Raw genomic sequence first — 61,997 nt, forward strand, 5'->3', positions numbered from 1 at the left:
ATGCCACAGATCCAGCCAGAAAAAGAAAAAAGAATTCTTTCAGTCTGTCTCCAGGGAAGATGTGAAACTTGAATTCATCTTTTCGATGCATCTGAATGGCCATGTTTCCCTCCTCTTCCCTTATTTCATCCAGATTCTATTCTTTCTGGAAAGTTTAAAAACCGGCAGCATTACCCCTCCCCCATCCCTAAGCCTTGGCTGGTGACCCGCCACATGGCAGCCTCTAAGCTCCCACCACATGTCTCCACCACCAGACGGAGCTCGTCCAGGGCAGAGCCAGAATCCCCCCTCCCCCTCCCCAGCACGGGGCACACAGTAGGTCCTCAGTGAACACTTGTTGAACAGACGAGTGAGTGAGTGAATGAAGACATGCAGGAAGCAAGTTCCAAGTCCAGCACAGCTGAGCTTTCCTGCCCACAGGCACCCGAATGGCTGGGGTGGCCCCTGCTGGGTAGTGACCTGTCTGGTTAAGGTGCTGCTACCCTGAGCCCCCTTTTCTCATCGACGAGATGGGGTGACAGCTGTAGGGGCCCCACGCCACCTCCCTCAGGGGGCTGTTGTAAGGGTCAGAGGAGTTCACGTTTTAGATGAGAGCAGTGTCTGGCACAGAGCCAATGCTCCAAAAAAGGTTAATAACAATAAAACTATTATTTATTATCATGCTGTATATTACCTACTTACCTGTCATAACTCTTCATGATAATAAGCGAGATTGGTTTTCCATATCCTGTAGTGTTGCAAAGTTTTATTTAAAGCTAGAGGTATTTGATTTTTTAAAAGGGAGTTGCAGTAATGGCTGTGCAGTGGTCCCCAGACCCGGGCCGGATTCTGAGGTGGTGTTGAATGATGGGTTAACATGACCCACGGGGCTGGGGACTCAACTGGGAGCAGCGTCCATAACCTGGTCACCAGGAGACGGGCACACGGTGGCCTGGGGCCTGGGCGTCGGTGTAGGCCAGGCCGAGGCTCTTTGGAGAAGCCTGAAAATGCTTTGCCAAGGACCCCAAAGGTGCTGCTACCTGGGCTCCCCCACTTTTTCTGCTCTGAATATGCAGCCTCCACCCCAGACCCGCGCTGGTATTTTTAGCACACAGGCACCCTGCACAGCCTCAAACACTCTGACCAAATTTAGAAATCTCAAGAGGTCTTTGCACTTCCACGCCCTGGGTAGGAGCAATGAATGAAAAGGCCCCCCCCAGCCGCTGGTCCAGCTAAAGCCCACCCTAGCATTTGCTGGGCTCTGTCCACTGACAGGTGAGAAGTGAGAAAAAGCAAGTTGCAAGATCATGTGTGTGACATGGGTCTAGGTCTGCAGAATCAAAGACAATGCCCACATGCAAGGGTGTTCCGGATGGCAGAGCCCAGAGGGTGGTGGAGGTAGGGTGGGCTGGGGGGGGGCTGGGGGGCTTGGAAGCTGGGGAGGTGAGTTAATGTTGCCCTTATGCAAAATTTGATATTTACTGTTTAAAGCAAGTGTGGATCACGTCTGGAATTTGAAAACCTTGAGCACCAGAAAGTTTAAATATATCCCAAGACGAAAAGCCTCAAACCAAAGGCTCCCACGGGATTTCACAGTTTGCCAAGGGCTTCTGAGGCTCTGCATGGGGACCCCCACTCTTTCTATCGCTGGGCATCCACTCCGTATTCCCTAGCACCTCTCAGATGTCCCAGGGGCTCCGAAGCTCAGGCTCGGGTGCCCTGTGTGCTGACTCCACCCCCAGCCCCAGGGAGGGGCGTGGCCAGGGCTGGCCAATCAGAGCACCGCAGGGCCCTGGTTCTTTGGGGCTGGGAGGTTACTACGTTGTTGAAAATGGAAGCCTCCGCTGAAGAGCTGTTGGGAAACCTCTGTCACATGAACCAATTCATTGGTGGAGACTGTCTGAGGCGCATCTGAGTCCTGCTGGGTCTCTGCAAGCAAAGGAGGCAGCACCCCTATGAATGCCCACAACGTGATGGCTGAATTATCAGGAATTTTGCATACCGGTTGTTAAACATGGCTAATACTAAAATTAAATTTTAGAAAGTTATAATTAAATGAGTTAGACTAAAAACAAAGGCAATGCGGAGTTCCCTTGTGGTGCAGTGGGTTAAGGCTCTGACATTGTCACTGCAGCGGTTTGGGTTGATGCTGTGGCATGGGTTCCAAAGCGAAGCCAAAAAGAAATGTAAAAATAAAAAAATAATAAAAACAAAGGCAATCCATACTCAGCACTTATCATCCCCTAACGATTTCACTGCACTTGGCAGTTATCCATGCCCTCGGGGTTGTTTCTCTCTATTGTGTCTACACAGTGGAAACGCTGTAGGGCAGGGTGTGCCTGTGTGCCCCCTGCTCCGCACACAGAGAGTCACAATGACAGCTCGAAACCCACTGTGGTTGGGAGTAGACACACCACGGAAACTGGCAAGTGCCACAGTTAAAAACTTTCTAATGAAGCAAACTCCAGACCAGGTGGCTTCACGGATAAATACGACCATTCAAGGAAGAAACAGTCCTAATTCTACACAAACTCTTCTAGAAAACGGAAGAAGAGGGAAATCTTCTCATTTCTTTTTTCTTTTTGGCACTGTCCTCGGCATGCGTAAGTTCCTGGGCCAGGGATCAAATTCATGCCACAGCAGTGACAATGCCAATTCTTAACCCACTGAGCCACAAAGGAATCCCTCCAATCCATTTCTTGAGGCTAGCTTTATCCTTATACCAAAGATATTACAGGGAAAATACAGGGGTTCTGGCTGTGGCACAGTGGGTTAAGAATCCAACTGCAGCAACTCGGGTCACTGCAGAGGTGAAGGTTCAATTCCTGACCAGGTACAGTGCATTAAAGGATTCGGCATTGCTGCAGCTGCAGCATAGGTCAGCAGCTGCAGCTTGGATTCAATCCCTGGCCTGGGAACTTCCATATGCTGCAGGTGTGGCCATTAAAAGAGAAAGAAAGAAAGAACGAATGAACGAAAGAAAGAAAGAAACCTATGGACCAGTACTGCTAGTGTGTATAAATAAAAGATTCCTCAGCAAAAGATTATTAAGGCAAACCCAACAAAATATAAAAAGGATAACACATCATGACCAAGGCTGTGGAATGCAAGGCTGGTTCAATATTGGAAAATCAGTCCATATAATCCATAATTCTGGTAGATACAGAAAAATCACAAAATCACCTTAATTAATGTAGAAAAACACCCATTAATTCTCAGCAAACTCATAATAGAAAGAAATGTCCCCAATGTAATAAGGGGCATCTCCAAAATACCCACAAGTAACATCTTACTTAAAGGCAAAAGATTCAAAGATCTTTCCCCAAATTGGGAACTAGGCAAAGATGTTCACCCCAACTACTCTTACTCGACACCATACTGGAGGCCCTAGCTAGTGCAATATGGCAAGAAAATAAAAGCATAGATTGCAGAGGTGAAAAATAAAATTGTTTCTATTTGGAGATGGCATGATTATCTACTTAGAAAACACCATGGAATCTACAAAGTACCAGAAATAATAATAAGTGAGTTTAGTAAGGTTGCAGGATACAAGGTCAATATACAAAACTCAACTGTACTTCTCTATATGAGCAATGAATGAAAGGAACTTGAAATCCTAAAAAACAGTACAATTTACAACAGTACCAAAAAAAAAAAAAAAAAAAAACCCTCATGAAACACTTCGGTGCAAATTCCAACACCTGTATAAGGTCTGTTCCTTGAAGCCCACAAAACAATGATGAATGAAATAAAAAAAAAAAACCTAAATAAACCTAAATAAGTGGAGGGATATATATACTGTGTTCATGGATTGGAAGCCTCAATATTATTAAAAAGGACAAATTCTTCCCCCAGAATAGGAAAATTCATCCCCTCCAAAATGCAGTTTTGTTCATGAAAATGTACACATTTGTATAACTTTTGTACAAATCAACTAGTGGGTTTGCAAATTTATATGGCGAGGCAACGTTCTAGAAAAACTAAAATAATGTTGGCGGGCTCACATTGTTTAATTGTGATGCTTACTATAAAGCTACAGTAATCAAGACTGTGCTACCGATGAAAGGCTGGATTGGTGAGGGGACAGAACGGACTCCAAAAATAGACCCTCACATGTGTGGCCAATTTATTTTCAACACAGCTGCAAAGAGAGTTCAATGGACAAAGGAGAGTTTTTTGCAAGAGATGGTGCTGGAACAAGTGGTCATCCAAACGTGACTGAAGACAACTTGATTCACACCTTCTGTCATAAACAAACTTTAACTCAGAATGAATCTCTTACCGGCAAAAAGGAAAATTATGAAACTTCTAGAAGTAAACCTAGGGAAAAGAGTTTGTGACCTTGCATCATGCAAAGACGTCTTAGCCAAGGCACTAAAAGAATGATGCATCAAGAAAAAAAGATAAACTAGATATCATAAAATTTTTTTAAAAATTTGCTCTTTGAAAAACTCTGTTGATGGAATGAAAGGGGAAGACACAGAGTGAGAAAAAGTACGTGCAGAACATACGTCGGATGAAGAATTTGTGTCCAGAATCTATAAATAACCCTCCACCCAATTTAAACATGGTTAAAAGATTTGACCAGGGATTTCATCAGAGAAAATATGCAGATGGCGAGAAAATATGCAGACGGCGAGTACGCCCATGGAAAGATTTTCAAAATCACGTAGTGAAATGCAAGCTAAACCACAATGAGCTATCACGACACACCTACCTGGACAGCTCAAAACCAGACAAACCCTGGCAACGCCAAGTGGTGATGAGGATGTGGGGCAGCTGGTACCCTCATACTGAGCTGGCTGGAATACAGGTGCATCCACTGTAGCATCTAGTTTGGCGGTTTCCTATCAAGGTAAACAAATATCTTCCTTATGAGAGCGCGATCTCACCTCAAGAGCCATGAAAATAGATATTTGCGCAAAACCTGTACACAGATGTTTATAAAAGCTTTCATCATAATCTGCCCAAAGCGGGAACAACGCAAATGTCCTAGACCTGGGGGATGGATAGCGAATGGTGGAACAGCCAACGGAACACAACCCTGCAAGAGCAGAAACTAACAAATGACTCAGGAAGCCGCAGGGCTGAATCTCAGTCATTACAGTGAGTGAAAGAAACCAGACTCACACATTTAGGCTTTTTTTTTTTTTTTTTTTTGGTCTTTTTAGGGCCGCACCTGTGGCATATGGAGGTTCCCAGGCTAGGTGTCAAATCGGAGCTGTAGCTGCCAGCCTGTACCACAGCCACAGCAATGCCAGATCCTTAACCCGCTGCATGAGGCCGGGGATCAAATCTGCGTCCTCATGGATGCGAGTCAGATTCCTGATTGGAGTCCATCTATACGTCATTCTGGAAATAACTATATGGGCATGAAGAAACCGGTGTTGCTAGGGGCTGGGAGCAGGTTAGCCACTGGCTACAAAGGGGCACAGTGGGATTTGGGATGGTGGCTCCATGACCATTCATTTGTCCAAATTCATAGAAGGGCCCTACTTAAAGGGGGGATTTTGCTGTATGTAAGTTACACCTCAGAAATTAAAAATATGTTTAAAAAAAGATGCCTTCTTGGAAAACAGCACCGAGAAGAATCCCAACACCCATTTCACTTAAATAAAAAGCTGCAGTTAGTAAACTAATTTCCATCTGGCCAGCATTTGAAGGCCCCACATTCCCATGACTAATTTCTACTTCTTCATGAACGTTTTTAAAAACACAATTTAAAAAAATGCAAGGATTTATCTGCACCATCCATCCATCCATCCGTCTGATATTACCCAACCTGCACCAATAAATGGTAAGAATAATTTTTAAGACCCGGCTGCTCTTACTCTGAAATGAGTCTGTTATTCAAAGCAGACAGTTACGCTGACCCAGGACAAACCCAGTTTGCCGAGTCAGACAAAAGCATTTTCAAACCCTCGTGCCCTACACGACATATTTACCATCGGCCTGATGGTCACGCCTGTACGGTCGGCAGATCCCGAATCTTCCTGCCGCTCCCTCCCCTTCCCACGGCTTATGCTCTGTTCCAGGTCACCTGAGCGTGGCATCGCGGTGCCAAGCCACGGAGGAGGCCTGGCAAATTCCAGAACACAAGTCACATGTCTTCTTCCATTCCCTCTGGGACAAAAACCAGTTGACAGGCCACCAGAGAGATGCTGAGTTGCTCTTTGGGGTAGAACCACCCAGAATGAAACACTTAAATCCCGGCTACCGATAAAAGCATTTTCAGTTTTTCCAACAATGGTGAAAACAGGGAAGAAGCCCAGCCTGGAGGGCAGGTGACCCCGAGCTGGCTTTGCCAGCGTGTCCAGTCCACGGGCCAGTGATTCTCATAAGCCCTCCAGACAATGCCAATGCCCAGACAGATTTTGGAGACGCCACGGTCAAGGGCCTTGAAGGAGCTGGGGTTCTGCCCCTGCCCCCATGATGGGATCGGATGACGGTCAGGTGTGCTGTGTGGCAGGACAGGGAACACAGAGCCACGCTCCAGGAGGGACACCACGCTGACCGAGGCCAATAGGAGACAAGACGACAGGTGCAGCGAGAAGCACAAACAACCCAAGTGACAGGTGATGCTGCTCTGAGCTGTCCCTGGCCACTCTGCCCAGGGTGTACCTGGAGCAGAAACACCCCCAGAGATCTGGGCGTCGCTTGCAGAGGCACATGGCAGTGCCAGGCAGGGCTGTCCTGTTATCCTTGCTGCCCGCCGGCAGCTCCAGCCATGCCATCCATTCCTAAAGACACCCCGCTCCATCCCGCCTCCTCCAGCAAAGGCACCAGGCTGCGCCCTGCAGCTGGACGACTGCTGCTCTTCTCAGACGCTCCAAACAGCGTCTCCACTTCGTTTGGAGGCTTGCAAGGGAGTTCAGTCGTCAGATATAACACGGTCCACGCCCCTGCTATTGAATAACAGCAACTTCAGGATCGTGCTCTAAAATCCACACGCACAAAGTAGAAAAAGACCAATCAGCAAGCATGGCCCCTTCTAGGAAATCTGTCATAACTGGTGACACTGCGGTCCCCACGGCTCGTCCCTGCAGAAAACATTCCAGGGGTTTCCCTGCTTGGCTGGGCACATCCATCACTCAATGTCCTCCATCTACTCCGAAAGCCTCCTCCTTCCAAATACTAGCCTTGCAATTTAGGGATTTGGCATCAGGACTGCAGGCTTGCCAACGACACTCTGTGGCTGGGGCAGAAAAGCCCTCTCTGTTCCTGGATTCCATTCAAAATTGATTTTTGAACACCCGGGGCAGCTGTATTGAAATGCTTCTACACCAGCAGCAAACCTGGGCATGCCTGTGTAGTGGAACTTTTTTTTTTGCTTCGGACGAATTCTTTAACTGACAAAATGTTTTTACGGCATCGAAAAGTCCTAGAATCCCTTTGGGAATCGTTCGGTCAGTATTCGCTGATGCTTTCAACGCCGCAAGCGCATCACTCGCATTTTCAGGCGGTAAAGCGGTTCTCACGCTTTGACATACTGGCTCTTCTCCACAAACACGTTTGTCTTGAAAGTTTCCAAACAGCCATGAAGTGAAAGGGCTATACCTTAGAAAAGGTTAAATGCAGCTTTTTGGATCAATTTAGGGGCCGATGCTGATTGCCTGAAAGTAATTCATTGTCTGGCGTGCTACTTTCTGTTGTTACTTTTCTGATGCTGATAGTTCAGGTCTTGGGATGTAATTATACTAATTATCAGGAGGAGTCTTTTAATCAGCGACCTTTGGACTCGTCTACAGACTGTCAGACTTCATTAACAGGAAATGACATCACGTGTCATCTCCGCTCATTTGGCTGCTTCTCAGAGGAATATTCCAGCAGGAGAGCTATTTGCAGCCTCCCTGCGTGGTCCCCCGGGGGCTGGCTCCCAGCCACGGGGGCTCAATTAAGAGGTTTTTTTTTTCTTTTCTTTACTGTGCTTTTTGTCTCAACCAGCATGATGAACATCCCTGATAGGACTTATCTGCAACTGCTCAGAAAATCAAGCGTCTGTGTCTTTTGACATCCTCAACTGCACATATACCATAGAAGACACTGATTTACAGAATAAAGGCTGATAATCACAGCCTCGGAGAGGATGCAAAAGCTACTTAAGGAGCCCCATAAACGAGGCTGCCATTTAAAATCTGTGTTTTATCTGATACAGGCCATTAAAAATAAGCTGCAATAAAAGGATGGAGAGAAATGTATAAACAGTCAGACAAGCCAAAGGCTTTTCACCGAAGGTGTTTAAGTATGAAGAGCACCCCCATGAATGACCAATGGTTGTAAAGGATACACTCACAGGGGCTATTCCATAAGGTTATCCATGGTGAGCCCCAAACGTAATGTTTACACCAGAAATAAGACCTGCAAAAGTCCCCGCCATTTTTAAAAGGCTGTTGAACTTGATCCTGTGAGTTGCCTGAGTTCCATCAGGACCAGCCTCTCCCCCCGCCCCTGGGGTAACCAACCCTTTCAGTGCCTGACCTCAAACAACAGAGGTGTCCGTCATGCCTCAGGTTTGTTTAACAAGCATCCTTTATATAGTAAAACTGTTGTCAAACCGTGTTGCAATTTAAACAGCCTTGCCCCCAAACAGAGATTTAAATTGCGCAAGAGGTGAGCATTCCAGAACGGTTTCCTGCTGTATCTCAGGCCTATTTTAAGCTGAAGCGTGTCCTGCCCGACCCTCTCCAGGCTCTCTGACCCCAAGCCCACGAGCGGCTTTTCTTCCAGGCCCTGCAAAGGCCCCTGTCTCACTTAGCAGCCTCAAGTGCCAGAAAGCCTCCTGCTTCTATGAAAGACATACAGCTTTTTATTCATCTTTCTGGGTGGCTTGCGAGTGATCAAACACAACGCCAAGGCTTTGTTGTAACTTGCAGTGGTTTGTAACCGGCCCTGGGGTTAAAAAGGAAAGAAACCACTGCCCTCTAGTGGGAACTATTGTCACTGCTCCTGTCACAGAATCAAAGGCAGGGATTCTCTTTTGATCCAGGGGTTGGTGGGAATCTGGGTGCCTCACTGAATCAAAGTTGAGCATCCAGGCGGCACACGTGCAAAATGCTGCAAATGACCTACAAAAGACTGTTTCCGAGGAGTTTTTGATGGTGACTAGATGCCAAGAGGGCTTACAGTTTCAAACTTGTTGCTTACATATCTGTTCTTTGCAAATTAAAAAAATTTAAGGGGCCGCCTCTGTGGTGCAGTAGGTTAAGGATCTAGAGCTGCTGAAGATGTGACCAGAGGTCGAAGCTGTGGCTCAGATCAATCCCTGGCCCCAGAACTTCCATATGCCACAGGTGCAGCCAATAAAAGAAAAAAGAAAAAAAATTAAAAAAATTTTAAATGTTCGTAAGATACATGATAGGAAATTTAGCACCCTATTTGAATGTAAGTTCAGCAATGTTAGGTATATTCACTTTGCAACCAATCTAAGGAAACCTTTTCATCTTCCCAACTGAAACTTTGTCCCCATTGGACCACAATTCCTCCTTCCCCTGCCCCCAGCCCCCCTCCAGCCAATAACCCTTCTATTTTCTGTCTCTATGAATCTGACTATTCTAGGAACCTCATATAAGCAGAGTCAGCAGTATTTGTCCTTCTGTTCACTTTGTATAATATCCTCAAGGTTCATCCAGGCTGTAGCATGTCCAGAATCTCCTTCCTTTTCAAGGCTGAGTAATATTCCACTGTGTGGATGGACCACATTCTGTTTATCCACTCGTCCATCTATGGACATTTGAGCTACTCCCACCTTTTGGCCACTACGAAGAATGTTTCTATGAACATAGGGGTACAGATATCTCTTCAAGACCCTGCTTTTAATTCTTTGGGGCATATGCCCAAGTTGCTGAATCACATGGTAATTCTACTTTTCATTTTTTGAAGAACCTCTACCCTGTCTGCATAGCAGCTGCACCATTTCACACATGTGACCAACACACAGGGGTTTCAATGTCTCCACATCCTCACCAGGAAAAGAAGATATTTTTTAAAAACTGTCCTTCACATATGACAAAGAGGGTGCTTTTAAGTCATTTCATTTTATTGAGTTTTGCAAAACGTCTTTCAACAACCGTCAAAGAAGAAGAAGAAGCTGTTACAAAAGTTCCAATAGGCCCAATTACAGCATACAACACACCATGGGATGTGCAGTTTCAATTAATTCACTGTCATAAAAAGAATATACTGCCTTTCCTGCTGGGAAATTACTTCCATATGTTCACGCTCTACAAGGTTTCTGAACTTGGGGTATTTTTAAACAGCAGATCAGCATTTTAGGAACCTGAATTTAGTTCCCTAGTTGGGAGAAATTCTTCCACAAGGTACAGGCTTATCAAGTTGCACAGCAAATCATCACAATTTCGATTTTAAATACCTTACCATTTTATTTGTCAATGATATCGCAATAAAGCTGAACAGAGGACTTGGAATTGAGGACCTAAGAATGATTTTGATGCATGGGGGAGGGGAGTTCACAGCCAAAGCAGCTGCGGAGCTAAGAAACGAAGAAAAAGATGACTCGATATAAAGACAGGAACTAGTTAATTTTAAGTCCTAAGGAGGGAGTTCTCGCTCCGGCACCGCGGGTTAAGGGTCTGGCACTGCTGCAGCTGTGACGTAGGTCGCTGCTGCGGCTCAGGTCGGATCCCCGGCCCGAGAACTTGCACATGCCGCAGGGGTGGCCGAAAAGAGAGACAAAGAAAGTACTCAAGAGGCATTTCATAGGCTGCTCGACTGTGGAAAAATCTCCGCAGTTGGGAAAAGAGAAACACTCACTATAGGGTGTCCTAAAAAAGCACCAATTCTTGACAAATACGCATGTCGCTGTCACACTGCTGTGTGTCTTCTCACTCTGCCAATTATTTAAAAAATATCAACAAAGATGTTTTGGCAAAATAAAAGCGCGATGAACTGATCTAATCAAATAAGCAGTAATGGAATGTGATGGGGGGGATTCAGAGCTGCCAAAGGACACAATTAAGAAAGAATATAGGAAATCTAAAAGCGAGACTTACTCTGGATCTCCCGAAGTAAAGAAATAACTCCTCATTTTCTACACACTGTTTTAAACGAGCATTAACATTCTTCTACACTGAATTTAGAACTAATCAAAAGTATGAGGGTATGCTCAATTTTATGGGAAATTCATTTCTGTAAAAAAGGACATAAAATTAGACTTTGATGTTTAAAACTCATACTACCAGAAATATCAGGGTGTGTACAATCCAGCATGTAGTTTCCCAGCTTTGACTGCCTGCCCAAGCACTGCATGGCTAAGTCTCCACTGCAACCTAAATAACTCTTCTCCAAAAATCACTGCTCATTCATCCTGGGCTGCCTTCCCAGTATCAAGCGAATGAATTCATAGGTTTGAGGTTTTATGTGGGCCCTTTATCAAGTACCTGTAATGGCTTTGGAACATCCAGTTGAAAACAGGCAAACAAATCTAGGCACTACCACGAGCTCTGGAAAAACTGTGACCACCCACGGCCGCGCTCTTAAGCGTTTCAGAGATGCTGCTAAACCCTTGTTATGTGCCTTGAGACCCCCGCGCTGGAAGAACGTGCCCGACTCTGCATCATTTATCCATCACGGCCAAGATCATCTCGCACGTCAGGTCTTCATCCAGGTCCTCGCTGCCGGCCGCGGCTTCTCCGAGGTCGATGGGCACCAGGCCGCCCAAGGACGGCGCTCCGCTCATCAGGGCGGTTTCCTCGGCAGCGGCTTCTTGGGGAAAAAGGCACAGGGTTGGCAAATTTTAAATAAAGCCGAGACATTGGGATTGGTAAGCGGTGCCACTGGCTTTGGGAAACAACCGCTGAATTTGTAGCATGGCATCAAGCGTTTTAGAAAACGAGCTTCCTGTTTATAGGGCGGCACAAATATCCTGATCTCAGCTCCCTGTTTAAGGCAGGGTTTCTGACCCTTGGCTCTGCAGGCATTTTCGGCTGGAGGATAATCTGCCGGGGACCGGGGGCAGGGGGGGGCTGTCCCGCACATTGGAGGGTGGCTATCGGCCTCCCTGACCTCAGCCTGCCCAGTTGTGACAACTGGACATCGCCACCTGACCCCCTGGGGGCAGAATCAGCCCCAGGCGGAGAGCCTACTGTAAGGCGACGGCAGACCCCACGGACCCGATGGCTGAGCTGCTCACCCAAGTCCCGTCTCAGTGGCCCGGGAACAACACTCACGAAAAGAGAAATGCCAGCTACTTTCAGGCACCTGTCCCTCCGGCCAAGCGACATGTCCCGCGTCACTTCCGGGTCAAGTGTCCCGCCAGGTACACTGTGTGAGTCATACACAGAGCCCAACCACCCCTGCCCCCTTCTAGCAACTTCTAAGCAGTGCAGCTCTTAGAGTCTAAAAACAAAGGCCCAGTGTAAACCCCGTAGGTGTACGCACATTCGGCCCCTACTGATTTTCCCAATTACTTTCCAAGACCAGGGAACATGGCAAGATAATTTTGCTTGTGGCTCCTTGAAGCATTGGGGGAGTGAAGCGGGCAGGGCTCTAAGACCCAGGTCTTATGTACGAACGTGAATGTGAGCGTCACAGAATCGGTGCCAACCGACAGGGGCGTGTAGAAACCTATCAAGGACCTGGTGCAGGTCGTGGTGCCCCAGGGACGTGGCAAATGGAGACGTGAGGTGACAGTCTGGATGACACAGGTTAAAAAATCCTGAAAATGCACAGTACGTCGTGTTCTGGGCGACGATTAATCGGGTCACTTGTCTCAACTCACACTCTGAACACACAGCTGACCACCTTCCACGTGCAAAATGTTGTCACGTGTCCGGTCTTTTCATTACCGGTACTTAAACCTGCGAGAGCTTCGCCGTGTCTGCCCTTCTGGCATGTGACCCTTCAAGGCTGGCAGTGTCCCCAGGGCCCTTCCCTGAGCTGGTCAACAGGATGTTCCTGCTTCAGACCACGGTGTAAGCCAAAGGCGGAGGAGGCACCCTGGAACCCTCCTTTCATCTTGCAAATTTTTTTCAATTTCTTGCAACACCACCATCTAGGGAGCACACTGAGGAGATGTCAGCTCAGGATGAACAAGGGCGAGGGGCTGCCGGGCGACAGCGGAGGCTGTGGATGTGGTCCAGGTGTGGACGTGGTGCAGGTGTGGACGTGGTGCAGGTGTGGACGTGGGTGCAGGTGTGGATGCAGTGCAGGTGCGGATGTGGGTGCAGGTGAAGCCCTGGTGCTTGAACGCTGCGCCCCAGCAGAATGGACACCAACTGAGGGCCACTCCCTCAAGACCTTCCGCAGCCCACTGCTAGAGGCTAGTCTTACTCAGGTAGATCTGGGCACGAAGTGCTTAGGGGCTTCAGTATCAATTAAGAGAAAACACTGCATGTGGGTATCAAGAGGGGGCCCTTGGGTGTTTAACGAGCCAAGAAGGCTCACGTTCACATGGACGTCTTAGGATCCTGGCCTCGGGGTCTCTTTAGAGCTGAAGGATTTGAGTCCATTTCACCAGTTTGTCTTTGCCAAGAAAGGACTGTGCTCCTTATTCGCTGGTTTATTTAACAAGAGGCAAATGAAGCCACACCAACGCCAGCCTGGTGGGAGGAGTTGGGGACCCAATGGCCAAGCCCACCTTCCAGGGGCACAGGTGCAACAGGCACCTGCCCAAGGGTCAGAACGTGAAATCCAGCCCAGGCCAGGGTTTGTAAAGCAGAGGCACAGTCCTGGGTACCTGCGTGGGTCGGGGGCAAGCTAGTCGGGGGTCAGAGCTGAGATCTCAGTGGTGCAAGCTAATCGGGGGTCAGAGCTGAGATCTCAGGGGTGCACAGGTGCGACCTTGGGGATCTGGGGCACAGTCACCCAGGAATTCCAGGCACAGGAAAGGGGGAGCCTGGCCTGGCTGGGAAGGGGGACCCACATGGCGGGGGCCCCAGTGGGCACGCAGCGCCTGGGCTCCTGGGCTTGGAGCAGTGGGTGGTCAGGGAAGCAGCTGCAGAGGGTGGGTGGTGAGGACGGAGAGTCCCGACATCCCCCCAGGAGAGGCGCTGCTGGAGGATGTCCTGGCCGGGGGGGAGGCAGGGGTGGCCTCAGCCGTGCAGGGTCTGAAGCGTGGGACCGGCGGTCTCCGGGTGTGGGTGAGAGGGAGCTGCCAGTGCAAGCTGTGTGGGTCAGGGATGAGGAGAGAACAAGGCCGGGGGTGGGAGGTGTCCAGACTTCAGCTGTGGATGGAGGGAGCTTGAGACAACTGAGGGGAGATGCGCCCCAGGCCACTGAATATTCGCTCCCAGTCTGCAGAGTCTCTGGGCCTGGCCCCAGACCATCCGGGACCCGCCTGGAGGAACTGAAGCCACACAAGAGGGTGTGGGCCTGGTGTAGACGCAGGTTTAGATGTGGGTACAGGTGTGGACGTGGTCCAGGTGTGGATGTGGTGCAGGTGTGGACGTGAGGCACGTGTGGGCCTGGGTGCAGGTGTGGGGCTCGGGGCGGTGATCCTCTCTGGACACCAGGCTGACTGCGGAGGGGGAGATGGACGGGAGCAGCTGTGTTTAGAAGAGGCGGAGGGAGTGAAGGCAGCCAGAGGGGCCGAAGAAGCGCCAGGAGGAAGCTGTCCGCTGAGCTGGGGTGGGAGGTGAAGATGTCGGGTCAGCTGTGCAAGGGCTGCGGGGAGCAGGGAAAGGCCAGCAGATCGCAGGGACCCCGGGTGGCGTGATGGGGCCACAAGGGGCAGGCAGGGCAGGCCGGGTGAGAGGAGACCCGGCGAGTCTGCGGGAGCGAGAGGGAGCCACGTGCAGCTGGGAGTCCTGCCGGTGTTTTTGTTTTTCTCAAGACACAAGCCTGTTTCAGGCTGGCCGGAAGGATCAGGCTGACCCCGACAAGGTGGCTGCTGGGGAGGGAGACGAGAAACTCGGAGGGGTGAGCGGGAGGGACAGACCCAGGCAGAGATGCCACGGGCTCCTTGGGAGGCGGCCAGACTTCCGTGGGCCATTCCTCCGTAAAAACGATGAGAACAGGTATTTTATGACACTTTCCGCACAAAGACAATCTAGTCCAGGCTGGATTCGTGATTTTATGCTCGTTATTGTGACGACCCCTTTTCTTCTGACGTCACCCCACAAACAGGTGGGCGGATGTGAGGCTGCAGATGGAGAAGCTGGAGCCCCAGCTGGGTAGGGGTGCAGGTGCATAAGGATGGTCCCCCCTGCTTTCCAGCCACAGCCTCGCCCTCCTTGGCCTGGGGGTCGGGGCAGGTCCCCCCTGCCCCTCAGTTCTCTCCCTGCGGGCAGCGTGGGGCTGCACTCAGGAGAGGGACTGTGGGCGCTCTCTGTGGGACTCCTGCAGAGACAGCAAGCTGCTCCAGAAGTGAACTGTGGGTCCTACCTGACAGGAGGCCCCTTGGTCCTGCCGGTCACCTGCCCAGCAGGCCTGGCTCCTGGTTCGAGCGTGGCCAGGCGGGTGAGACATGGGAAAAGAGCCAGGGAGTCTGGCATGAGGACTGTTATTTAATGAGGGGCGGGGAAGGGCCGCAAGATGCCCAATTAAACCTGAGTGTCAGATAAACAGGGAATTACCGCTCGGTATAAGTCTATCCCAGAGAGCGATGGGGTATACTCACACGACAAAGTTATTCATGGTTTATCTGAACTGCAAATTCAACCGGGCGTCCTCTACTTTAGGTGACAAGCCTTGAGGAAGGAGCAGGCTGAGCGCTGCCTGTGGGAACATCCCCACGTCCAGGGTTGGGGCTGGAATTGAAATCTAGGGAATTGTAAAGACGCGGTTGCCATGCAAACATTTTGGCTTCGTCTTTGTTGTGAGGCTGCCTGGTTCTGATCACGCACAAGGCCCAAGATTCTCCTCCGAAAGGAACAGCAACTACAGAGGACAGCAGCCCTGGAGTCGGGGCTGCCCCTTGTGCAGCAGGCTGTCCCGCACAGGGTCCCCAGGACAAGGACAACCTCTGTGTTAACACCTGGGGACGCACGTCTGCTCCCTGAGGCCGGAGTGGAGTCAATGGCAGCCCCCCCAACACCACATCCTAACCGCCTGAACCTGGGGTCGTGACCTTATTTGGAAGACGGGTCTTTGAAGGTATAATTGAGATGAGATCGCCCTGGATTTTCCAGGCAGGCCCTAAATCCAATGACAAGTGTCTATGAAGGACAGAGGAGGCGAGATGCAAAAGGGGCGGGTGGCTGCGTGCAGACGGAGGCGGAGACTGGGTGATGCAGCTTCAGGCCGAGGGGCGTCTGGGCCACCAGAGGCCAGGAAAAGCGAGGATGGACCCCCACCCCCTTCCTGAGTCTCCAGAGGGAGCCGCCTGCTGATGCCTTGATTTAGGGTGTCTGCCCCCAGAACTGGAAGAAGATAAACTTAGGTTGTTCTAAGCCACCCAGTGTGTGGTCACTTGTGGCAGCAGCCCCAGGAAATGGCCCGGGAGCCCAGCAGCTCCACCAGGCACAGGGTCAGGCCACCACCTCGACCGTGTCCCGCCAGGACCTGGGTGACGGGAGGTGTGGACCCGCCGGGGCCCCAGGCCCGCCTGCTCCCCGCCATCGCTCCCACTTTCCCAACAACGAGAAAACGGTCAAATGCACCCCGCCCCGTTTACGACGAGGTACCGTGTTGCGTGGCTGCCTCTTTCGGGACGGCCGGCTTTCTCTTCTTCACTCTTCTTCCTTTTTCCGAGGGGGCCGGCTTTTCCTGCTCCGAGTCACACTTCTCTGAGTGTCTCTTCATGTTATTCTGCCGGAGAAATGACACAGAGCACCGTGAAACTTGGCGTCACTGGGGATGGCACGGAAAACCCACGGCTAAAGGGACGGGAAACCGGGAGGGGCGAGTACTTTGCACGACCTTGTACAAAAAGACGACTAAAAAGGGGTGACCCTTTCCGTCGTGTGTAGTTCTAGCCAAAACCCGGATTTTAAATATTTTTAAAACCATGGACAAGTCAATGAGAAGACAAAATTAATTAACTTATTTTTGCGTTTTAGGGCCGCACCCAAAGCATATGGAAATTCCCAGGCTAGGGTTCGAATTGGAGCTGTTGCTGCCGGCCTACACCACAGCCACGGCAACACCAGATCTGAGCCACCTCTGCAACCTACACCACAGCTCATGGCAACGCTGGATCCTTAACCCACAGAATGAGGCCAGGGATTGAACCTGCATCCTCATAGATACCAGTTGGGTTCTTAACCCACTGAACCACCAGAGGGAACTCCGAAATTAATTTTTCTTGAATGCTTCTATCTCCAAAGTGAGGCCTGATGTCACACCCAAAATTCAATGTATCTGTGTGTACATGTGTAACTGGGCCACCCTGCTGCACAGCAGACATCGTCAAATGTTATAAATCAACGATACTTCCATAAAACTTAAAAAAAATGGAAAAAAAATCAATGTATGACTGATTTTTATGAAAATCACCCACATACCATGGAACTTTTACTGCCCCGTCAGCTTTTCTCCTGACCTACAATGCACAGAGATATGAAAACTGCACCACAGGAGTCCCCCGGTGGTTCAGTGCGTTAAAGACTTGGTGTTGTCACTGCTGTGGCTCGAGTCACTGCTGTGGTGCGGGTTCGATCCCTGGCCTGGGAACTTATGCAAGCTTCGGTGCAGGCAGAAGAAGGAGAAGAAGAAGAAAAAAGAGACCGTACAACATTTGGAATTAAAAAGGCAGCTCAGAGATTTCCTAGTCAATGATATATTTTTATGTGAACACTAGGGATGACTTAAAATAAGTTAGAATACTTACACTATTTGAAAAGTTCATACGCTAAAGTAAGCTACTGGTGGCAGGGGATTAAATAGGTCAGTTACAGAAAACGAGCCCCTCATTTGCATCTTGACTTCAGCGTGGTGCTCAGACCATCCTGGTGCCTGGGCAGGAGGAGGAAGGTTTCACAGGTAAGGGGGGGGGGGGCTTCCATTTACGGTCCCCACAGGGGTTGCCCACTGAGGCAGAGGGGCAGGTCTAGCCGGCCAGCTGTCCCGGGCAAGGAAGTCGTGTGGGCCACATCCGCCAAGCCTGCTTTGGGGCCACACTGGCAGACCTGAGTGGTTGGGGCAGAAACTGGTCTGTGAAGCTGGAAATATGTACTTACTGGCTCTTATTTTTTATTATTATTACTCAATGAATGTATTACATTTATTGCTGGGGTTGCAGGTTGGAAATCCTATAAAATTGGATTGTGATGATCATTGTACAACGATCTGGCTCTTTTCAGAAAAAAAAAAATTGTGCCGCCCCCTGGTTTCTATGGTGATGACGTATAAACCAAGCCCTTTATTTTATTTATTTATTTATTTATTTTTGTCTTTTCTAGGGCCGCTTCTGCGGCATATGGAGGTTCCCAGGCTAGGGGTCTAATCGGAGCCGTAGCCACCGGCCAACGCCAGAGCCACAGCAACGTGGGATCCGAGCCGTGTCTGCAACCTACACCACAGCTCACGGCAACGCCGGATCCTTAACCCACTGAGCAAGGGCAGGGATCGAACCCGCAACCTCATGGTTCCTAGTGGGATTCGTTAACCACTGCGCCACGACGGGAACTCCAAACCAAGCCTTTTAGAGTCAAGGATTCCTTTATGAATAGGACCAAAGCAATGGCTCCTCCCCCAGCAAAGTGCCGTCTGTCTCCACACCCCCCATCTCCCCATGATGTCGCGGAGTTTGTGGCGAAGAACGCCTCAGGTGCGGCGGTTCTGTGAGCGGCATTGATACGGTGGGGCATTTTGGGGGATTTCTTCCCACGGTCAGCACAAAGATCAAGCTCTTACATCACGGTTTACATGCGTGAGCGCATCCAAACAGTTCTCGGAGGCGTGCTAAATCTTTACCTGCAGTGCCAACTGCTAATGGTTTAAAATAACTCTGCAAAACTGGAAGACAGTCTTTATAAAAAGTCTTCCTTACGAAATATCAGGCTAATCTGCACAGATCAGGAGTTTAACAGAGAGAGTGTCTCTTACGTCTCACCATGTTCTCCAAACCTATATAAGCGGCTGATAACAAGGAGTCGTATTAATTAAATGTTGATTTCAAAATAACTTCAAATAAATAATTTCAAATTATAGAGCACTGCCACCGTTCAACATGTATGTTTGCAGCAATAAACCTCTATTATCTATGATTAAAGTAATATAGAGAAAAAAAAAAAAAAAGAACTCCTGGAGTTCCTGTCGTGGCTCAGCGGGTTACAAACCTAAGTATCCATGAGGATGCGGATTCGATCCCTGGCCTCACTCAGGGGGTGAAGGATCTGGCGTTGCCGTGAGCTGTGGTGTAGGTCGCAGAGGTGGCTCGGATCTGGCGTTGCTGTGGCTGTGGCTGTGGCCGGCAGCTGCAGCTCCGATTCAACCCCTAGCCTGGGAACCTCCATATGCTGCACCTGCAGCTCTAAAGACACACACACACACACACACACACACACACACACACACACACACACACACACACACACACACAGAACTCCTGATACTAGTTTCGGATGAACCCACGAAGCACATCCAGCCTTGAAAACGTAAGTGGGGTAAGATTTTAAGTAAACACACTGATATTTAGGGCCCAGAGGGCAAAGCAACATGACAAGCATCTGTGGGGGGGGGGGAAATGTTTCTGAGAGAGGAGGCTCCCCAGGTCCTGAATTCAGAGCAGGATCCTTCTGGGAAGGAAGGGGCAACCTGCGACCTTCTGATGTGGGGGGACCCTGGGACCACTGTGCTAAAGAAGGGAAGTTTGTGACTCATTTTCTTTTTAAAAATCCAACTGGATTCACATATCCCAAAGAGCTTTCATTTATTTAATTTGTAGACACTTAGTTTTTTTTAGCTTTACAAACACGGCTTCTCTCTTTTTATTATGGAAAATTTTATATATGACACACACAAAAGCAGAAATAACCGTACAGTGAATCTTCATGGACCCCGACCCAACCCCCTTTCAGCACTTAACTTTGTAAAGAGCAGTTTAAAGGGTCACAGCAAAACTGAGAGGGAAGCAGAGACAACTGCCTAGCAAATCCTCTGGGCGTTGCCTGTTTCCTCCTCCTCCAACCCCAGCCCCTGGCAACCCCCGACTGGTTTCCTATCTCCGTAGCTTTGCCTTTTCCAGGGTGTCTTATGGTTGGAATCATACAGTATGGAGTCTTTTCAGACTGCTTCTTTCACCTAGTGCACATTTAAAGTTGCTCCATGTCTTGGCACCTTGGAAAACCAAATATAGAACTACCATATGACCCAGCAATCCCACTCCTGGGCATATTTCTGGACAAAACTCTCCAAGAAAAAGTTACATGCCCCTGTGTGTTCATAGCAGCGCTATTCACAATGGCCAAGATATGGAAACCACCTAAATGTCCACTGGCAGATGAATGGATTAAGACAATGTGGGACATATACACAGTGGAATACTACTCAGCCATAAAAAAGAACACAATAATGCTATTTGCAGCAACCTGGATGGAACTAGAGACTCTCACACTAAGTGAAGTCAGTCAGAAAGAGAGGAAAATACCATAGGATATTGATATCACTAATATCTGGACTGTGATACACAGCACAAATAAAACGATCTACAGGAAAGAAACAAACTCATGGACCTGGAGAACAGACTTACGGTTGCTGAGGGGGAGGGGGAGGGAGTGGGATGGACTGGGAGTCTGGGGTTGGGAAATGCAAATGATTGCATCTGGAGTGGATAAGCAATGAAATCCCGCTGTATAGCATGTGGAACTGTATCTAGTCACTTGTGAGGGAACATGATGGAAGATAATGTGACAAAAAGAAATATACATACATACATACATATATACATATGTCCGAATGACTGGGTCACTTTGCTGTGCAACATAAATTGACAGAACACTGTAAATCTAGTAAAAAATTAAAAAATAAAATAAATAAAAAATGAAGTTCCTGCATGTCTTTTCATGGCTTGATAGCTCATTTCTTTTTAATTTATTCAAAAAAAATTTTTTTTGTTATTTTATGGCCACACCCACAGCCGCACAGGGAAGTTTCTGGGCCAGGAATTGAATCTGAGCCACAGCTGCCAACTCCGCTGCAGCTGCGGCAATGCTGGATCCTTTACCTGAGCCACTGCAGTCAGGTTCTTAACCCACTGCACCACAGTGGGAACTCCCCAGCTCATTTCTTTTCAGTGCTGAGTAATATTCCAGTGTCTGGATGCCCCACGGTCTATTTATCCATCCGCCTACCCAGGGACATCTTGGTTGCTTCTAAGTCGAGCAATTATGAGTGAAGCTGCTATACCTGTCTGTGAGCAGCTGTCTGTGTGGACATAAGCTTTCCACACGTTTGGGTAAATACCAAAGAGCCTGACTGCAGGATTGTATGGCACGAGCATATTTAATTTTGTATGAACCTTGCAAACTGGCTTCCAAGGTGGCTGCAGCGTTTTGCACTCCCAGGAGCAAAGAACGAGAGCTTCGGTTGCTCCGCATCCTCTCTGGCGTTCGGTCTGGTCCACGTTCTGGATCCTGGCCTCCCCGGTAGGTGCGTCATGGTGTCTCGTCTTAATCCGCATCTTCCTGATGACGCCCCACGGGGAACCCTTCTTCATACGCTCGCGTGCCTTCTGCAGTTCTTTTCTGGTGAGGCCTCTGTGTGTGCCTTTGGCCGTCTGCACATCGGGTTGTCTTCTTGTTGCGGGGTTTCAAGAGTTCTTTATAAGTTGGATTAAGTCTTCTATCAGATGTGACTTTCGCATTTATGTTCTAGGCTGTTGCTGGTCTTCTCACTCTTCTGACAAAGGCTTTCAGAGAACAGAAGTTTTTAATCTTATTCGAGCTCAATTTACCAGCTGCTCCTTTCATGGATTGTGTCTTTGGTGTTTTATCTAAAAGGTCACCACCAGGAGTTCCCGTCGTGGTGCAGTGGTTAACGAGTCCGACTAGGAACCATGAGGTTGAGGGTTCGATCCCTGGCCTCACTCAGTGGGTTAAGGATCTGGCATTGCCGTGAGCTGTGATGTAGGTTGCAGACGCGGCTCGGATCCTGCATCGCTGTGGCTGTGGTGTAGGCTGGTGGCTCCAGCTTCGATTAGACCCCTATCCTGGGAACCTCCATATGCCGTGAGAGTTGCCCTAGAAAAGGCAAAAAGACACACACACACACACACAAAAGTCACCACCATACCAAGGCCATCTAGATTTTTTTGTCTTATGTTATCTTCTAGGCCTTTTATAGTTTTGTGTTTTGCGTTTAGGTCTGTGACCCATTTTGAGTTAATTTTTGTGAAGGGTGTCCAGATTCGTGTCTAGATTCTTTTTTTTTTTTTTTCGTGTGGACGTCCATGGTTCCTGCACCATTGGTTGAAAAGGAGGTCTTTTCTCTCTTGTGCTGCTCCTTCTCGAAGGGCAGCTGACTATCTCTGGGGGTCTGTTTCTGAGCTCTCTCTTCTGTTCCACTGAGCTGTCTGTTCCTTCACCAATATCACCCTGTCTTGATTACCACCAAAGCGTTAGAATACGTCTTGGAGCCGGAGAGTCAGTCCTTCAACTTCATTCTTCTTCAGTATTAAGTAGGCTCTCCTGGGTCTTTTGCTCTCTCTTCTAAACCTTAGACTCAGCTTCTCAATCCAGAAAATAATGTGCTGAGATTTTGGTAGGAGCTGCACTGAATCTGCTGGTGACATCCTGACGGTACTGAGGTTTCTCATCCATGAACATGGAATGTCTCTCCATTTATTTAGCTCTTCTGGTCGACTTACAAGGTTAATTTCTGCCGTACAACGAAGTGACTCCGTTTCACACACACACACACATGATACATATACACAGATTCTTTTTGTATTCTTTCCCAATACGGTTTATCACAAGATGTTGAACGCGGCTCCTTGTGCTGCGCAGTAGGACCTGCTGTTCACCCGGGGCCGTCTTCACTTCTCTTACAATACTGATCTCCAGCATTTCTTTTTGGTCTGTCTTCGGATTTCCAGCTCTGCTTACACGGCCCGTCTGTGCTTCTGGGCTGCCTCCTCTCCCCCTTAGAGCCCCTTTGCATTAATCACAGTGGTTTTAAACTCCTGGTCTGATCATTCCAACATCTCTGTTGTTTCTGTGTTTTGTTGCCTTTTTTTTTTTTTTTTTTTTTTGTCTTTTTAGGGCCACACCTGCAGCATATGGAGGTTCCTAGGCTAGGGGTCTAATCAGAGCTGGAGCTGCCGGCCTACGCCACAGCCACAGCAACGTGGGTTCCAAGCCATGTCTGCAACCTACATCACAGCTCACGGCAACGCCGGATCCTTAACCCACTGAGCGAGGCCAGGGATCGAAACTGTGCCCTCATGGATGCCTGTGAGATTCATTTCCACTGAGTCACGACGGGAACTCCCCGTTTCTCGTTCTGATGCTTGCTCTGTTTCTTCAGATTGTGGGGTTGTTTTTGTCATTTGGAATGCGGTGGCATTTTTTTCTTGAGAGCTGGGCGTGACGTCCTGCTTAAGAGGCTGCCGTAAACAGGCCTCAGTAACGTGGTGCTGGGAGTGCAGGATGTGCAGCCTTTTAGGTCTCGGCCTTTTCGGGAGCTCAGTTTCTTTTCCTTTCTCTGTTGGGTGTGGACAGAATGTCTAGAACGGGCTGGTTATTTTCCTTCTCCATGTCAGTGAGGCTCTGATAAAACCCCAGCGGGCCAGGCTCTGGTTAACTAGTTTCCTCTTTTTGCTGTTTTTCCAGAGCTGCACCCATGGCCTGTGGAAGTTCCCAGGCTAGGGGTCAAATCAGAGCAGCAGCAACGCCGGATCTTTGACCCACTGAGCAAGACCAGGGATCAAACCCGCATCCTCATGGATCCTAGTCAGGTTCTTAACCCACAGAGCCACAATAGGAACTCCTGGTCAGTTTCCTGTAGGGCAAGCCTTTGGGACTGAGAGCCCTGGGGCAATATGGACCAGCTCTTCCCCACTGCCCCTGCAGGAAGTAGGAGATTTTTTAGATATTCACTGTGGGGACCTTGCTAAATTCCTGCTGGTAAATCTCACAATATCATGGGGGTCCCGCTGGAGCGGATCCCGTGCACATCGGAGCGCTCGGAGTTGCGCACGCTGACCTGCAGCCATGCGTCAATGACAGCCCAGTTCCCCCACGTCAGCAGGCTCTGTTTCCAAGTCTCTGCTCAGGAAGGAGGGACGCCCTGCACACACCTTTTGGGTCTCCAGTCTTGGCAGCAGCGGTTTGCCATGTGTCTTCGCCCCTCCTAAGGATCCTAAAAGAGCTGGCGATTGTCCCCTCTGTCCTGCTTTCTCCTTGTTCCGAAAGAGTGGCAACTTCAGTTCAGGTTCCTTACGCGCAGAACTGGAAAGTCCCTCTATATTTTCTTAAAGAGCCTAGTTGAGATCTAATTCACATACTACACAATTCATCCCTTGAAAGTGTATACTTCAAGGTTTTTGGTTTATTTGCAGGATTCTGCAACCGTCCACCACACTCACCTTTAGAACATTTCAAAAAGGAACCCTCTACTCTTTTTTTTTTTTTTTTTGCCTTTCTCTAAGGCTGCACCCTCGGCATATGGAGGTTCCCGGGCTCGGGGTCTAATGGGAGCTGTAGCGACTGGCCTACACCAGAGCCCCAGCAATGCCAGATCTGAGCCATGTCTGCAACCTACAACACAGCTCACAGTAATGCCGAATCCCTAAATCCTTAACCCGCTGAGCGAGGTAGGGGATCGAACCTGCCACCTCATGGTTCCTAGGCAGATTCCTTAACCACTGCACCATGACGGGAACTCCCAGGAACCCTACTACTCTTAACTCCCAGGAACCTCTACTCTTTTTTTTTTTTTTTTTTTTTTTTGGTCTTTTTTGTCTTTTTGTTGTCGTTGTTGTTGTTGTTGCTATTTCTTGGGCCGCTTCCGCGGCATATGGAGGTTCCCAGGCTAGGGGTTGAATCCGAGCTGTAGCTACCGGCCTACGCCAGAGCCACAGCAATGCGGGATCCGAGCCGCGTCTGCGACCTACACCACAGCTCATGGCAACGCTGGATCGTTAACCCACTGAGCAAGGGCAGGGACCGAACCCGCAACCTCATGGTTCCTAGTCGGATTCGTTAACCACTGCGCCACGACGGGAACTTCGGGAACCTCTACTCTTAACAGTCCCTCTGTGTCCCCTCCCTCTAGCTCCTGGCAGCCACGAATCAACTTTCTGCCTCCACGGATTTGCCTGTTTCTGGACATTTCATTAAAATGGATCATATCATGTGGTCTTCTGTGTCTGACCTCTTTCAGGGTTCACACACACCATAGCCTGTATCCTTTTCATGGCTGAATAATATTCCACCCTGTGGATGGACCATGTTTTATCTCCTTGTTAGTTGAAGGACATTGGGGGAGTTTCCACTTCTTGGTTATTATGAATAATGCTGCTGTGAACATCTGTACACGTTTTTGTGAGGCCGTATGTTTTCACGCCTCGAAGGAGAACTGCCAGGTCACATGATAACTCCATGTTTAACTTTTTGAGGAACTGCCACTGCCTTGCAAGGCGACTTCACCATGTACAAATCCTACCAGCAATGTACAAAGGTCTAATTTTTCCGTATCTTTTATTATCTGCCTTCGGCCATCCTCATGGCTGCTTCTACGGCTATCGCACTGTGATTCTGATGTGCATTTCCTCGGTGACGAATCTTTTCATGAACCTATGGGCCATTTGTACATTTTCTTGGGAGAAATGCTTAGATCTTTGGCCTGTTTCTAATAAGGTAGTTATTTTTGTATTATTGAGTTGTAAAAGTCCTTCATATATTCTAGATGTAAGTCCAAAGGTGCTTGCTTGCTTGCTTGCTTTTGTTTTTTTAGGGCCGCATCCACAGCATATGGAGGTTCCCAGGCTAGGGGTCGAATCAGAGCTATAGCTGCCGGCCTACGCCACAGCCACAGCAATGTCAGATCTGAGATGTGTCTGTGACCTACACCACAGCTCACAACAAACACTGGATCCTTAACCTACTGAGTGAGGCCAGGGATCGAACCTGCGTCCTCATGGATGCTAGTCAGATTCATTTCCGCTGAGCCACGACAGGAACTCCAAAGGTGCTTTCTTGAACGGAAAAGTTTCAGAACTTCCGATTTTATGTTCTCAGGGCTTCTATGAGGCTGACTTACTCTTTTCTCTGCTTTCTTGTTTCTCACACCAAAAAGGCAACTTCTTTACAATTTTAACTCCATACGAATGACTATTTCGGGAGCACTGCCACCCCTTTTATTTGAAACTTTAAACCACCAGCATTAACAGTCCAGAACTGGCCCACCCTACCCCCAAAACACAACTATCCTACGAGCTTTTGTTTTTTTAATTTTTTAATTTTTTTTTTGGCTTTTTAGGGCTGCATTTGTGGCGTATGGAAGTTCCCAGGGTAGGGGTTGAATCAGAGCTGCAGCTGCTGGCCTACACCACAGCCACAGCCATGGCAATATGAGAACCATGCCACGTCTACCACCTACACCCCGGCTCACAGCAGTGCCAGATCCTTAACCCACTGAGCAAGCCCAGGGAACGAACCCGTGTCCTCATGGATACAGTGGGGTTCATTACCACTGAGCCACCACGGGAACTCCCACTATCCTCTTTTCAAAGATAGTTTCCCCCTAAAAATAGTCAACTTCAGGAAATTTAAAATTTCTATAAAGTTAGAGCAAAGCACATATCATCTAGGGATCTAGTTAATCACCTGTGGTGGCTTTATTACTAATTATTAAGTGGACCTTCCAGGCAGTGAAGCCTACAAATGACCACAGCCCCAACCACATCCCAGCTGCAATCTCTTGAGACACCCAGAGCCAGAACCACCCAGCCAAGCCTCTCCCAGACTCCTGACCCACGGAGAAGGAGAGAGAATAGGTGTTTGTTGTTTTAAGCTACGAAGATTAGAGGTAATTTGTTATGCAACCATAGGTAACTAATGCAATACCTGAAAAAAAAGTCAAGTTGATGAGTAAATGTATTTCTTAGCACTGTACCAACAGCACTATTCTAAGAAAGAATACCTACAAAACACACTGAAAATTGCATTCTCTCTGTGAAATAGCCTACATCTAATCCACAGGGACAATTTTTAAGTGTTGCACTAAAAGCAGGGGTTCTTTGTCTGCAGAGTGTTGGGAGTCTAAGAACCCCCTAAAACCATTTGCAAGATTTTGTCTGCAGGTTGGTTGTCCCCCCACCCCCATGGAAGGGAGACCACACGTTTATGAGATTTTCAAGAGTTTCATGGCTCCAAAATAACGAATAACCACTTTCCCAAGGCATGACAGATGCAATCTTAAGTTCTAGCAAGTTTCTATAATCAAGTTTAAGCTGCCCGAGTGTGACTCTGTGCCTGGGAGACGGCAGGATGTCTCTAAGAGGATTTAGTGGGACTCGAGAAAGCTTACCCAGCGGGAGAAGCCTTTGCCACACCTGGGGCATTCGTAAACAGTTGGGATGAAATTTGTATCGTGGTACTTCTTGAGGTGAACATTTAGAAGCTGCTTCTGTCGGAAACATTTGTCGCAGGAGAGGCAGGCAAATGGCTTCTCTCCGGTGTGGGTACGGACATGAACGGTCATGTGACGTTCCTGGGAGGGAAGGGGAGGAAAGCAAGTGGCTTAGGTCTTGACCGGAGTTTCTCAGTATCCAACATTATCTACTGTACACCTTTTTTTTTTCCTTCCTCCCCAAAGATGTGTGTACATTTTTAAGGGAAAACAAAGCGACTGCATCCTCGACACGGCACTCCGGGGGAAGCAGCGCGGTCCGGCCTCTAGGAAACCAGCTTTTACACGGCCCCTCCGTCAGGCCCCCACAGTCCTTCCCAGTGGGTCTGAGGTCCCACGGGGCGTGTGGCAGAATGAATGGGGCAGCAAAGCCATAACGGATTTCCCCTCCAAAAGACAACTCGTGTGTTTGCAGCCCCACTGCTGTAACTGTCCGCCGTGACCCGAGTTTATGAAGAGCAGATGGCACCTGCAGACTTGAAAACCTATGGTTAGAGTTTCCCTTCATCGGACCCGTGGGGTCGGAAGGATGTTATGCATCTAAATGCTTCCCCCTCCTTCCCGATGGTCTTCTAACAAATCTTCATATGGAGGGAAAGGCATAGGGGTGAACATTGCTGTTCTTAATAAAAAAAAAAAACAAAAAAAACAAAAAATTTTTTGTTTGTTTTTTGTCTTTTTGCCATCTCTTGGGCTGCTCCTGCGGCATATGGAGGTTCCCAGGCTAGGGGTCTAATCGGAGGTGTAGCCACCTGCCTACACCAGAGCCACAGCAACACGGGATCCAAGCCTGTCTGCAACCTACACCACAGCTCACGGCAACGACGGATCGTTAACCCACTGAGCAAGGGCAGGGACCGAACCCGCAACCTCATGGTTCCTAGTCAGATTCGTTAACCACTGCGCCACGACGGGAACTCCAGAAACACCAGAAATTTTAACGAAGATTTATATGAGCAAATCATTTGTGGAATCAGGACAAAAAGATACAGAAATAAAAGGCCTGATTTTTCCGATGAACTACTTGGCTGCTTCTGCATCACCACGAATACCCTACTTGACAGTGTTTCTTCCAGGCGCCCTCCTCTCGTGAAAAACACTTGCCTCCTCCGCTCGCACCTTTCATCTCGTCCCTCCCTCCCAGGTAAGCATCCCCTGGTCTCCTGCGGGAGTCAAGGTCAATCCCGGGAAGCCTGCTTTGGGTGCAGGACCAAAGTGGTTCAGTGCCCCCAGCAGTGCTCTGGCCTCCAGGTACTGTCTGCTATCTGCTCCCCCAAACACCTGCGGGGCTTTATCTCCCCGACCCCCCCACCTCCCCCATCCAGTCTCATCCATCTTCCTGGAAGTCCTTCTAGTTTATTTAAGCAAATTTGAGCCTTGGACCTCAGAACAGTCTGATGCTCAAAATCTGCAAGAAAAGCTCTCTTTTATTCACAGCACATACTATTTATGGTCCACACTTTGTAAACACAATAAGCACTGATTTCCACCCCCCCACTCCCCCACCCCGCCACCGTGACCAGTGGCGAAACAGTCACAGCAGCACACAATGCTTCCAAGCAGCAGTTCAGTTCAACTTCTGGTCTTAGGACCTGTCATACTCTTTAAAAAAAAAAAAAATCACTGATGACTCCAAGACAGTCTTGTTTAGGGGAGTGAGCTCTATTAATAATGACTGCTTGAGAAGTCACTTAAGAAATTTAAAAATATTAAAAAATGCTTATCGGTTCCTTTAATAGCAACAAATCAACTACATGTTAACATATTTCTGCAAACATCTATTAGCTATTTTCTAAAACAAAAAAATTAATGTCTGGCCTCATGTATACGATTGCCAGTTAAAACACAGGCTCTTTGGAACATACTTCCATACGAAAGCATATGCAGTTTATCTGAAATTCAAATTTAACTGGTCATCCTCCATTTTTTTTAAATTAAGTTTTTTTTTTAATTAATTAATTAATTAATTTTTGTCTTTTTGCCATTTCTTGGGCTGCTCTCGTGGCATATGGAGGTTCCCAGGCTAGGGGTCCAATCGGAGCTGGAGCCACCAGCCTACGCCAGAGCCACAGCAACACGGGATCCGAGCCGCGTCTGCGACCTACACCGCAGCTCACGGCAATGCTGGATCGTTAACCCACTGAGCAACGGCAGGGACCGAACCTGCAACCTCATGGTTCCTAGTCGGATTCGTTAACCACTGCGCCACGACGGGAACTCCTCCATTTTTTATTTCAAGGTCCGGCAGCCTTATGAAAAGAAAACAGCTTGTGCCTTTGGTCTGCTGGAGTTTGGCGTAGCTAAACCAGATGAAGAAAACGTTCTCTCCCAGATACGTCATTGGAAAGGGGGGCAGCATGTGTACAGGGTTTTCAAACCATTGTGGATATTCTTCTCTGACAGTATACCAAAATTCAACATGTGGCAATTTCTTAAAAGTTGGTTAAAAGGTGGAATCCAAAACCATACCAAAGACGACTCTGGAGCTCCGTTACATTCAAATCTACAGAGTTATCTTGTACTTTGAATGGGTCTTCACACGTGCATGATGCGCTCAGCGGTAGGTGGGTTATTTGGGAAACATCAGTTAACTGAGTTAGGAAGGGCTTCTAAGTGTTGAATACGTATTATAAAAACCTGTTTTCTTAAAACCACTCCAGTCTCATCAGAACAGTCTTTAGGTACTAGAAAGCCGTCAGGCTCGTGCGGGGGGAGGTAGCTTTCCCCCAGTTCTAAGTCTAATCTCCTCTTGAAAGTGCACACTGTTTCCTGGGCAACACATTTTCCTTGAAGTGACCAGATCAGTTTGTGCGCTTTCACGAAAATGTCTATTAAATATTCAGTAATGGAATAAGCAGAGTTTGTCAGTGGTCCTTTCAAGTAAAAACAGTGATTTATGAAAAAGTGGCTAGTTGAGCTGGCAACTCAAAAAAAAAATAATAATCCCATGGGTTCCAGACGCCCATCGGGCTTTGGAGGACAGTGGTCGGGGCTGTAGGTCAAGGTCCTAGCTCACCCCACAGACTATTAAAAAGGTGAGTATTCAAGGTCAAGATGGAATAAAGTTAATTCTTTTTCTTTTGGCTGCACCAGAAGCCTATGGAAGTTCCCGGACCAGGGATTGAATCTGAGCTGCTACTGTGACCTAGGCCATAGTTGCAGCAATGCTGGATCCTTAACCTGCTGCACCACAGTGGCAATTCCTAAAGCCAACAACTTTCACTGCTTTCTCAGGAACATTCTTTTGTGTGTGTGTGTGTGTGTGTGTGTGTGTTTTGTCTTTTTAGGGCTGCACCCATGGCATATGGAGGTTTCCAGGCTAGGGGTCTAATTGGCGCTATAGCTGCTGGCCTACACCACAGCCATAGCAACACCAGATCCTTAACCCACTGAACGAGGCTAGGGATCAAACCTGAAACCTCATGGTTCCTAGTTGGATTCACTTCCACCGTGCCACGAGGGGAACGCCTCAAGGACATTCTTGAGTCAAACTGCCCTTGCTTTTTGCCACCAGTGCATGAAGGACAAGAAGGAAGTGGTCCTGCTTGGTGTGGCTGTTTTGATTCATGTTAAGGCAGCTCCACTGCTTTTGCACCATCACTGCCAACATCACATAGCGCGAAAGGGGCAAATAATGTGCTGCCATTATCACTAATGAATGACAGTGATTTTGATCTTGTGATCCTGGTTGGTTTCAGGGACCTTTAGGGGTCTTTGAACCACACTTCTGAACCACCCTTTCAGAACAGCTGCTTTAAACGCTCAGCTGCTCCCCAAAGTGCCTAAAACAGTACCTGCTTGCAGGCGTAGCTGCAGTGTTCACACTTGAACCTCTTCTCGTTTTTATGAGTTTTCTGGTGCTGAATGAGAGCGTAGCGCTCGTGGAAGGTGGCAGAACAGTAGCGGCACTTCATCTCGGCAGCTTTGTACGTGTGCAGGTTGCGTAAATGGACACCTAAAACAGTTACAGAGTATCTTACAGGAGAAAAGCATCCCCCCTCCCCACATTGGGTTTTTTCAGCCTTGGCAGTGCAGGCAGACCTTGGAGATAACGGCAGGTCCTTTCCAGACCATCACGAAAATTCAAATAAAGTGGGGCACACGGATTTTCTCCAGTGCATACGAAATGTATGTTTATGCTGTATTGTAATCAATTAAGCATGTAATAGCGTTATGTCTGAAAACAAGGTACATACTTTCATTCAAAAATACTTTACGGCTAAACAAAGCTAATCACTCTCTGAGCCTTTAGCAGATTAGAAGCCCGTTGCTGGAGGGTCTGAAAGATTGTGTGAGATTTACCAATGTGTGGCACAGAGGCAACGCGTGAGCAAATGCTGTTGGAAAAATGGTGCCGACAGATTTGCTCCATGCAAGGTTGCTGCAAACCTTCAATTTGTAAAAAACGCAGGATCTGAGAAGCGTAACAAAGCAAAGCGCAACAAAACAAGGTCTGCCTGCATTAACCCTTGACGCTAGTTCCTTCTTGGGTGAGGCGGGCTGTCCTGTGCAGGATGTTTAGCAGCATTTCTGGCCTCCAGCCCTAGTGCCAGCAGCATCCTTTCCTCCCCACGTGTGACCCCCAAAGTGCCTGCAGATACTGCCAAATGTCTCTGGGGGTAACACCATTCTCAGCTAAAATCGCTGCTCTAAATGACGCATACTGGCATCTCATTTTACCTTTTTTTCTGCAGCCGGCAGAAGTTCCTGGCCAGGGATCAAACCCATGCCACAGCAGCGACTCGAGTCTCAACAGTGACAACGCTGAGTCCTTAACTGCCAGGCCACCAGGGAACTCCTTTACATTCCTTCCCATGAACCTTATAGAAAGTAGAGCATCTTGGACCTGACGTGTTTGTCTACCAAAGCATTTGGAGAACCTGACAGCGTGAGCGGGTTTTTAGGATAAGGTGAAGATGGTTTTACGTAACGAAGACAGAACCTCTCCATTTGAATTTAAAACATGGCCAGACATCCTGTTAGTCAATGCTCTGTTTCCTCCCTCTGTGAGAATCGACAGGCACCCTCTGGGATAATTTCTGCTCAACTGCGTCGAAAGCACGGTGGTGTGGGGATCCTTTATGGAAGAGGCCAAACAGAAATCCACACCGGCAGGGCGGAAGTGCACCCCTGACCCACGTGGTCGCATAAAGAGCCTGACAGGAAGGAAGCCTCATTAGCCAGTTTACAAAGCATCTTATGGGGCAGGTGGACAGCATCACCTACTCGGACGGGACAGAGCCTGCATCTCTTGGTCGTGCTGACAAATACATCCCTTTGGGGCATCTGGATTGGACCCTGCAAGGGTCCCCAGGGCTGTCTTCTGCAACTGACAAATGTTTTGGATGAAAAAGAAAAGTGAGGTTTCATTAAACACCTTTATCTGTTCAGAGAGGGTTCCAAAACCAGTGCCTCTCATCTCCAGAATTTCTCTGGGCAAACGGGGGACTCTGTTTTTGCCAATGTATTTTGAGTGTCCACGTTACGTATCGTGGAAAGAGATCAGGGAAAGTGAGAGGCCAGGAGCCCGGAAACCACAGAGGGGCTGGTTCCCTCACGGTCACCGCTGGTTTACAATCCCAGCTCCTTGTCTGCCCTCTGAGTCCCTCACGTGCCTGGAACCGCAGGGAGCATTCACCGGGTCACACTGTGTACTTCATGTCATGTGACGGGGGCTCTTTGAAGCAAGTTCCTCCTGGGAAGAACCAGGTCTTGCTTCTTACTATGCACCCTCAGCTCCCAGAACCTTAAGAAAAGTTTGCTGAGGACATTAAGAAAGAGTCAGTCGGTCACCAGGCCACCTCCCGGGGCCCTGATCACCGGGCTCTGAACATCTCACTCTCTTGTCTCTGATTCCCTTCATCATCTGTAAAAACGGGCCCACTATGGAATAACATAACATCCCTGAAAGCCCCTTCGGAGCGCAAAGGCTGGTGAGAGCGCACCCGTGTGCCTGGACCCATCCCGGGCTGAACCCTGAAACTGCACTTACGCTATCTGGCCACAGGATGGCACTGCAGGACCCCTGGAAAAAAACCGGGTGCTGTTCCTACAGCCTGCTGCCTCCCCCAGAGTCAGGCCCAGGGCGCCGCCTGTTTCCCAGGAAGAGGTGCACACGGGGCAGCCACAGGAGACACTCACGCAGGTCGCTCTTCCTCGCGATGATGGTGTCACAGTGCGGACACTGGTATTTGGGGACGTTCTCACTGTGCTTCTGCAGGACGTGTATTTTCATGGTCCCGCTCTGGGTGAAGCGCGCGTGGCAGATGTGGCATTCGTAGGGCTTCTCACCTGGAATACGGATGATAATGATGACACACACCCCTGCCGCCAAAGGGCTTCACCCCAAGATCCCTGATGCACCCCCAAGGACCGCTGAAGCTGAAAGCTTTTCTTTCCCCCAAGACCCCCTGCCCCCATCAACCCCTTTCTCGTGGTGTAACCCCTGGGTGAGTGCCCGGTTCCTAAATCAAGCCCAACAGCGGGCCATCCAGATGTGTGGACAGCGGTCCAGGTGGGCGACTCTTCTAACATCCAGTGGCGACTCCTGGCTCAACACCAATCCCTAGTTCCCACCCTGGCGGGAGGAACCCAGGAGCGGACACAAGCACAGTCCTTCCACAGCAACCACACACAGAGTCAGCGCGCTTGGAAGCCAGCACGCTTTGTTCTACATTTTGCCTTAAAGTCGAAGGATGAATTTTGGCATCAACTTTTAAAAACCTGGGAAGCCTATGGGAACAAATAGGTGAAGGTTTTTACTTGTTATGGGGAGGTTGCCAAGCAGTATTTATTTAATTTTTAAATTATCCTTCTTCTAATTTTTCATTTTTTCTTTTCTCGGCTGTACGAAAGGCATGTGGAAGTTCCCAGGCCAAGGACTGAATCTGAGCCACAGCTGTGACCTACACTACAGCTGATCCTTAACCTGGTGTGCCACAGGGGGAACTCCCCCACGTGGTATTTCTGTGCCGTGTTTATGTGCTGAATTATGCTTCCTTAACACTAAATAAATGCAAAGATGCAGATCAATTGATGCCTGTGTCAACCTTTTTTTTTTTTTTTTTTTTTTTTTTTTGTCTTTTTGCCTTTCCTAGGGCCGCACCCACAGCATATAGAGGTTCCCAGGCTAGGGGTCAAATCGGAACTGTACTTGCCAGTCTACACCACAGCCACAGCCATGCAGGATCTGAGTGGCGTCTGTGACCTACACCACAACGCACAGCAATGCCGGATCCCTGACCCACCGAGCGAGGCCAGGGATCCAACCCGCAACCTCATAGTTCCTAGACGGATTTGTGAACCACTGCACCTCGAAAGTTCTCTGTGAGCGCTGCAAGGTCCCCTGTGACAAAGGAATGCTACCCTTTACTCACGTGGCCTTATGCATGCGACACTTGTACCTGAGTGTGTCCTCATGTGGCGTTTCAGCTTGTACGTGTCTTTGCTGGCGTAGCTGCACAGTGGGCACTGAAAGGGGCGTTCTCCCGTGTGGGAACGGATGTGGCGCTTCAATTTACTGGCCTAATACACAAATGAAAGGCAGTTAGGGCAACAGAGACTTCCTCCAACTTGGGGAGTCTCCAATGCACCAGCATCATCAAAGACACTTAAAGGAGCCCGCGTTCACACCCCCAGGAACACGCTACACCACTGCTTTTTCTTTCCGGCGGTGGCTGTTTTTCATCTGATGTGTGTTCAAGATCCTCGGGTGATAATGAGCAGTCAGTTCCAGAGACTCTCGTATCCAACGTCACTTGGCAAAGGAAAATGGAAAGCTTGCTGCTCAGTGCCACGCACGATTTTATTTCCATTTCTAAAGCAAAAGCCTCTCAATAGCTGCCAAGTTGAGAACATGCTGCAGAAGCATGGAGGCCAGAACGTTTTTGTTTTGCATAAACACAGACTCTTGAAACAGCAGCTCTTTAATGGACCAGCATCTGTCAGAGACGCCCCACACCTCCAAGTTCTGTGGACCCTAAATGGCACGGGGATGGAGGGGAAGCCTTGCCATTAAGCATAGGTTCTAGGAGTTCCCTGGTGGCTCAGCGGGTTAAGGATCTGGTGCGGTCACTCTTGCGGCTTGGGGCACTGCTGTGGCTTGGGTTCAATCCCTGGCCTGGGAACTTTGGCATGCCACGGGTGTGCCCCCCAAAAAAGAATAGATTCTAGGTGGTAGTAATTTCACTGCAAAAAGTTAACTTTTAAGTAGAAGAAACTATATTGTAACCTGATTAATTACGTGTCCTAGGCAATTAGCTAAAAGGCAGTCGCACCTCCCATTTGATCATTTTTTTGCTTCTTTTATTCCCTTCTAGAACTGTCCTTATTCTGCATTCACCTCTTCCAGGCCCTCATCTACCTTTAGCGGAACAGAGGGCATCCAGCATGCTTGGGCTACAGGTGTCGGAAAGCCCTCGCCTGCCCTGCTAGTCATCTCAGGAAGGTCCCTTCTGCCCAGTTCGCTGTGCCACAAGGACACACAAGCCTAAAGAACCTTCAAGAACAAATGGAAAACAAGATCTAAAGCAACAATTCGGCTCAGATTTTTTGAAGGAAAAGGGCTATTTCTGAGTATATCAGAAAGCAAAAGAAGAAGAGTTTTTAAAATTGTCACACGAAAGGTTCGAGACGGTGAGTGGTGTGAACGTTCAAAGGCTGCCGTGGGGAAACCGACTCAGGACGGCTCTGAAAGTGAGGTTCAGAGGCTGGTGTGATGTGCATTTCAGGGAGCTGAACCCCCCACCCATCCCCTGGGAGAGCAGACCAGCAGGACTGGAAGCTGCAAAGGACAGGGGTGAGGGCAGCAGCAGAGGGTCCAGGTGTCCAGGGCAACCCCCCACAGGCTGGGGGCAGACCGCCCACCCTGGGAGCTCTGTGTTGAGAATAGCCAGGACCCCTGCCAGAAGGTCCCCGCCAGGCGTCGGAGACTCAGATGGCTTCATTCTTTGATGCTCTCGCTGTGTGTTTTCATACTATAATCATGACCTTTAACTCAGATGAGAAAAGGTTTTTAAAAATAGTACGTGCAAAGAAAGATTTCTTGGAATCGAATCTGGACCCTGTCTGTGAAATTTCCTAGTTGATGAAACCTTGTTGCATCACTACCATATTTCAACTTCAGCCACCCCTTTCACTCAGTTTGGGCCTTTCCCAACGGGGCTCAAAATCCGGACCCAGCACGTGTCCCTCTAGATACTGGAGTCCCTCAGAAGTAACTAAGAAAAATGACATTGAAAATTAAAGGTACTGCTCTGCTGTCGTTTCACTGAGGGCACGCTAAGTCGGCAGAATGACATCAATCAAACAGGAAATGACCACGACACGTAACTGCAGGCTGGAAAGGTGGTCTCTGCCACTACGAGTGGACATGGCCGTGTCTAAACCTTCAAGGAAGGTGCTTTGTATCAAACCAAGGGCCAATGCGGAAAGCTCCGAACTTTCAGCAAAAATTCAGATGAAATCTATGTCATATGTTAGAGCAAATACATTTTTTTTTTTTTGGTCTTTTTAGGGCTGCACCTGCAGCATATGGAGGTTCCCGAGCTCGGGGGCCAATCAGAGCTGCAGCCTACACCACAGCCACTGCCAGGTCAGATCTGAGTTGCATCTGCGACCCACACAGCAGTTCATGGCAATGCCGGATCCTTAACCCACTAAGCAAGGCCAGCGATCAAACCCTCATCCTCATGGGTACTAGCTGGATTCTTAACCCGCTGAGCCACAACAGGAACTCCTGAGCAAAAACATCTTGCTTGTGTGGAACGAATGCTACCTAAAATGCTGGGCAGAACTTTTTTTTTTTTTTTTTTTTGTCTTATTGCTATTTCTTGGGCCACTCCCGTGGCATATGGAGGTTCCCAGGCTAGGGGTCCAATCAGAGCTGTAGCCGCCGGCCTACGCCAGAGCCACAGCAACGCGGGATCCAAGCCGCGTCTGCAATCTACACCACAGCTCACGGCAACGCCGGATCCTTAACCCACTGAGCAAGGGCAGGGACCGAACCCACAACCTCATGGTTCCTAGTTGGATTCGTTAACCACTGCGCCACGACGGGAACTCCAAGCGCAGAACTTTTGAACAAACACGAGAAGCACGTCTCAAGGACCACAGAGTATCTGCAATTTGTACACCTTTACCTATTGCTGTCACTAGTTGGTAATCGAACAGAAAAAGAAATCCTGTGTTTAAGTTTTAATGTAAAAAACAGAAGAAGCGTTATTTCCAGCATAGGGGCTGCAGGAAATTCTGCTGCTGGAGGAACTTACACATAACGTGTACAGCCCCTTCTCAAGAAGATGCTACCTGCAAGGGTGAACTTACTTCCACACTGGCGTATTTGCACATGGAACATTTAAAGGGTTTCTCGTGAGTGTGTTTATAACGTCTGTGCCGAACAAGCTCTCCGCTGGTGACAAACGCCATGTCACAGTCACCACACTTGTAGGGCCTGGTGCCTGAAAAACAATCACAGTTTATTCTTTTCAGCGTGATCGAACCACGTTTTCCTAGGGAACTGTACCTTATAAATGACAGTCTCAAAATGCTTTAAAAATGACAAAGAGGCTCTTTAAACCACAAATGCCCCAGAGGGATGTGAGAACAATTTTGCAACATTCAAGGTTTTTAACCAAAACGGAAGAAAAAAAGAGAAAACCAGAGTCTGAAACACGCGTTAGTTTAATAGGGAAAAAGGTGGGTTTGCGTGTGATCAGCCTCAACACTCTTCGTTCAAGGAGAACATCCCTCTGAGCAGTTTTACCTGTATGGGTGTTAATGTGATTTCGAAGCAGAGTAACGGTACGGAACGCTTTCAGGCAAAGGTGACACACGTGGGGCTTTTCACTGGTGTGCGTTTTCATATGACGATTAAAACTGGACATCCGAGAAGAGGTGAACACGCAGATGTCGCATTGGAAGGTTCGCTTTACTTCTGCAGGAAGGAGAGACAACGTTTATGCGGCTGGAAAAATCTTGCGGTAGGTGTTCACCTTCCATTTAATCACGTCAAACTGACCCAGCATGTCCCTTTCGTCCCCTCCTGTGGTACCCTCGCCAAAGACGCTCCATGCAAACGGCAAGCAAGACAGAGCGGGGTGGCTGCACGCACGGGCAAAACAGACTTAGACCAAAATCGTTACAAGGCGAATAAGAACATGATGTCATGATGAAAGAGTCAAACCATCAGGAAGCTGCAACAATTATAAACATACGAACACCTAATAATACATGTGCTTGAAGCAAACCCTGGTTTAAAGAAGTGAGACACAAATATTTTTAAAAAACAGAACAAATCATTTTCGAGGCCCTCATCTAAACAGCCCCTCCCGGAGAAGGCACCTGTCCTGGCTCTGAAGCACCTGCTCTTGTCTCCATCAGACCCCCAAGCCCCTCCCCTAACTTTGGGGTTGCAAACTAGAGAGCAGACGGGGCCTGAACTTCCATGTAAGTGCACAGCCCTCTGAAAGGAGCATCTTTCCTAGCTTTTAAAAGCATCTGGGTGCAAGACGCAACACTCTTGGATTGGATTCACGAAACAGGACACTGGTTCAAAATTTCTCCCATTTCCTGACATTCCGAAAGCAACGAAGTCCACCCCTGAAAACATCCATGGCCAGCTCGTTCCCCTAAAGGAAACCCACAGCCCTGCGGTGGGCAGAGTCTCTGAGCCCACATGCACTGGCCTACCCTTTGTCTTTTTCTGACTGTGTGTCTCGTCGGCTTTTTCAACAGGCGCTTCGCCCGCTGCAGGATGTGTCTCTGGTTCGTCCACGGTGAAGTTTGAAATTGTCAGAACAATCTCGTCTCTTCCTTCCTCTCCCGGCCTCGCTTCCACAAGAAAAAACTGCTCTTCTGCTTTTTCGCTGAGTCCTCCTTCCACCAGGAGCTGTTCCTCCTTCTGACCTGTGTCCAGCTAATAAACAAGAGGAAGTATTCACACAAATACAAGACTCTCAATTACAGCCCAATTCAAAGCTTCACCTTGATGAAGCCGTAAAATCCATGGAGAAAAACAAAAATTAAAGAAGCACAGAGATGCTCCACAGCAGCCAAAGTGCTTATGCCATGTTTATTAAGCACCAAGACCTTGGGTGGCAAAACATGACACTATTTAGACACCAATGCACCTTACAGTGTTCTAAGTGCTGTAACTTTTTAGACTCTTCAAAGGCAACACGAGGTCCCCCAGGATTTTCCTGGGAAACATTTTTATTACGTTTAATTTTATTTTTTTATGTTTATTTTTTTGTCTCTTGTCTTTTGAGGGCCACACCCACGGCATATGGAGGCTCCCAGGCTAGGGGTCCAATTGGAGCTATCGCCTCCAGCCTACACCACAGCCACAGCAACGCCAGATCCGAGCCACGTCTGTGACCTACACCACAGCTCACGGCAATGCCGGGATCCTTAACCTGCTGAGCGAGGCCAGGGATTGAACCTGCAACCTCATGGTCCCTAGTCAGATTCGTTGCCGCTGCACCACGAGGGGAACTCCTACGATGTTTAATTTTAAATTGCAAATTTAAAACTGCCTGGCCATACATAATGCTGCACAAAGGGCAATTCTATTTTTTTTTTTTTTTTCTTTTTAGGGCCTCAACCGCAGCATATGGAAGTTCCCAGGCTAGGGGTTGAATCGGAGCTGTAGCTGCCAGCCTACACCACAGCCACAGCAACGTGGGATCTCAGCCGTGTCTGCGACCTACACCACAGCTCACAGGAATGCCGGATCCTTAACCCACTGAGTGAGACCAGGGATGGAGCCGGAGTCCTCATGAATCCTAGTCGGGTTCGTTAACCTCTGAGCCACGAAGGGAACTCCCAAGGGCAATCCTAAAAAATAGTTTTCTGCCCCCCCCATTCTATGAAAACTAGCTGTACCTTAATGGATTCAGTGCTTCCTGCCAGGCTCACGGCAGACGGACAGTCTTCACCAGGAGGAGTCGCATTCTCCTCCAGAACCTGAAACTGCAGCCTCTCCAGCTCTGGCATCGAGTACACCTCTTCCTGGATGCTAATGGCCACACACTGGTGCAGGCTCTGCTGGGACCCCTCGCCAAGCCACACCAGCGACGGCAGCCCACTCCCGGCCGGCTGCACCCCCACCTGCCCCTCCTCCAGCCAGCCGAGCTCCTGCAGCGCCCCATCTTCCGAGGTGAAGTGCACCGTTTGCAGGGTCACGATGTGCTTCTCGTTGTCCTCGGGGGTGGCCAGCACCAGCTCCAGCTCCTCCTCCTGGATGTTGGTCTGGAGGGCCCCATGGGTGCTCCCAGCCTCCAGCTCTGCAGAGCCTGGGTGACCCTTCACTCTGCACACCCCATCTTCTTTCTGCTCCTCCTCCAGGACTTTTTCTAGCATCAGCTCGGGTTCTTTGATTTGGGTGAACTGCTTGGGCACGACAGAGAGCTCGGCCCCTGCCATTACGACCTGGCCTGTTGAGGAAAGAAGCAAGCCTTCTGGGTGGGCACAGTGGGGACTGGGTCTAGCAGGCTCACGGGGTACGGATCAAGGTCTGACCAAGTTCCAGTCCCAAAAAACTACAGGCCTCAGAGGGGTCTGGACTAAGTTAACTCAGTCTCTGCCAAGTGGCGGGTGAGCCTAGGCAGGATTTAGGCCAAAGCAGGTGTTTGTTCAGAAGATTCTAGAACCAACACCTTTGGGCCTGAGCAGGCTTCTGGAAAATGCACATTGCAGGCCTAAAAGGCTTGGGTCTGGGCAGCCTTTCAGCAAATGTACCTCCTGGGCTTAGCAGGCTTGGCCCTAAGCTGGTTTTTAGCAAATGCACATTCTGGGCCTAGAGGGGGCCACCAGCCCATAATTTCAGATCGAGTACCCTTTGAGCCTCGGAAATGTTTGGCTTAGAGCCTCTACCCATGCAGTCTTGGCCAGACAGGTTCAGGCCAAGCACGCGCCCCTTCCAGGCCTGGGACACCCCTACCCTCCTAGCCCCTCCCTGGCCCAGCCCCTCCCCGCCACCCGCCAGAACCTTTCCCGCCAGCTGCCCACGGGGCCCACGCCGACGGCCACGCGGAGCAGCTCCCGCCCTGCAGGAGGCTAAGGTCTGGTCCCTTGGGGCGGCCCCTCACCCGGGAGGCGTGGCCTGGGCGCCTGGCCCGCCCTGGCCCGGTGGGCTCCGCCTCGTGCCGCGTGCTGCAGGCCACAGCCGCCACCAGCCGCCTGGGCGCGAGGGTCTGGGATAGCAGTGCGCAGGTGCAGGGCGGGAAAAGGGGGGGGCGGCGTGTAAGGGGCGGGGCTCGGGGGAGGGGGCGATAACAGATGCTGGGGGTGGAGGAGAGGAGGTGAGAGCTGCGAGGAGTGCTGAGGGAGCGTGGGGTAGGGGTGGATAAAGAGGGGAGTGGAGGGGACCTGCAGGGGGCGCTGAGGCCTGGGGGGAGTGGAAGGGGACCTGCAGGGGGCACTAAGACCTGAGGGGGGCGTGGATGAGGGGGAGTGGAGGGGACCTGCAGGGGGCGCTGAGATCTGGGGGGTGGGGAAGGTGGGGGAGAACTGAAGGGGCGCTGAGACCTGACGGGAGTGGAGGGGGACCTGCAGGGGGCGCTGAGACCTGGGGGGAAGGTGGGGGAGGGGTGGGGAACTGAAGGGGGAGGTGAGACCTGGGGGGGAGTGGAGGAGGACGGAGGACCTGCAGGGGGCGCTGAGACTTGGGAGGGGATGGACGAGGGGGAGTAGAGGGGACCTGCAGGGGGTGCTGAGACCTGGGGGCAGGTGGGTGAGGGGGAGTAGAGGGGACCTGCAGGAGGCACTCAGACCTGGGGGGAGTGGAAGGGGACCTGCAGGGGGCACTGAGACTTGGGGGGAATGGATGAGGTGGGGGGGACCTGCAGGGGGCGCTGAAACCTGAGTGGGGTGGAATAGGGGGAGTGGAGAGGGACCTGCAGGGGGCGCTGAGATCTGGCGCGGGGGTGGGGGCAATGGATGAGGGGGAGTGGAGGAGGACCTGCAGGGGGCGCTGAGAGACCGTGGGTGCTGGGGATGGGTGCCGAGGGGAGTGGAGCGGGGGAGAGAACCAGCTGAACGAGGTTTTGAGAGATGGAGTGGGAGGAAGGAGGAGGCAGGAAGCCGTAGGAGGCTGCGGAGACTTGAGCGGGAGATGGATGGCGAGGAGACAGAGAGGGCGAGAGGAGACGGAGGGAGGGGGCGGACCATGGGGGGCGTGATGGAGGGTGGGAGGGGGCCCAGGAAGCGGGCAGGGGTGAGAAGTGGCCGTCGGTGGAGTCAAAGAAGTGGCAGGGCAGAAAGGGTGCGCGGTGGAGGAGACGCCAGGGGATGGAAGGGCGAGACGGGGAGGGCTGGAGACGGTGACCTGGGGCTGGGCCACCTGCGCAGCGGCCCCTCTCGCTCAGCTCCTTCGACGGTCTAGAAGTCTCTCCAAATCTTCTCCTGTAAGGCAGGTGCCAGGGCGGGAAAGCAAAGCGAGGAAGAAGCAGAGACGGGAGTGGGAGAGAAGGAGCCGTGACCTGAACCCATTCCCCGTCCCTGAATTGTTCCCCTTGAAGGGTTGCTCTGACTCGTAGGGGTTCACCTCAGGAAGTCCTTTTTAATGGAGGGAGTGATTTTGATGGTTTCGGGCAGGAATTGGGTCTCCAACTAGATACAAAATAAAGACAAGTCTGGAGACAATGGATGATTAAAGTCATCTGCAATTTGCTGATTTTTCTTTTTTTAAGGTATGATTTACAGTAATTCTGGGAAATGTCGGTGGGTTTTCACGTTTCAAATTTTTTCAGCAGTTTCATGAAGCCTTAATGAAATGTTGTTGGCTGATTGTTGGATGCTGGCGAACAAACAGACAAGAGAACCCACAGAAGGAAGCAGTCTTGGGGACCAGATTGGGATGGGCCTCGGGAACCCTCGAGGCGGGATGGCCTGTGGTTGGCCTGCCTGGCATGAGCACATCCACCAACAAACCAGCGATGGCCTCTTCTCCCATCCGTAGCCAGAGAACTCTCTGTCCTTCCAAATGCTTTCTCTGCGTCTGCCCATTCGTTCTCCACAGCCCCTTCTTGTCCCTCTGTGTATTTTTATCTCACATACTTGTGTATAGTACTTGTTCGAAAAAATTGTGGTGGTGGTTTTTTTAGGGCCACACCTGCAGCATGTGGAGGTTCCCAGGCTAGGGGTCAAATCGGAGCTGTAGCCGCCGGCCTACACCACAGTCACAGCAATGCCAGATCTGAGCCGCATCTGTGACCTACACCACAGCTCACGGCAACGCCGGATCCTTAACCCACTGAGCAAAGCCAGGTATCGAACCCAAAACCTCATGGTTCCTAGTTGGGTTTGTTTCTGCTGCACCACGATGAGAACACCCCCCCATTTTTTTTTTCATTTTTGATATTACAGAAGGTAGAACTAAATCCATTTTTTAAAGAAACTCATGTACTAGCAGTCAGGTGCTTGTTGGTTAAATTCTTGGATCACTAGTTTTAGCCTTGTGTCTGAGTTTCTATTATAGTATATGTGCTGTATGGGGAGAAGATAAATATTTGAAGGATTATAATAACTTCTTTTAAATTATTGAAATGAGGGCTCTCCCGTCGTGGCGCAGCAGAAACGAATCCAACTAGGAACCATGAGGTTGCAGTTTTGATCCCTGGCCTCGCTCAGTGGGTTAAGGATCTAGCATTGCCGTGAGCTGTGGTGTAGGTCGCAGATGTGGCTCAGATCTGGCATTGCTGTGGCTGTGGTGTAGGCCGGCAGCTGCAGCTCCGATTCCACCCCTAGCCTGGGAACCTTCATGTGCTGCAGGTTTGGCCCTACAAAAAAAGCAAAAAAAAAAAAAAAAAAAATCATTGAACTAAGTTTTGGGGCTGAACCATCATGACCTGTTTAGTTTCATCTAGGTTAATTTTGCATTATTGCCCTAACACTCATGCAGCTAGAAAGTTTTGCTGTGTTTATGTTATAAATTCATGTTTAGGAATCTCAAACACTAATTAAAAATACATTTAAAATTTTATTTTTTTTATTTATTTTGGCTGTGCCTGTGGCATGCGGAAGCTCCTGGGCCGGGGATCAAACCCTCACCACAGAAGTGACAACACTGCATCCTTAACCCCTAGGCTACCAGGGAACTCCAAAATCACGTTTTTTAAATTTATTTTTAAAAATTATTTCCTCCCCTTAAGACATTTTATTTCTTTATTTTTTTAAACTGTAATTGATTTTCAACACACCAATTTCTGCTGTACAGCAAAATGACTGAGTTATAAATATAAATATGTATATATATATATATATATATGCACACACACACATTCTTTTTTATACTCTTTTCCATCATGATCTGTCCCAGGAGATTGGATGTAATTCTGGTGTTATGACCAACTGTTGTTTACCCATTCTAAATGCAATAGTTTGCATCTACTAACCCCAGATTCCCCACCTACATTTTTTAAAAGAAAAGGAACGTAAAAAGGGGAGACTGAGGTAGACCTGGAGGGCAGAGAGGGGCGTTTCTGTCGTGGCTCCATGATTAACGAACCCAACTAGCATCCATGAGGACTCGGGTTTGATCCCTGGCCTCGCTCAGTGGGTTAAGGATCCGGTGTTGCTGTGAACTGTGGTATAGGTCACAGATGTGGCTTGGATCTGGTGTGGCTGTGGCTGGGGCTGTGGCCGGCAGCTACAGCTCCGATTCGACCCCTGGGAACCTCCATATGCCATGGGTGCAGCCCTCAAAAGCAAAAAAAAAAAAAAAAAAAAAAAAAGAGAGAGAGAGAGGGAGAGGGGGAGACAGGAGGGGAGGGACGAGCCACCTTGAGGGGAGAGGGGGGTGGGTGAGAGCCTCTAAAGAGGCAAAGCGGAGAAGACACGCCTGCAATTTTCCAGACTTCGAGGCTGACCTGGGGAGTTGCACCAAAGTTTGCATTTGTTTCCTTTGCTCTTCGAACCTTCCTGGAACTCACTGAAGAACCTCCCACTGAAGGATGTGTCCCTTTGGAGCCTCTGAGGGGCCTTCTTTCAGAAGGGGGAGGTGGGAGGGACAGCCCAGAAGGTTATTTTCAAGAGTGTCCGGGCACCCGCTGACCAGGGAAGCGGGGTGCCTTATGTGGGGGTCAGGCTGTCCTGTGCCGTGCAGGGCCCCCGAGGTGGCCCCAGCTAGGGCAGCCATCCTGGGCCAGGCTGCTGCCCTGGCCGTGCCTGGGGGTGGATTCAAAATGTGGGCGGCATTTGGAGCCCGCCTGTAGACCAGACTTGATCCTGAGGCCGTGGGCTTGCCTGGTGGCCCCTGGAAAAATCCAAAGTGTTGAGGCCTCATTTCAGCAAAGGATTCAGGGATGCAGGTGGCCAGTTGTCCCTTTCTCGTTGTCCGTGCAGCCTGAAATCACCCTGCCCTACCCCTGCCACAAACTCCCCCGAGTTCTTGGGGAGGATAATATCTGGGGGAGGTGGGGATGCCTCCAGGAAAAGATACTGGATTTCTGCAAAGAGGCCTTTGGAGCACAGGAGACTAGCAAAAGAACAGATGTGACTCAATTTCACCCCAAGAGTATGCGGAGCAGTTTCTACAAGTTTAACTCTTTATCCCTTGGGCATTCCCTTTGTGGCTCAGCAGAAATGAATCTGACTAGTATCCATGAGGATGTGGGTTCGATCCCTGGCCTCGCTCAGTGGATTAAGGATCTGGCATTGTTGTGAGCTGGGGTGTAGGTGGCAGATGCGGCTCGGATCTGGCATTGCTGTGGCTATGGCGTAGGCGGGTAGCTCCGATTGGACCCCAGCCTGGGAACCTCCATATGCCGCGGGTGCAGCCCTAAAAAAGACGGAACAACAACAACAAAAACCCTTCTCTATCTGTGTTTATGAGGGGTCAAGACAGAGCACGAGGCAAGTTGCTTGCATTTAGTCTAGAACGAAAAGCTCAATTAACTCCTGGGCCCACCACAGTCTTGTCAGGTTGAAACTCCCCAGATTGAGGTCAGTTGCCTCCCTTAGCTACCCCACACGTCTCCCCGGTCCCCGCTCCAGCCAGACCCATCTCCTAATTATCTCATGTGGCCGAGCCCGCGTCTCCTCTCACGCCTAGAACTTTGCACCTGGCTTTGCCCTTGTCGGCATCTGCAAGAGGGCTGGTGGCTAGAGCATCGCCCTCCTGAGACGGGCCAGCCAGCATGCTCTCCTGGAAGCAAGGCTGTTTCATCTCCTAAAGATGCTGGGGTTGGGACTGGCTGCCCTCGGGATCTTCCAGTGCCTGGGGTACGGCTGTCGGTCACCTGCCTCCTCCAGGTGACAGTGATGCTTACCAAGCTTTTTTGCCCAAGATAAATGACTTCTGTACAGTTGATGGCAGTTTACCTGTTGGGTTTCCTGGAAGACACCCTGAGCCCTGGCGCGCTGGCATTTTAGCATCATAGGCAGCATTGGGTTTTGGCTCCCCTGCAGTAGCGGCTTTGGATCAGCACGTGTGGCTCAGAGGAAAGACAGGTCCTGGCCAAGCGTACGGTGCTTATGAGGCAAAATGGCACAAGGGTAGGAGGCCACGTTAGTGCTTGGTTACAGAAGGTACATGTTCCAGTAGCTTCTGCTCAGCTTCACCTCCAAGGCCTGCTTTTGGCCCAGTGGGCAAGGGCTGTGGGGGGAGGGGCAGACATGATACAGAACACTGTTTGAAAATGTAAATCAATGATCCATATAAAAATATTTTGAGATCATAAATAAATGAACATCCTACAGGCCAGCAGTGAATGGAGCAGACCAGCAAGTGCCGTCATTGTCTTTGAAAATCACTCTCAGCCTGCTCCCTGCTTCCAGAGTGAGTGGCACGAGCCTTACCACTTAATTGGTCCCTGGCCCCCTAACTGGAGGGCAGCATCTTTACAAGCACTTAAGTTGTTGAGGTTCCCAAGCGAAAAAGCAGTTCCCTGGTGAAATGGTGTGTAAAGGCTGGAATTGCCAGAAAAATCTGCAGCCAGGGCTTCTTTGTCAGTAGTTTTGTGCCCAGCGTGCCTAGGACAACGAGGGTGCCGGGAACTCCGCGGCATCGCTGGATGTTGGCATCCATAGCCTTTCACCAACCTCTTTTCTCGCCTCTCTAGCATCCAGGAAGGGTGAGGTGGGTTTGTGTGTCCTGGAGTCTGACATTAATCCATGTCGGGGTGCTTTGCTCCGGCAGCTCCGCGCCGATGTCTGCCTGAGCACTCGCAGGCCATCGCTGACCTCTTCGTTTTAGGAAATCTTCCTGGAACTTCTCTTACCTGATTCACCACTTGTTCATTCATGCGCTGGGTGGGTGTTTGTAAATAACTCTGAGAACTCCACTGTTGGGAAACGGGAGCTCAGTGGCCTTTCTGAAAGGTGATCTGGTGCCCAGAATTTCCAACCTTGACCTGGATGTGCCATTTCCCAGGATGGACCACGGGCCTGCTTTTGGGGAAAGAGAATTTGACGCACGGCAGGTTAGGGGTAGCCTGGCAGCTCCCTAAGGTGTGTTCGTACTGCCTCAACGGTGTGTGTGCTACTCTCATCAGCTCAAGTCTAAGGAAAAGATGCTGGAAAGTTCGTTTGTCAAAGAGTAGGACTGGAGGATAGAGATCAGGTTTTTCTTCTGCACGGTTGGTCGTGTCTGTGTTTATTTACTTATATTGCACTGGTGGCTAACGAGCGATTGGTAGTAAATTATTGTTTAATCCACTCTCAGCACGATAAGATCGGCTTCTCTGAGTGTACAAAGATGTTTTGTATTCAAAGAGTAATAAACAGCTCAGCTCTTTTGCCCGAGATGTTATTGCTGTCATCCTGCCTCCAACCAATGGGTGGCAAGGAGTGTCCATTGCCGAACATGCCAGCTAACCTCCCGGGCAAACGTTGTTTTTATGTGGGTTGTTATACTTTGACCTTTGTATGAACACAGAGTGAACACACTTTTATTTAATGAGCAATTCCGAAATGCTCCTGGACTTCGCCACAGGGGTGAGGAGTTTGCGGGAGAAAGTTTCTGAAACCATGTAGCTTGTTTGTGAGAAGGGAGGGGGCAGGGTGCAAGCGTGGGGATCAGACCCCCACGGAGACGTGGGCTGGGAGTTCCAGAACCATCCGGAACTTTGTCATGCTACCCTCTGCCATGTCCTGCTTAGGTGTGAAGGATCATTTGGGAAATAAATAGATAAATACACGAGAAAAGCTTTATTATGTTCAATCGGATTCATGGAGTCTGAGAACAAGCTGCCTGAGGGAAAAATCCAGAAACGCGAGCTCCAGCCCATTCATGGTGCTCAGTTTGGGGGCTGGAGGCGTTGAAGGGGGCAATGGTAAGGACTCCTTTTTATTTCTGTGCATAAGTTTTTTCAAATAGTACACAACACTAGTGCAAAAAAAAAAAAAAAAAAGGTAATCTACTTTTTTGTTGTTGGAAAAAAAGCCTGGAGGCGCAAAAACCTGAAATAAATGCAGAGGGTTTGTGGCCTGTGTTCCGTTTGCCTCTCCATCTTCAGCATCCAGAGGAAGCATCACATAGTGGTAAAAATGGTACACACCTTCACTGCGGTGTGGCCTTCAGTGGTTACTCACCCTCTCTGAGTATCTATTTTCTCACCTGTAACTTGAGCCTAACAAACTAGGAACTCTTCCTGGAGTTCCCCTGTGGCCTAGCAGTTAAGGACCTGGCGTTGTCACTGCTGGGGGGAGGTTCCATTCCTGGCAGGGGAACTTCCGCATGCTGGGAGCTTGACCAAATATACTAATACTAATAATAGTACTGCTTCAATTTCATTATCCTGACGAATAAATGTGCTAATCCATGACAAGTGCTTAAAAATAACACAGCGCTAGGGATGTAGTAAATGCAAAATAAACGTGGGTATTTCATTATTATTTTTCATTTGTGTATGTGACAGTTGTTATCTACAGTAAAATTATTTGACGTCGTTGGAATTCTACGTCTTTTTTTTTTTTGTACTTGGAACTTATTTTATTTTATTTATTTTTTTTGGCTGCACCCATGTCATGTGGAAGTTCCTGGGCCAGGGATCAAACCCACACCACAGCAGTAACCAGAACCACAGTGGTGACAACACTGGATCCTCAACCCACTGAGCCACCAGGGAACTCCTCTACAAGTCTTTTGAACTTCACTTTTTAGATTTCTTTGGCTCGTTCTAAAATTAAATCTGCCTTTTAAAAAAATGACATCCCTAAATCTTCTGGCAGAGAACAGATAAAGAGGTATTATTTTACTTTTTTATATTTCTCTGGTAGGTGTAGCCTTAGAAAAAGGCTTAACTTCAGGGGCAGAGTTAGTTAGATCATACCTAATTAGGTGCTAATTAGAGCTGGTAATTCTACTTGAAAACCTAAGAGCAGTGACACCCAGTTTGTCCAGGACTGAGGACAGTTTGGGACACCCTCCTCCTTGCAGGAGCTGCTCCCTGCGCTTATCAAGGTCAGCGTAACCACGTGGATGGGCCCATGCTCAGTTCCCTGGGCTCCTCCACTGGACCCCTCAGGGGCAGTTGATGCTCTTGGTGGCTGGCCCCTTTTTCACAACTTTTGTCACTTGCGTGGCCGGCAGCGTCCTGGGGCCCCAAACCCGTGTAAGTCCTGGTCCCTGGAAGCAAGGACGATGCATTTCCCTGGCAGAAGGGACGGTGCAGGTGTGGGGAAGTTGTTGGACTCCCCGAGTGAGCCCAGGTCCCCACAAGGGGCCAGAGTCGGAGGAAGGCAGGAAGGTGATGGGGACGGAGGGGGTAGGAGACGCTGTGCATCTGGCTTTGCAGGAAGGGGCCTCGAGCCAAGGGAGGGAATAGATGCTGGGAAACAGTCTCCTTGAAAGCCTGCAGGAGAGACCCAGCTCTCGCCACTCCTTAGACTTCTGACCTCCAGGACGCTAAGAGAATAAACCCGTGTTGTCTTAAGACACTGCGCTGGCGGCTGCTCCTTCCCGTGGTATTGAGACTAACCCAAGTGCATGCGCCTTCCCCACCTCCCGGGTCCCCGGGATTCTGGCCACACCCGGTCTCCCGGGCTGACGCCCTGCTCCTCCTTCTGACCCCTTCGTCAGACTTGGGGTCCCTGAGCCTCATCCTTGGACCTTCCTGCCGCATCCTCTCCCTTGGGGGGCCTCACTGAGCTGGGCGCTTTTGGTGAATCATGCGCGTGATGGATCTCACACGACGGGAAGCTCCTTTACCCCCCTGTCGGGGTACCTCTGTCCCTGTCGGGGCACCTGCTGGACAAATGTGACTTGCCGAACACTGAACAGTTGACCCAAATCCTGAAAACCAGTTGATGGAGAGCCTTCTAGATACTCCTGCCAAACACCTTACATGCCTCTTTCTCACGCAACTGCATCCATCCAACCTGGTGACTCCAAAATATTCCCAGGATCTGACCACCCCCTGACTTTTTGCTGCTTCCACTCCAGCTGGGCCACTGGTATCACACTCTGCCTGAAACACCAAGGGGCCCCACGCAGAGCCCTCCAGGGGCCGTAGGACCTGGTGCCCGCCTGCCGCCCCCAGACTTCAGGCAATGGCTTCTCTCCCGCCCGGCTCCTGCCACCCGGCCCTTAGTGTTCCTCACCCACCCAAGCAGGCTGTCCCTCAGGGACTTTGCTCTCTAAAGGACAGCAGGACGTGCCACCCCAAACACCCTGCTTTGGCATGAGGATTGTTTTGAGCTGCAGGCACTTGGAAAAGAGCAGGTGCAAGAAGGGGCCCCTGACTCCCCCCCCACCTCCTGAAAGCAGGAGACGAAACCCCCTGTGACCAGCACTCTGTACCAGGAGGAGGCACAGTTCTGTCACCAAGATGGGGAGTGGTGGCTGAGAGAAACGGAGCAGGCTTGTTGAAATAATTCCCATCTTGCTTTGCTATGTCGTTACTTATCCACAGTTTTTGGAGGACAAATACTCAGGCCCGGCCCCTTCACCGGGTCTTTGTTCCCAAGGGGGCGCCCGTGTCCATGAAACATTCTGGAAGCCTTTCTCCTGTTGATCTGTTTTCGAGCCATTTAATTCTCAGGCGCAGCTGGAGACCCTGAGAGGCAGGGGGAAGTTTCGCCTCCCCTCCAGTTCGGCGCTCCCGCCCCACGCAGTGTTCCTGCCCCACCAGGCAGCATGGCTCTTCTGCCTCCTGCAAATCCCTGTCCCTTCTCGGAGGCCTTCCTGACCTCCTTGTTTAGAACTGAAGCCCCACTGTCCCTTGTCAGCTTCCTTGTCCCCAGCACTTAAAAGTGGCTGGCATCGCCTCCGAAAATGGAAGGCTGATGGTGTGCTGACGGCCCGTGCAACGCTCCCCCGGGGCATGGGTCCGGCCTGGGTTTGCTCTGCTGTTTGTTTGTTCTCTGCCCGGGACTAAGTCAGGCTGCCATGTGCAGGGCGCTTGGCGAATGTGTGTTGAATGAACGGACCTGAATGAGGCGTTGTGCAATAGTTTCGTGCAATAATCTTCCCTGGTTGTGAGAGCTGAGTGTTCAAAATAAATGTGTAAGGTGTTCCGTTTACCTTTTAAGGTGAGCTGTCAGCATTAGTGTAAGGGTAACACCGTCTGCAGTTTCTTGGGGGTCCCTGTGTGTAGGACTTACGAAGGCTGCTGCCATAATGCAGCACAACGAAGGGGGGTCCCCGGACGGAGGCGGAGGGTGTGTTCAGGGCTTAGCTCTTCTGCCCAAAGTACGTCTGGCGTTTCGCTGACACATGTTCCAAAATACATGTTCTACAGAATTAAAATTCAGACTCATTGCTTGGGAAAGGAGCAGGGATGGTTTCCTTTTGGAACAGGGGCTGCCTTTGGGGGGACAGAGGACCCAGAGGAGACTCCGTGTTTGCAGGATGCCTGCTGAGACGTGGGGGCCGCGGTCTTCTCTTTAATTGTGGGTCCTCGGGCTGCACTTGGGAGGAGCCAACCAGATGTTCGTGGACTGAGCGATGGAAGGAAAGAGAGAGGGGTGGGGAGAAGGGGGGAGGGGAGCAGGGGGAGGAGGGGGGAGGGGAGCAGGGGGAGGAGGGGGGAGGGAGGGAGGGAGGGGAGGGTCCTTTCCCGATGAGCGAGTGGGAGGCCGATGGGTAAACCCGGTCTCCCCGAGGCTGCTGTTGAGGCAGACGCCCCTCGGCCGAGCCGGCAAGGGGGGCATGTGGTCCAAAGCCACACCCTCCTCATCTCTCTGGAGAGCAGGACTGTCCCTGACATGGGAAATGACCCTGATTAGCTGCTTGTGGGTGGAAGGGGAACCCAGGCCACACCCCAAGCGAGATAAGGAAACTGCTGTGCCTTGGAGACGAGAGAGAGAGCTGGCCTCTCTCGCTTTTGCTTTTTCTTGTTTGATTTTGAAGGAGAGGGGCACGCGGGGAAAGAGCAGAGAGGGACGTGGGGAGTGGGGCGCTGACCCTCCACAGGGTCTTAGTGGCTGGGCCCCCACGTCAGCCTGTCCCCAGCATCCATGTCCGAGAGTGTGTAGCGCTGAGCTGTGTGCTCCAGACACCCCCGGCGTGCGAGCGGACCTCAGTTCCCTTGTTCAAGGCCCCCTGCCCTGCACGGTGGAAGGCAGTGCTTAGGGGGTGTCTCATGAACCTGCACGGGCGTGTGCCCCTTCCAGCCATCAGTGAGCTCTGCTGTGCACACCGGGGCCTTGGCCTGGGGGGAGGTGTGTGGGGTGTGTATCTATGTGGTGTGTGTGTGTGTGTGTGTGTGTGTGTGTACGTGTAGAGTCGGGCAGAAGGCAGGTTCCACGTCTGCACGTGTGCGGCACGGGCCAGGACGGGGCACTTCTGGGGAGGTACCCAGAAATGAGGCTTGGACGCAGAGGCCACCATAGGATGTTGGTTTTGTTTTTAGAATTTCTGTTCTGAAAGTAATTATAGATTCACAGGAGGTTGCCAAACTCGAGTGTGCAGGAGGGGGTTCCGTGTTCCCCCGCCCATGCCCACATCTGACATGTGTGCATCGCAACATCAAAGCCAGGAGGCAGACGTGGGTGCTGTCCACCGTTTATTTAGTCTTTCGCAGTTTTTTGTGTGCTCCTTTGCGTGTGTGCCTGTCTAGGTCTATCGCACGTGTAGATTTGTGTAGCCACCACTACAACAACAGTTCCAGCACCCCCGGGATCCCTCCAGCCACCCCTTTATAGCCACGCACTGGCCCCCCGCCCCCCAGCATCCCTGTGACCCTAAGAATGTTAGCTCCTTGGGAATGGGCAGAAGTCTTGGGAAGGACGTTGTGTTTTCCCACGAGGCGCATGTGGGAGGCCCATGCGTACCTTCTCCAGACGTTAAGGGCCTGTGGGTTCGTGTACCAGACCCTGGAACTGTGCTGGTGGTTCAGAGCCACACTGGCACTTACCCCAAGCGGCTCAAAGTCCGGAGTCCTCTCATTCACAGAGCCGGTGCGTGAACAGCCTCCGACAGGATGGGGGGGGGGATGACGCCTGGGGGCCAAGGTCATGAGCCGGTCCCTCGAGGGCCAGGGAGGTCCCCGGAGAGCGGGAGCACTGGGGCTCATTTTACAAATTCGTTTCCTCTGCAGCCCTGGAATCCTGCTCAGCTCCTGGGACAGCGACTGCTTGGCTGAAGCATCAATTATGGATACATGATATATTTTAAAATCTCGGACAAAGGCAGCAAAGCCATCCATCTGCCTTTCGGGACCAGGTCCGTGGGAGACTCTGGCCGAGGGGACAGTGCTCCCAGCTTCACTCAGCTGCAGCCGCAGATGCTGCTCATCTTATTGTTCTGGATAAGCCGGGCCGAGGGTGTCAGTAAACACGCCTCTGCATTTTAAACTGTGGAAACCAATTAAAAGGAGTTTAAAGTTCTCTTGTTAACCAAACCAAATGGACGGACGCAGGAACCAGATGGGCCCAAGCCAAATGGGCTATTTCCTGTTGGTCCCTGACTTTGTCACAAAACAAGAGGACGCAGGAGGAAGGGGCTGGGTGGTTGGCACAGTGGGTCCTTCCCAGAGTGCTGGGAAGCGCTTTGGGAATCTGGGAAGTCTTTGTTTTCCTGAAAAGAGAAAGCGCTGGAAGGGATGGTGATTAAAGTGTGTGTGACATTGCAGGCTCCCCAGTTGGTGACAGCGAGGCTGCGAGGCTTCCTCTGTTTACCTCTTGCCACGATGGCCACGTGGACTTGTCTGAGGTCGCAGGGCTGAGAGTCCGGGCACAGCCAGAACTCCCGACCAGCAGGTGTGCACGAGGTCAGGGTGGGCGTCAGGCACCCCAGGGTTCCTGCCAGAGAAAGGGCGCCCTTCCCCACTTGGGAGAAGAAGCTGGAGAGGTTGGACCTATTGTGAGAGGTTATTGCTGCTTCTTGAGGGGCTTTCATGGGGAATTTAGAATACATTCACTTTTGTTTTGTTTTGTTTTTCTAGGGCCGTAGCCACAATGTATAGAAGTACCCAGGCTAGGAGCTGCAGCCACTGGCCTACGCCACAGCCACAGCATCGTCAGATCCAAGCTGCTTCTGCGACCTACACCATAGCTCATGGCAACACCAGATCATTCACCCACTGAACAAGGCCAGGGATCCAACCTGTGTCCTCATGGATCCCCGTCAGGTTCGTTACCACTGAGCCACAACGGGAACTCTTAGACGGTATTTACTTTAGACTGTGTTCAGAACCGAACCCCCATCTCTCGCTGTCACTCCCACACTTTTTGCACCACCATCAAACACACCTCTCACCATCCTCCCCAACACACACACACACACACACACACACACACACACACACACACACACGCTCCCTGCACGTTTTCTTACTTGCCCGTCTTCCTGAGTCCCGCTCTGAAGCATCCTTCAAATCTGCCTTCTTCTGTGTCTGCCTGGACCGCGCAGACCAGCTCTGAGCCCCGTCTCCCAGTTCCCTGTTCTCAGAGCCCTCGTGAGGTGCAGAAGGTCACGGCCGGCTCCCAAGGCCGTGTGGATATTCTGCCACCAGAAGCTGGGCTCTGGTTTCCATAGGCGCCTCGGTCCCGGGAGCAGTGCCACCCACTCCCTACCTTAGAAAGCCCTCTTCTCCCCTTATCGCTCCTCTCACGGCTCTTTGTCCCCTGGGGGTGCCTGGGTCCCTGCTTTTGACCTCATCATTGTGTGATCTTTGCCAGAACGCCTGTCGTATTGCCACTGGATTTGCAGGAGAGAGATGAAAGGTGTCCTTCTGTTGAGGGTGATGGTGAAATGGCCAAGCGGAGGGGAGGGAGCTGTCATTATTTTCTTATGGCCATAAAGGCACAGACACAGGCCAGCTTGTCCCCGTCTCTCTCCCTTGAATGACATGTCTGTGATTACAGATGAAACATTTTTCTCATCAGGTTACCATCCAGGGAGATGCTCATTTGGGACCTGGGTCGTCCTTATTGTTTTCAACAGCCTGAGCTGGAGCATCACGAAATTAGTCCTTGGTTTGTGGACCTTGCAAACGTCATCCAGAAGGAGGCCAAGATGTTGGCTGCTTTTTTCAGAGGCAACACTTCAGCCTGGCCTGCAGGGCGGCCTGGTGCAGCTGCCAGCCCTGTCCTGGACCTCACACCACCTCCCTCTCTGCCCTGGTGTTTCTGCACTGCAGCATCCCTGGCCTAAGCTCTCCCCACAAATGCCAAATGCACACCTGCTCTGGGTGGGGGAGTCTCCTCCGTCAGATGTAAACACAGCAGCTCCTTTTCATCCAAAGCGTACTTTCCCCAGTGTGACCGCTCTCTGGAATACGTCCCTTCCCAACACACTGTTTCTGTCATCATCCCGTTGTTTTACTGTCTCTTTGATCCGAATTCTTGTGTATGTGTTCACCTGTTTATTATTTGCCTTCCCCAAGGATGCGGCCCCAGGAGAGCAGGGCTGGCTTGATCCCCTAGGTCCCACAGAGCCTTGAACAGTGCCTGGTGTTTGTCTGCTGAATGAACTTGAAGGGCCCAGTGTCGGTCCTTTTTGCTTTCTTTTTTAAACCTGACAAATCTATCAGCTATTTTTTTTTTCGCTTTTAAATCAAAGTTGAGTTCCTCTAACGCCCTTTAAGTCTTGAGTTCCTGCAGTGGACTGAAGCGCTTGACAGTGGCAGACACGGCCAAACTCAATCTTGTCATTAGCCCTGTGTGAGCGTTTAGCTCTGGCAAACGGACCCTCCATGACGTGGAGCTTTCCAGAGGACGGAGGCAGCGGGCTCCTGAGGGCATGTGCACCCACATGCCTTTGATCCTACTGTTTGCTCTAGCACCATTCGCCCGCTTTCTTCCTGAGAATTCCATCTGGCTTCTTTCCAGCAATCTGTCAGGAAGTTGTAGACTAAGCACCCTTCAGCAGTGCGACCGGACTTCGGCTGTTTTGGAAGGATGAATTTAGAGGTAATTTTCCAATTACCAGCCGTCATCACATAAACTGAGACAAAAGACTGCTGGATCTTTGCCTTGGCACAAACCAGCCCTCGCTCCAGCAGGAACCGGTTGTTGTGTCTTAGTGATGAATGCAGGGAATCAGCAGCTTAAAAACCAATTAGCTTTCTGCTTCTTTTGCTAATGAGAGGACAGGGCTGGGCAGAGTTTGGCTGCTTGAGAATGGAGTTCAAACAGGGCCAGCCGTGGAAGTGAAGCTAGCAGAACTGATGAAGGGAGCACATTTCAAGGACGTCTGTGTTCTTAGCAATATCAAAATGTGCATCTTCATTTGATGGAACACTTCTGAGTCTGAACTGTCACTACAAACATTAAGGATGTAATAGCTGCTGACGCCTATTCTAGATAATGGTGCCTGAAGACATCACGAGGGCATTTTTCATGGGCGCTTCATCTGCAAGTGGAAGTGTCTCTGAACGGCTGCTATCTGCAAAAATGTCAAACTTATACCCACTAATTTTTATACGGCGGCATTGGTATTCTCTTCTGTCGTTGTTTGGTGACACGGTGCTTTGTTAATTAGTGTGTCGTGTCATGGGTTGAAGTCTCAGGGTGATTGATGGCACAGGGTGACAGGGGGTCACCTTGAGGCTGTTGCTTGGGCTCAGGGTCTGATCTGCCACCATGAAGGTCTAGACTTTGATCCTGTTAGGACTCCATGGCGGAACTAACTGGACTCAGAAGGCACTGGTGTGCCAGTTGGTGCCAGTTTCTTTTTTTCTTTTCTTTTTTTTCTTTTTTGGTCTTTTTGCTATCTCTTGGGCCGCTCCCGAGGCATATAGAGGTTTCCAGGCTAGGGGTTGAATCGGAGCTGGAGCCACCGGCCTACGCCAGAGCCACAGCAACGCGGGATCCAAGCCGCGTCTGCAACCTACACCACAGCTCGCGGCAACGCCGGATCATTAACCCACTGAGCAAGGGCAGGGATCGAACCCGCAACCTCATGGTTCCTAGTCAGATTCGTTAACCACTGCGCCACGACGGGAACTCCCAATTTCTTAATTTACAATGCAACCATCCCTTTCTGGGAAGGTGGACCCCAATCTGCCATCGAAGGCTCCTCATTCCTTGTGGCTACTGTGATTAGAGACAGCTGCGGTTGGGTGGAAAGGCAGACCCTGGGCAGGGTCCCAGCTCCATTGATGATGGGCAGCAAGCCAGAACATTTCTGAACCTCAGTTTCTTCATTTGTCAGACAGCCATCAGGATAGTTGGGAAAATCAAAGGAAAATACACATGTGAACTGCTAGGTTCCAAAAGAAGCACGGAGGGCGTTACTGAGACAGCCAAATGCAGTGGTGACGTGTAGACGCTGGAGTCCACGAGTGGGTTCCTGTTCTGACTGTCGTCCCGAGTAAGCTGCTTCATTTTCTGAGGTTCGGTCTTCTCCTCTGCTAAATGGGACCAGAATCCTGTCTGCTGCAGATTTGTTGTTGTATTGAGTGAGTGGTGATCACACTGCCTGGACGTAGTAAGGGCTACAGTGTGTGGAAGCCTGTCATTAGGAATCTTGGTGGTTTGGGTGGTGGGAATCACAGGTGCTCTTGGGTGCCACCAGCCACAAAGGCAAAACCAGCCAAGAGGTGAAGGTCGCCTGGTGAGCACAAAATCGAACAAAGAGGTGGACTGTCACAGGCAGAGTGTCCCCACCCTGGTATGGCTGGGGTTGTAGTCTGGGTGGCTCTCCAGTGGGGGTGCTGTCCTGGGCATTGCTGGGTACTGAGCCTCATCTCTGGCTTGACCCCCACACGCCAGTAGCCTCACCCAGTTGTGACCATCAGAAATGTCTCTGGACCCTGGCAAATATCCCCAGGGAGGGGCTGGATCACCCCACTGGAGAAGTTCTGGTCTGGGGACCACTTCACCCAGACCCAGGAGAAGCCCGTGGTCCTTCGCAACCTGACCCATTGACTCCCTGCAGAGATTCCTACGTACCCAACATCATGCTTTGATTCTGCCTTTTCTAGACCAGTCAATGCTCTCTTTTGTCCGTTTGATGACAGATTCAGAGAGGCTGCTGTGAATAGGTACCTGGGGGATCACCTGTATGGGAACAAGGCTCAGCCTCTCCACTGGGGACCCTCCCTCTTGGGACCCCTCCTTCCCACGTGCCTCCCGCCTTCGCTCCCTTCCCACACACTCCTTGCTCACATGGTCCCGATGCTGTTGCCTAGACACCAGCTTTCTGAGCCTCCCTGCAGCCTGACCCCTCGGTGACATATCTTGCCTGCACAGCATCACTACTTTGGAGGGCTCGCCTTCTCCCTGTGCTGTAGCCCAGGACCTTAACTGGCCTTAGCCTCTTGGGAATGTGAATTAACCTCGCCAGACGGCAGGTTCCTCTGCAAGATGAGGACACGGATGCATTCCCCAAGGGGCCTTGCGTGCAGGTGAGCCGAGATCCTATGCTGCACCACCCACGGCCTCTTGGTATTTACCACAAAGTGGTTTTTAAGGACAGAGCTTAGCTTAATGGGTCTGAACTTCAGGGTTGTTTTTTTTGTTTGTTTGTTGTTGGTTTTTTTTTTTTTTTCTCTTCCCCTGTGCCTGTATTTGTCTGCATTACTCTCCAATTTCAAAAGTTCCTTACCAGTGGCTCTCAGTGGTCTGTAAATCTCTATATCATGACCAGAATAGTTTGTCGCACTGTAATTAGGACTCATGTCTGAGGGAGGCCTGGCTAAATGAGTAAAAGGCCAAATAATTTTCCAATTAAAAAGAGAGATTTTTTTGTATTACTTTCAAACCAAGCAAGAACTGGGCTAGAATACTAGGATGGAAGAAAATTCTTTGGGGAAATAGTCAGTAAACAATAAGAATGGCTGGAACTTCATGTTGTAAGGTCTCTCGGGCTTGCCTGTTTGATGCGTCTCTGTGGTACCCAACAAGAGATGGGGCATCTATAATCCCTGCTCTGCCTAATGGGGCATCTATAATCTCTGCTCTGCTTGAACCCTTAAGTAGTTTCAGCAGTCACCAGAAATCTTGTTGACACCGTTAATTTGCTTAGCAAAGGCTTTCTTAAAAGATCTTAAAAGGCAAACGTTGACCCGGCCTTTGACCAAAGGACTCTTGGAGGTGCGGCATGGATGGCTTGTGGCTTGTTTCCACCTCTGCTGTACTCCCCAGGGCAACGCATCCATATTTCTGAGCTGTGTAATGTCCACGTCATGATGCCGTTTTTACAGCTGCTTCCCATGATTGAATTTGGGGCACCTCGTTTTAATTGTGTGTGTCCTGTTTTACCTATTGATTTTTCAAAGGGAAATAAATAATTGCCAAAGGAGATTTGAATTCCTGGTCACCCGCGCTAGCTCCCGCTCTCTGTCTTGTAACTCCAATCATTGCTCTGAGGTCCCCTGGAAAAGCCGGCAGGTCTCGGCATGAACAGGCCTGGGCCACGTTCACGTTCTGTCTTGAACAAACGACGGCATTTCTTCGATATTCAGTTTCAGGAATTTGGAATCACCTTCCATTTTCCTGCCTCTCAGAGTCATGCAGATGGGATTTGGGAAGTGAGGGGGTCTAGAGACAGGAAAGCAGAAGGGTTTCATACAAAAACCTGTCAGCCGGGCCTCTCCGGTGTGCAAAATGAAAATGGATGGATTGGCACAGCAGAGCGAGCTCAGAAAGGGAGCTGTGGAGGCAGGCAGAAATGCCACGAGGGTTCTTTCACAGACCGCACTGCCATTTGGAGATAATGCCAAGCTTAAGGCAGGGGAGCCAGCATCTAGTAAGGAGGATGGTGAGGCACGCGGTCGGCCCCAGCAGCATTTGGTCTTTAGCTTATGCTCTGACTTAGGACTGGGTAGACAAGTTTAGGAGAAAGCCCTGCAGTTACCAAGGAAGTTCGTGTGGTGTTGATACAAGGGAAAAGCGAAAGGCCGGCAATGTTATTCATAACAGCCCACAGATGGGAACAGCCCACATGTCCACCCACAGAGCAAAATGTGGCATAAACACACAATGGAATACTATTCAGCCAGGAAAAGTCACGAAGTGCTGATGCATGTTACAACGTGAATGAACCTTGACATCATCAAGCTCGGCAAAGGAAGCTCCAAAAGGCCACATATTATGAGATTCCATTGACATGAAATTTACAGAATAGGGAGTTCCCGTTGTGGCACAGTGAAAACGAATCTGACTAGGAACCATGAGGTTGTGGGTTCAATCCCTGGCCTCGCTCAGTGGGTTAAGGATCTGGCCTTGCCGTGAGCTCTGGGGTAGGTTGCAGACATGGCTCAGATCCTGCGTTGCTGTGGCTATGCTATAGGCTGGCAGCTGTAGCTCTGATTCAACTCCCAGTCTAGGAACCTCCATTTGCCTCGGGTGGGGCCTTAAAAAGCTAAGAAGAAAAATAAATTTACAGAATAGGCAAACCTATAGAGATAGGAGGTGCTAGGTGGTGGCCAGGGGTCCAGGAGGTGGGAGCGGGAGTGACCGGTAAGGAGGAAGTGGTTCTTTTTGGACGATGAAATGTTCAAAGAGTGATTAGGGCAATGACTGCCCAGTTCTGTGAGCACATGAAAACACATGAATGGGGAGTTCCCGTCGTGGCTCAGTGGTCGATGAATCCAACTAGGAACCATGAGGTTGCGGGTTTGATCCCTGCCCTTGCTCAGTGGGTTAAGGATCTGGCGTTGCCATGAGCTGTGGTATAGGTTGCAGACGCGGCTTGGATCCCGAGTTGCTGTGGCTCTGGCTCATAGCTGGTGGCTATGGCTCCGATTCGACCCCTAGCCTGGGAACCACTATATGCCGTGGGAACGGCCCTAGAAAAGGCAAAAAGACACACACAAAAAAACCCCAAAACAAACCACGAATGGGATACCTTTAAAGGATGAATTGTTCTAGGACATGTGGGTTGCATCTTAAGAAAGCTGTTACGGGGAGAGAAGGAGAGCGTATTAGGAGGTTATGGTCATAAAACAAATTTGAAACAAGATTTTAAAAAATCGATATTTCTGATAATAAAAATTTGCTTCCAGGTACTGAGTCTCTCGAAAGAGTCTGGGTTTTGGAGCTAAATAACATGCCTCGGGCAAACCTCTAAACCTCCCAGGGCCTCATCTAAACATTCGGGAGTTAGATAAAATGGTTCTTCCAGCTCTAAATACCCTGTGACCTCTAAGATTCTCTTCCTGTGTTTCTTCCCAAGCATCAGCCCAGAAAATTCCACCGGAATCTCTTTGCCAGCTGACAAT

The 61,997-nt window shown here is 50.1% G+C and overlaps 1 protein-coding gene and 1 long non-coding RNA gene across 7 annotated transcripts; one reads left to right on the forward strand and one right to left on the reverse strand.

The window, feature by feature from the left end:
- Positions 1 to 9,994: 9,994 nt before the first annotated feature.
- CTCFL (CCCTC-binding factor like) lies at positions 9,995 to 41,878 on the reverse strand. 4 transcript variants are annotated; one of them, XM_085002515.1, is made up of 11 exons: positions 41,535 to 41,878; positions 40,330 to 40,880; positions 39,136 to 39,361; positions 38,210 to 38,380; positions 37,771 to 37,904; positions 34,851 to 34,971; positions 33,589 to 33,738; positions 31,242 to 31,402; positions 27,346 to 27,528; positions 16,560 to 16,683; positions 9,995 to 11,700 (listed from the first exon to the last, which is right to left on the reverse strand). In XM_085002515.1, the coding sequence occupies exons 2-11, from the start codon at positions 40,867 to 40,869 to the stop codon at positions 11,552 to 11,554; spliced, it is 1,959 nt and encodes a 652-aa protein (XP_084858641.1). In that variant the 5' UTR covers positions 40,870 to 40,880; positions 41,535 to 41,878; the 3' UTR covers positions 9,995 to 11,551.
- Positions 41,879 to 53,707: 11,829 nt separating this feature from the next.
- On the forward strand, positions 53,708 to 60,076 carry LOC102166415 (uncharacterized). 3 transcript variants are annotated; one of them, XR_002339988.2, is made up of 5 exons: positions 53,708 to 53,787; positions 53,928 to 54,052; positions 54,462 to 54,588; positions 54,774 to 54,959; positions 55,717 to 60,076. It is a non-coding gene; the product is annotated as an uncharacterized LOC102166415 (long non-coding RNA). The 3 variants fall into 3 exon arrangements; XR_014832807.1 differs by lacking the exon at positions 53,708 to 53,787 and having other exon boundaries at positions 53,867 to 54,052; XR_002339987.2 differs by lacking the exon at positions 53,708 to 53,787 and having other exon boundaries at positions 53,867 to 54,052; positions 55,775 to 60,076.
- The last annotated feature ends 1,921 nt before the right edge of the window (positions 60,077 to 61,997 follow it).

This window comes from Sus scrofa, chromosome 17, assembly GCF_054392235.1.
Source record: "Sus scrofa isolate SSC_HxYL_T2T_F1_AM1 chromosome 17, Sscrofa_HxYL_maternal_Yorkshire_Landrace_v2.0, whole genome shotgun sequence".
Classification (NCBI taxonomy): domain Eukaryota; kingdom Metazoa; phylum Chordata; class Mammalia; order Artiodactyla; family Suidae; genus Sus; species Sus scrofa.

What these genes read in the sequence shown, in the direction of transcription:
- CTCFL (XM_085002515.1), bottom strand. Translation starts at nt 40,869, where the DNA reads ATGGCAGGGGCCGAGCTCTCTGTCGTGCCCAAGCAGTTCACCCAAATC. An exon ending in CAGTCAGAAAAAGACAAAGG is followed by an intron (nt 38,381 to 39,135) that starts GTAGGCCAGTGC and finishes TCCTTCCTGCAG; the next exon opens with AAGTAAAGCGAACCTTCCAA. An exon ending in AGAGGCAGCCACGCAACACG is followed by an intron (nt 11,701 to 16,559) that starts GTACCTCGTCGT and finishes TTTTTCCCCAAG; the next exon opens with AAGCCGCTGCCGAGGAAACC.